Source organism: Crassostrea angulata, chromosome 2 (assembly GCF_025612915.1).
Source record: "Crassostrea angulata isolate pt1a10 chromosome 2, ASM2561291v2, whole genome shotgun sequence".
In the NCBI taxonomy this organism is placed as follows: Eukaryota; Metazoa; Mollusca; class Bivalvia; order Ostreida; family Ostreidae; genus Magallana; species Magallana angulata.
In genome coordinates this window covers 45,740,935-45,813,023 of record NC_069112.1, presented here as the reverse complement: position 1 = coordinate 45,813,023, position 72,089 = coordinate 45,740,935, and the positions used below count along the sequence as shown (strand labels likewise).

Sequence of the window (72,089 nt, the reverse complement as noted above, 5' to 3'; positions counted from 1 at the left end):
GAAAAGAGAGAGCCGTAATGCAGAAGAGAAGTTGTGTATTCTTTCGGTGTATACATGCATTTTCAATTTACTGTGAAACATATGAACATGCGCAGGGAACAATACTACATATTTGTTTAAGGAGGATATTTTTCTCGTGTGAATCGTTTACGAGGAAATTCTGACAGCCACACTTCTGTCGACGATCAGCCGTTGATAAGCTACGAGTAATAAAGGAGAAAAGATGGACATTAAAGTGTGTGATTTATGTGGATGTTACTGAAGAAGGTGAGGCTTTTACTCCTTTTAAAGTTTCTTGTTAACTGGTTAAAATTTAGTATATAGTATAGATGTACATGTAAGTACGTGCACACTGTTAGATGTTTTTGTTATGATGTGGGTGTTTGTTTACTAACGTGTAATTTTTACATGTTTCATGGATGTTTAGACTCGCTCGAGGTTCATGGGGGACTGGAAAGGGTAACTGAATTTATCTATTTAAAAAAATAACAGATTGTGAATTTTCAACTCAAAATTCAAAGCAGGGTCTAAATAGAAACATATCATATATTCTTGTGCAGAAGACTCCAAATGTAGTCATGAATACCCTGTAGACATAACTTCAAGTAAATAAAATTGTATACTTCAGACTTCAGAGTTAAAACATGACTTTAATATCTTTATGATGCCGATCATTGTATCATTAGAGAGGTTTAGCAGACCAACGGGTACCCGGTACATGTACTTCTACATGTAGGTTACAAGTTAGAACTATGTGTACCATTCTACCAGTTCACATAATTTTTCTTGTTTAGCAGTTATGATGTGTACTTAAATTGTCTTTGTTAATGTTTTAAATGTAATTTTTTATTCTCTTTTTTTAATCTGACTACTGGCAGTACTGGCGTGCGAGCAGTTCTCGCCGAGGACCATTTCTCGCTGGTGCACTGTTACATCATATTTTCGTATGTAATTTTATGTGTTTATAAAATGACGTAACAATGCACTGGTGAGAAATGGTACTCGGCGAGAACTGATCGCACACCAATATTGATTAATTACAGACAAAAACTGAAGGTTGCGAGTGTTATTTTTTATTGAACGACATTGTTTAAAATAATTCTTTATATATGTGACGATCAGACCGGTTTGAATACCAGTGCCAGATAGCTCAGTTGGTAGAGCACCTGACTAGAGATTCAGGGGGCCCAGGTTCAAATCCCGGTTTGGTCCTTCATTATTTCTACCATCCTGTTACAATATTGGTGTTGTGACCAACCCCTGGAACTAACAGGTTAACTCGATCCTGCCAGGGGTGATCTTCGAGGGTGAAGATCATTTAAGGGGGGAGGAATGTGACGGTCAGACTGGTTTGAATACCGGTGCCAGATACATGTAGCTCAGTTGGTAGAGCACTTGACTAGAGATTCAGAGGGCCAGGTTCGAATCCCAGTTTGTTCTATCGTTATTTCTCCCATCTTTTACATATACATGTATATCAGATATATGACAGATGATTAAGGGTCATCACATGTTTTGCAAGATGCAATAAGTGTTAAAAACCTTTACTTTACAACACAATACATTTAAGTGCATATTTATGTTTCTTGTTATTATTTGGTGTGGTTTTCTTGACAGTGTCGCATAAACAATTTACCCGCTCCTAAAACACAAACTTTCTTTTTGTGGATTCAGCTTACCGCTGATTGGCTGCTGTTGCAGCAGACAAATAAGATATGCACGCACAAAAATGAACTTATCAGAGATTGAGTTGAGTTTATTTCAACTGTTGGAATTTGGGTATTTTTTTTTAAATGTATACTTGTGACAAAACATATATGTGGTACATACAGCTGTAGCTTTATGAAGAAAATTTTGGTTAGACCATATATACCTATCATGCAAGTAAATGATATTTACAAAAAACTTGCCATTTATGGCGCACGAAATATACGCTATTTTTATAAAGATTGACATACATGTAATGTACCACATTCTGTGAAAAATAATCTATTAAAAATTTTTCATTAAGTTTACTCATACATGTTTTATGCTTATTACACATAGTATTGTTTTTAAAACATGTAATTTATAAGAAAATAAACAAAAACCCTCGCTAAATTTATTTGCCAAAAAAAACAAAACACAGTAGAATTGATAAAAAATGGTATACCAGAAGCTAATACCAGTACATGTACTTTGACGCTGTTCGATGGGTAATATTCATTTGTAATTTACGAATTGAAATATTGACTGTTGCACTACAAGTATGGTACCGTAATAAACTCTCTCTCTCTCAATTTGATAAGTGTTTATACCTATGAAAATTTTTTAATATTATATTATGACTTGATATGCAATTTTTTGATCTTGTAATGCCTTAATGTTATATCATGTATTGGGATATGTCATACTTATTACACTGCATGGTCAGTGTATTTTTTACAGAAATACTATGCATATGTTAATGTAAACACAGCTATTACTAGTACATGTATGTAAACACAGCTAATTATTTTTTTTTTATTTCAGCTCAAAACAGCCTCTTGTTACCACATGGCTTTTACAGGTACCTGTTGATTCTTCTGGGTCAGCTCCTGAGATTAACCTGTCACCTCTATCCACATGCATATTCCTTGTGTTCTACAGACTATTTACCGGTAATTCAAATTAAATCCGATAATGCATGAACAATAATGGAACTTGAAGAAAGCATCATGCCATGTTGTGGTTTGTGTTTGATAAGAAATTATGAAAACAAAATTAAGGCTGTTTAAAGAAATTCATAATTGCTGTAAAAATTTGTTTTTCAATAAAAGTATGCAATTATGTTTCCTTTATTTTTTATTTCATAAAGATATTTAGATGTGTTAACATAATTGAAACCCCCCCCCTCCCCTCTATTTAATTGTCTGCATTAAGATTACATGTAGGATATGTAAATGTACATTTGACTTTGAAATAACATCTGCTATGATAATTACTTTTGAAATGAACAAGAAACAACCTATTTCTACCTTTCTAAGGTATATATGCAGAAAAAAAGTAGAAAAACATGTCAAATTTGAACATTTTTCATTGAAATCAACTCTGTCTTCAGCTACCTGGGTGTGTTTGAATTTAATTCTAATTTAAGGCAGATGTCTAACTTGTAGGTTGTAACTTACTGTTTTAGCATGGTTAGAAGGAGACTAGAAATCAGAATAGATTAGATATTCACTAAATATGATTGTTAGCTTACTTTTTTCATGAAAACAAGAAATCACAAGCAGGACAGCTGTCTATTTGTTAATTAAAATGGTACAAATCATACAATAAACAAATAAAGATCAAATTTTAGAATCATTGATGATTGTTTTCAAATATGTGTGAGAAATTACTCAAGGAAATTGCCACACGTTTCATAAAATTAGGTAAAACATTTCAAACCATGACTTTTTATGAAAATCAAAAGATTGGGGGGGGGGGGGGGGTATACATGTAAGGGTATTTCTAAGTAATGTGAAGCTTTTATCATGATTATATCATGTAGGCATATGTTGTATTGTATAAGGTTTCTTTTTAAAGGTGGTTGAACAACAGTTGACCTCTAAAAGGTCAGGTAAAGATGTTTTACTATGGAGAACCCTGTAAATCTGTGTTTACTAAAGGAAATTGGAAATGGTGGGTTCACTTAAATGGCCATATTTTTATTAAACCTCAATGGAATTGGCAATATGTAGTATTTTTCTCAGAATTGCTTTAGCTTTCTTATTCTAGGACAAACCGTCTTTTCATAAAAATGTTAGTGTACTAAGTTAAAGGTACAAGGAACAGTTTCAGATAAAGTAACGTCAATATTTTTGTAAAATTGAGAGTGACTGTACTTGAAGGTTTATCATTGTTGCGTAGATTCATGAAATGAGTTTTAATGATTATCAATAGTTAGAGGGATGTCTCTTGTTGGAATTGGTAAGCAATATTAAGGCCCCTAATTTTAAGTACATGAGAAGCAGAAATAAATTGTGAAACTTGCGGCTATGACAGATGTGTTGACTTTACAGTGAAATTGAAGGTTACAAACGGGAGGTTATATAACATGAAATGTAGGTGGATGGAATATTATATGCCTATTTAGTATTTACTGGGTATGAGGACAATAGCAAGTTTATTGTCCCCCAAGACAGCAACTATTTAATGAGGCAAAGCCAAGGGAAATAGTTGCTGTGGAGTGGGACAATAAACTTGCTATTGTCAGAATAGTCAGTTAATTGGTATTTCATTATACAGAAGAAAACTTTATTTGTCAGCGATGCAGAATTTCTTGATGATGAACACATTAGAGTTAAATCAAACTTTGTATTTAATGCGGCGATCTTATTAGGTCAGAGGTGTTCCGAGTTTAGTGATATGGGACACTTCCATGTTGTGACGTATTGTTTATCGAAATAAACAATAAAATAAAATGTAATTATATTAGTACATGTAGTTTCTTTTCAAAAATGGTCACCTAACTCCATAACGCAGTGGGTTAGAGGGTTTACTAGGAACCTGTAAGTCATGAGTTCGAATCCCACTGGGGTTTTTACAATTTTTACCTTTTCAAATGTTTTTAAAAGCTATTTTTTGGTTAAATATTGTAAAATTTGAAAATTCTAAACCGGTGAAAATTTTTCAATTATATAGTACTTTAATCCACATTAATATCGACAGATGTCTCATACCACCTTAAAAAGGAGGGAAATCAAATTCTGCTGATGAATGGTTTTGATGACTATTCACCAAGGGCAGATAGCATGGATACTATTTTAAATTAGATAAAAAGGCATGTTTATGCGGGCGCCTTCTAGTGATCAATTTGTCCGTCTGTCCATCTGAGATTGCTTGACTGGAGCATAGCTTCTCTCCCCTTGGCCCAATCTGGCTCATACCTCATCCACAGGGTTCCTTTGGTTGAAGGATGCGCAGTGACCTTGAACCATGTATAAGGTTAAGGTCATAGCAGAATTATATATATAAAATCCTTGTCTGGGGCATATCTTTTTTCCCTTTGGTCCAATCTGGCTAATACTCGCAGAGTGTCTCGATGGTTAAACGATGTGCAGTGACCTTGCATGAAATTTCTAGGTAACGGGTGAAGATCATATCGGATCATGCAAAAATCCTTTTTTGAGAGCATATATACTTTCTACTAACCCCTATTTGGCTCAGACTTCACATAAGCAGAGCTTTTGAGTAAAGGGTGTGTAGTGACCTTGAACCTATTTTCAGTGAAAAGAAACTGTGAAGGTCATAGCAGAATTATATTTTTAAAAATCCTTATCCGGAGTATATCTTCTCTCCCTTTGTTCCATTCAGCCTCATACTTCACCCACATGATGCCTTTGATCAAAATATATGCAATGACCTCGAATGATATTTGTAGATGAAGAGTCAAGGTCATCAGAACACACAAAAATCCATATTTTAAGAGCATAGATATACTCTCCTTTTAGCCCCTATTTGGCTAATATTTTACCTTTACAGAGTGTATTGGTTAATGGCGTGCAGTGACCTTGAACCAAGTCTGTCAATGTGAAGGTCATAGCAGATCTTTTTAAAATTAGTTTTAGACAGTAGATTATTTTCCAAATATGCTTAATCTTGGTCAGATTGAACAAAAATGCATGTATGTTAGGGGGAATGAAATTGAATTAAAAGTTCTATGCCAGCTGGAAAAATTTCAAGTTAAAGGTCAAGGTCAAAGCAAAATTCTCTGAAATAACATGAGCGGGGCCCTTTGAAATGTTCACCATTTCAATGTTGTCTGGTTCATAGTAATTTTACATAGAAAATATTCACAGAGGTACAGTAATTATTATTATTTTTTTTTCCAAATTTTGTGCACGCGATTTCTCGAAATCTATTCGACCGATCTCAACCATTTTTTCACAGATGGTTGGGCGTGATCTAAACTTCATACATTTTTCTTAATTTTTTCGTAGTCACTTCCGGTACCGAATTGTCGGCCATTTTGTAATTTTTGACGACCCATTTTGTGCAGCTATAAACTCGGAAACCATAAGAGATATGAATATGAAATTTTCAGGATAGGTAGACTAAAGTTTGAAGTTGTGCAGCATGTAGTTGTTTAATGCCTGTTGCGCCATTTCTTGGAGCTCGCCTGGGCACGAAAATTGGGCACGAATTTTCAATCAAAATTTTCACACGTTTTGATTTATATCTCTTTATCAGTTGATATTTTGTTTAGACATTTATAACAAAAGTGGTAGAGAATCAAAAGTTCTTTCCAACAAAATCAATAAAAAGGGGCTAGCCCCTTTATTAAGGGGCCAAAGCACTCTTAAACTCTATTACAAATAACTTCAAAACGATAAAGATTTTGTAATGCAATATAGAAGCAAAGTTGTTGATCGTACCAATACCTATTAGAAAAAAATATTGCCACGCCCATTTATTGCGTAATTAGGGATTTTTAGGGGCCAAAGTACTTAAACTTTGACGCAATATAACTAGAATGTAGACATATTTTGTTAGACATGATAGAAGAGAAAATGTTTGAATTTATGATTTAAATCGATTCCACTTATCAAAACACGAATTCCTGTCCCCATTAAGGATCTAGAGGACTGGCTCCTAAAATATTCATACATTTGTATCTCAAAAATGATCAACAATATTAGATGGGTGTAAGAACAAAAATTGTTTGTATTCTTAAGACCTTTTCAAAGAAATCAAGAAAAAGGGACTGGCCCCTTTTTTTTGGGGGGGGGGGGGCAAGAAACTCGTAAAGTCTATTACAAATTACTTAAAAACGATTAAGATTTCGTAATGCATTATAAAAGCAAAGTTGTTAATTGTAGCAATATCTATCTGGGAAACTCATTGCCACACCCATTTTTTACGTAATAATGGATTTGTATACATTATCTGAAAGTAGGGGGGGGGGGATAATTCTAGAATTGTATGGATTATTCATGGTATGATTTAAAACAGAAATCGCAAGGAAGACCTACTCGTTACTCGTAACGAGATCGTATCTAGTTATTAAGGTCTTCCGTTTCCAGCGGAAGACCTTATTGTTTTCGTACTGTTTCTTATTAAGGTCTTCCGTTTCCAGCGGAAGACCTTATTGTTTTCGTACTGTTTCTTATTATTATTATTTTTTTTTTCCACAGATGGTTGGGCGTGATCTAAACTTCATACATTTTTCTTAATTTTTTCGTAGTCACTTCCGGTACCGAATTGTCGGCCATTTTGTAATTTTTGACGACCCATTTTGTGCAGCTATAAACTCGGAAACCATAAGAGATATGAATATGAAATTTTCAGGATAGGTAGACTATAGTTTGAAGTTGTGCAGCATGTAGTTGTTTAATGCCTGTTGCGCCATTTCTTGGAGCTCGCCTGGGCACGAAAATTGGGCACGAATTTTCATTCAAAATTTTCACACGTTTTGATTTATATCTTTTTATCAGTTGATATTTTGTTTAGACATATATAACAAAAGTGGTAGAAAATCAAAAGTTCTTTCCAACAAAATCAATAAAAAGGGGCTGGCCCCTTTATTAAGGGGCCAAGGCACTCTTAAACTCTATTACAAATAACTTAAAAACGATAAAGATTTTGTAATGCAATATAGAAGCAAAGTTGTTGATCGTTCCAATATCTATTAGAAAAAAATATTGCCACGCCCATTTATGACGTAATTAGGGATTTTTAGGGGCCAAAGTACTTAAACTTTGACGCAATATAACTAGAGAAGTAGACATATTTTGTTAGACATGATAGAAGAGAAAATGTTTGAATTTATGATTTAAATCGATTCCACTTATCAAAACACGAATTTCTGTCCCCATTAAGGATCTAGAGGGCTGGCCCCTAAAATATTCATACATTTGTATCTCAAAAATGATCAACAATTTTAGATGGGTGTAAGAACAAAAATTGTTAGTATTCTTAAGACCTTTTCTAAGAAATCAAGAAAAAGGGGCTGGCTACCTTTTTTTTGGGGGGGGGGGCAAGAAACTTGTAAAGTCTATTACAAATTACATAAAAACGATTAAGATTTCGTAATGCATTATAAAAGCAAAGTTGTTAATTGTAGCAATATCTATCTGGAAAACTCATTGCAACACCCATTTATTACGTAATTAGGGATTTGTATACATTATCTGAAAGTGTGTGTGTGTGTGTGTGTGTGTGAGGGGGGGGGGGGGGTAATTCTAAAATTATATCGATTATTCATGGTATGATTAAAAACAGAAATCGCAAGGAAGACCTACTCGTTACTCGTAACGAGATCGTATCTAGTTTATTATTATTATTATTATTTTCCAAATTTTGTGCACGCGATTTCTCCGAATCTATTCGACCGATCTCAACCATTTTTTCACAGATGTTAGGGCGTGATCTAAACTTAATACATTTTTCTTAATTTGTTCGTAGTCACTTCCGGTACCGAATTGTCGGCCATTTTGTAATTTTTGACGACCCATTTTGTGCAGCTATAAACTCGGAAACCATAAGAGATATGAATATCAAATTTTCAGGAAAGGTAGACGATAGTTTGGAGTTGTGCAGCATGTAGTTTTTTAATGCCTGTTGCGCCATTTCTTGGAGCTCGCCTGGGCAGGAAAATTGGGTACGAATTTTCATTCAAAATTTTCACACGTTTTGATTTATAACTTTTTATCAGTTGATATTTTGTTAAGACATATATAACAAAAGAGGTAGAAAATCAAAAGTTCTTTCCAACAAAATCAAGAAAAAGGGGCTGGTCCTTCTATTTAGGGGCCAAAACACTCGTAAACTCTATTACAAATAACTTAAAAACGAGAAAGATTTTGTAATGTATTATAGAAGCAAAGTTGTTGATCGTACCAATATCTATTAGAAAAAATTATTACCACGCCCATTTATTACGTAACTAGGGATTTTTAGGGCCCAGAGTACTTAAACTTTGGCGCAATATAACTAGAGAAGTAGAAATATTTTGTTAGACATCATAGAAGATAAAATGTTTGAATTATTGATTTAAATTGATTCCACTTATCAAAACACGAATTTCTGTCCCCATTAAGGATCTAGAGGGCTGGCCCCTAAAATATTCAAGCATTTGTATCTCAAAAATGATCAACAATTTTAAATAGGTGTAAGAACAAAAATTGTTAGTATTCTTAAGACCTTTTCAAAGAAATCAAGAAAAAGGGGCTGGCCCCTAAAATTAGGGGCCAGGGCACTCTTAAACTATATTACGAATAACTTAAAAACGATAAAGATTTTGTAATGCTTTATAGAAGCAAAGTTGTTGATCGTACCAATATCTATTAGAAACAATTATTACCACGCCCATTTATTACGTAATTAGGGATTTTTAGGGGCCAAAATACTTAAACTTTGACGCAATATAACTAGAGAAGTAGAAATATTTTGTTAGACATCATAGAAGTGAAAATGTTTGAAATAATGATTTAAATCGATTCCACTTATCAAAACACGAATTTCTGTCCCCATTAAGGATCTAGAGGGCTGGCCCCTAAAATATTCAAACATTTGTATCTCAAAAATGATCAACAATTTTAAATAGGTGTAAGAACAAAAATTGTCAGTATTCTTAAGACCTTTTCAAAGAAATAAAGAAAAAGGGGCTGGCCCCTTAAATCAAGGGCCAGAGCACTCTTAAACTCTATTACAAATACCTTAAAAACGATAAAGATTTTGTAATGCATTATAGAAGCAAAGTTGTTGATCGTACCAATATCTATTAGAAAAAAATATTGCAACGCCCATTTATTACGTAATTAGAGATTTTTAAGGGCCAAAATACTTAAACTTTGACGCAATATATCTAGAAAAGGAGACATATCTTGTTAGATATCATAGAAGAGAAAATGTTTGAATTAATTATTTAAATCGATTCCACATATCAAAACACGAATTTCTGTCCCCATTAAGGATCTATAGGGCTGGCCCCTAAAATATTCAATCATTTGTGTCTCAAAATGATCAACAATTTTAGATGGGTGTAAGAACAATAAATGTTAGTATTCTTAAGACCTTTTCAAAGAAATCAAGAAAAAGGGGCTGACCCCTAAATAAGGGGCCAAGACACTCGTAAACTCTATTACAAATAACTTAAAAACAATAAAGATTTTGTAATGGATTATAGAAGCAAAGTTGTTGATCGTAACAATATCAGTTTGTAAAACTCATAGCCACACCCATTGATGACGTAATTAGGAATTTTTAGGGGTTTAAAATATTAAATCTTTAATGTGCTGTATGTGAAATGTGAGTTGAATTTCTGAAATTTCATTGATATTTTAATGGTATCGTTTGAAAAATTGAACGGAAGACCTCCTCGTTACTCGTAACGAGATGGTATCTAGTTAAGGTCTTCCGTTTCCAACGGAAGACCTTATTGTTTTCGTACTGTTTCTTCTTATAATTAAGGTCTTCCGTTTCCAACGGAAGACCTTATAGTTTTCGTACTGTTTCTTATTATTATTATTATTTTTTTTTTTCCAAATTTTGTGCACGCGATTTCTCGAAAACTATTCAGCCGATTTCAGTCATTTTTTCAGAGATGATGAGTCATGATCTGAATTTTATATGTTTTTGAAATTTTTGTTGTCGTCACTTCCGGTACCGATTTATCGGCCATTTTGTAGTTTTTTACGACCTATTTTGTGCAGAGCTGATCTCAGAAACTATCAGAGATATGACTATGAAATTTTCAGGATAGGTAGTCTATAGTCTGAGGTTGTGCACTATTATTTTGTTTTACACCAGTGGCGCCATTTCTTGGAGCTCGCCTGGGCACGAAAATTGGGTACGAATTTTTATCCAAAATTTTTATACGTTTTGATCTGTATCTTTTTATCAGCTGGTATTTTGTTAAGACATATATAACAAAAGTGGTAGAAAATCAAAAGTTCTTTTCAACAAAATCAAGAAATAGGGGCTGGCTCCTTAAATTAGGGGCCAAGACACTCGTAAACTCTATTAGAAATAACATAAAAATGATAAAGATTTTGTAATGCATTATAGAAGCAAAGTTGTTGATCGTTACAATATCTATCAGAAAAAAATCATTGCCACGCCCATTTATGACGTAATTAGGGTTTTTTAGGGGCCAGAGTACTTAAACTTTGTCACGAAATATCTAGAGAAGGAGACATATTTTGTTAAGTATTGTAGAAGAGAAAATGTCTGTCTTAATAATAATAATCAATTCCACTAATCAAAACACCAATCTCTGTCCCCATTAAGGATCTATAGGGCTGGCCCCTAAAATATTCAGTCATTTGTATCTCAAAAATGAAAAACAATTTTAGATAGGTGTTAGAACAAAAAATGTTATTATTCGTGAGACCTTGCGAATATCCTCAAGAAAAAGGGGCTGGCCCCTTAAATTAGGGGCCAAGAAACTCGTAAACTCTATCACAGATAACGAAAAAACGATAGATTTTGTAATGCATTATAGAAGCAAAGTTGTTGATCGTTACAATATCTATCAGAAAAAATCATTGCCACGTCCATTTATTACGTAATTAGGGATTTTTAGGGGCCAAAGTGCTAAAGCTTTGACGCAATATATCCAGAGAAGAAGACATATTTTGTTAAGCATTGTAGAAGAGAAAATATCTGTATTGATGATTCTAATCGATTCCATTAATCAAAACACCAATGTCTGTCCCCATTAAGGATCTAGAGGGCTGGCCCCTAAAATATTCTATCATTTGTAATTATAAAATGAACAACAATTCTAGATAAGTGTAAAAACAAAAAATATTATAATTCGTGAGACCTTCCGAATGAACTCAAGAAAAAGGGGCTTGATTAATGACGTAATTAGGGATTTTAGGGGACAAAAATCTTACATCTTTAATGTTCTGTATGAGAAAAAGCAAAACTTTTTTTAAGCATTTTAAAGGATAATGACAATCGTTTACATTTTCTGAAAGTAGGTGGTTGAGGGGAATTCTGAAATTTCATTGATATTTTAATGCTATCGTTTAAAAATTGAACGGAAGACCTACTCGTTACTCGTAACGAGATCGTATCTAGTTATTATTATTTTTTTCCACAAATTTTGTGCACGCGATATCTCGAAAACTATTCGGCCGATTTCAACCATTTTTTCACAGATGATTGCCAGTGGTCATAATTCTAGATGTTTTTTGAAATTTTGAAATCGTCACTTCCGGTTCCGATTTACGGCCGATTTTGTAAGTTTTTACGACCTATTTTGTGCAGACATAAGCTCAGAGACTATAAGAGATATAAATATGAAATTTTCAGGATAGGTAGACCATAGTTTGAAGATGTGCAGAACGTAGTTTTTTTGCGCCAGTGGCGCCATTTCTTTGAGCTCGCCTAGGCTCGAAAATTGGATACGAATTTTGCATCAAAAATTTCATACATTTTCATCTGTATCTTTTAATCAGTTAATATTTTGTTAAGACATATATAACAAAAGTGGTAGATAATCAAAAGTTCTTTCCAATAAAATCAAGAAAAAGGGGCTGGCCCCTTTATTTAGGGGCCAAGACACTTATAAACTCTAATACAAATAACTTAAAAACGATAAAGATTTTGTAATGCATTATAGAAGCAAAGTTGTTGACCGTAACAATATCTATCAGGAAAAATCATGACCACGCCCATTTATTACGTAACTAGGGATTTTTAGGGGCCAAAGTACTGAAACTTTGACGCAATATATCTAGAGAAGGAGACATATTTTGTAAAGCTTTGTAGAAGAGAAAATGCTTGCGTTGATGATTCTAATCGATTCCATCAATCAAAACACCAATGTATATCCCCATTAAGGATTTAGAGGGCTGGCCCCTAAAATATTCAATAATTTATATCTAAAAAATTATCAACAATTTTAGATAGACGTTAGAGCAAAAAGTGTTAGAATTTGTGAGACCTGTCGATTGAATTTAAGAAAAAGGGACTGGCCCCTTAAATTAGGGGCCAAGACACTCGTAAACTCTAATACAAATAACTTAAAAATTATAAAGATTTTTCAATGCGTTTTTGAAGCAAAGTTGTTGATCGTAACAATATCTATCAGAAAAAATCAATGCCACGCCCTTTTATTACGTAATTAGGGATTTTTAGGGGCCAAAGTACTTAAACTTTGACGCAATCTATCTAGAGAAGTAGTAATATTTTGTTAGACATCATAAAAGAGAAAATGTTTGCATTTACCATTTAAATCCATTCCATTAAACAAAATACCAATATCTGTCCCCATTAGGGATCTACAGGGCTGGCCCCTAAAATATTCAAACATTTGTATCTCAAAAATCAACAACAATTTAAGATAGGTGTAAGAACAAAAAATGTTTGTATTCTTAAGACCTTTTCAAAAAAATTAAGAAAAAGGGGCTGGCCCCTTTAATTAGGGGCCAAGTCACTCGTAAACTCTATTACAAATAACTTAAAACAATAAAGATTTTATAATGAATTATAGAAGCAAAGTTGTTGATCGTAACAATATCTATCAGAAAAAATTATGGCCAGGCCCATATTTTGTTAAGCATTGAAGAAGAGAAAATGTTTGCATTGATGATTCTAATCGATTCCATTAATCAATGCACCAATGTATGTCCCCATTAAAGATCTAGAGGGCTGGTCCCTAAAATATTCAATCATTTGTATCTCAAAAATGAAGAACAATTTTAGGTGGTTGTAAGAACAAAAAATGTTGGTATTCGTAAGACCTTTTGAATGAACTCTTGGGAAAGGGGCTGGCCACTTAAATTAGGGGCCAAGAGACTCGTAAAGTCTCTTACAAATACCTTAAAAACGATTAAGATTCTGTAATGCATTATAGAAGCAAAGTTGTTGATCGTAACAATATTAGTTTGTAAAACTCATTGCCACACCCACTGATGACGTCATTAGGGATTTTAGGGGACTAACATTTTAAATCTTTAATGTGCTGTATGTGAAAAAGCAAAACTCTTTGTCAAGCATTTTAAAGGATATTGACAATCGTAAAATTTATCTGAAAGGGAGGGGTTGAGTGGAAATTTTGAAGTTTTATTGATATTTTAAAGGTATCGTTTAAAAAATTGAACGGAAGACCTACTCGTTACTCGTAACGAGATCGTATCTAGTTATTATTATTTTTTTCCCAAAATTTTGTGCACGCGATTTCTCGAAAACTATGCGGCCGATTTCGACCATTTTTTCTCAGATGATTGCCAGTGGTCATAATTCTAGAAGTTTTTTTAAATTTTGAAATCGCCACTTCCGGTTCCGATTTACGGCCGATTTTGTAAGTTTTTACGACTAATTTTGTGCAGACATAAACTCAGAGACTATCTGAGATAGGAATATGAAATTTTCAGGATAGGTAGACTATAGGTTGAAGTTGTGCACAATGTAGTTTTTTTGCGCCAGTGGCGCCATTTCTATGAGCTCGCATAGGCTCGAAAATTGGGTACGAATTTCGAATCAAATTTTTCATACGTTTTGATCTGTATCTTTTTATGAGTTGATATTTTGGTAAAACATATATAACAAAAGTGGTAGATAATCAAAAGTTCTTTTCAACAAAATCAAGAAATAAGGGGCTGGCCCCTTAAATTAGGGGCCAAGACAGTCATAAACTCTATTACGAATAACTTAAAAACAATAAAGATTTTGCAATGCATTATAGAAGCAAAGTTGTTGATCGTACCAATATCTATTTGAAAAAAATCATTGCCAAGCCCTTTTATTACGTAATTAGGGATTTTTAGGGGCCAAAGTACTTAAACTTTGACGAAAAATAACTAGAGAAGTATACATATTTTGTTAGACATCATAGAAGAGAAAATGTTTGAATAAATAATTTAAATTGATTCCACTTATCAAAACACAATTTTCTGTCCCCATTGAGGATCTAGAGGGCTGGCCCCTAAAATATTCAATCATTTGTATCTCAAAAATGATCAACAATTTCACATGGGTGTAAGAACAAAAAATATTTGTATTCTTAAGACCTTTTCACACAAATCAAGAAAAAGGGGCTGGCCCCTTTTTTTAGGGGCCAAGGCCTTCGTAAACTCTATTACAAGTAACTTAAAAACGATTAAGATTTTGTAATGCATTATAAAAGCAAAGTTGTTGATCGTACCAATATCTATTTGAAAAAATCATTGCCACGCCCATTTATTACGTAATTAGGGACTTTTAGGGGCCAAAGTACTGAAACTTTGACGAAAAATAACTAGAGAAGTATACATATTTTGTTAGACATCATAGAAGAGAAAATGTTTGAAAAAATGATTTAAATTGATTCCACTTATCAAAAGACGAATTTCTGTCCCATTAAGGATCTAGAGGGCTGGCCCCTAAAATATTCAATCATTTGTATCTCAAAAGTGATCAACAATTTTAGATGGATGTAAGAACAAAAAATGTTAGTATTCATGAGACCTTTCGTATAAATTCAAGAAAAAGGGGCTGGCCCCTTAAATTAGGGGCCAATAGACTCCTAAACTCTATTACTCATACCTTAAAAATGATCAAGATTTTGTAATGCATTATAGAAGCAAAGTTGTTGATAGCAGCAATATCTGTTTGTAAAACTCATTTCCAAACCCATTGATGACGTAATTAGAGATTTTAGGGGATAAAAATATTAAATCTTTAATGTGCTGTATGTTAAAAAGCAAAACTCTTTGTTAAGCATTTTAAAGGATATTGACAATCGTATACATTATCTAAAAGGAGGTGGTTGAGGGAGAATTCTGAAATTTCATTGATATTTTAATCGAATCGTTTAAAAAATTAAACGGAAGACCTACTCGTTACTCGTAACGAGATCGTATCTAGTTCAAGGAACTGTTTGCCTGGTATGCTGTCACTGATATCTAAGACCTAGTGATGCTTTACATACTACTTTTAAAGTTTTTCTTCTTGGAACGTTACATTGACCGTGAATTGAAAGGAAATTGCAAACTTTGATCTAGGTCAGAAATGGACAACTACAGGCCAAAGTTTTCTCAGTCGCAAAAGTCCAACATTGTTTTTGACACTTATTCTTACTTGACTGACACAGAGAGGAAACTGATTAATGCACATACACTATTGCAGGCTGAGTGATCTCATACTTTCAAGCAATTTTACATGTATTTACTGCGGTAACCCAAAATATAAGGAAAATAAGCTTTTCTTCTGTGTAACGTTCTGATCGACAATGATGATGATTTAAAACTTTTAATAACTTTTAATGGAAAATTCATAAAATGATTCAGTAAACATAAACAGGTAAAATGCTTTCGTTTGTGTTTCATTCGGTTTATGTACTTCACTAGCATTGCTTTTGCAAATTGTTTGCTATACCTTACAATGCGTGTGACACATTAAAAGTAAGCATTTCATTGTTAAAATTTTTACATTTTTGTTCTATTTATTTTTTTTACCTTTTTGACCTCTGTTGCCTTAGTCAGAACCATTCTCTTTAATGTTTTGATTGAAACGAAAGTTATTGTCTAATATTGTAAACATTTGCTTTTGCCTGAACTACAGAATGGATGCACTACGGCCCTGCACTTACTTTAAATCTGAGGCTTGGCAGTTTTTCTTTCTTAGATTGACTAGACTAAGACACAAGTTGATAAACAAACTAAAATTGAAAACAATCATAGACAAAAAGTGCATGCTTTATTTAAAAAGACATGAATAGATCATATGCGGCCATGTTTGTCAATAATAACAAATCCATTATAGTGCATTCAAGAAGAAATTCTGAAAGGATGGATCGGGTATTTATTCATTCTTAATTATGAAAAAAAACCTTTCAGATAAAGCATTCCTTGTTTCAGTTTTACTTAAAAAAAGGGACGCAACTCGGTTGTCTAAGAATATTTCAAAACGTTTTAAAACATCGGACATTTACTGTATTGTTGTTGGGCGAAATTGTTACTTCCTTGGTACAAAGTCATATAAGAGAGAGAATAATCAAATGCATCTTAGTACATCTTAGAAGAAATCTTTGATGTATGGCACATACATTTTCTTAAAAATCTAGATTTTTTTTTTTAAATTAATACATAACAACAGTTATTGTATTTAATTAAAAAAAAGAAAAGAAAAGATGCAGCTTCTTTGTATGGGAATGTCTGAAGACATTGAAACAATGGGCAATGCCTATTTTGTTTTTCGGAGATATTTCACTCCCGCGATACAAAGCTACATAAGAGAAAGAATATTCAAAAGGCAACAAAGAATGTCTAAAGATGCTTTCTGAACACGCCCCTGTAGATGCGTTGAGGGAGCGGCATTCCTACGTTTCACGCATCTTGGCATATGGCTCAGAGTAAACTGCACCGACTTGTTAACTTCATTATTCCCCCTCTTTTCTTCAGTTTAACTGTTTTTACAGCTATTGAAAATGAGTATAAATCTGGTCATTCCCCGGTTGATTTTGTTTTCAAATACATGTACTTTGACCAACCATGTAGAAAAGGTGGTTGGAAATGCAACAACAGTTTATTGTAATGCAATGAGTATTTACACCTTAAAAAGCGTTAGATAAGTGACAATATATGTATTTATTTCTTTTTTCAGACAATAAAGCAACATTTTGCCTACGACTAAATGCTCTAAGAAACAAACTACACCTATATTCATACTATAGTAAAAGTGTGAAATACAAAGAGGAATAAAACAGAAAGTCAAAATATTGCATTGTATAAAGACAACAAAAGAGAGATCGGTAAAGAAAGAGAAAAAGGATAATGAAGGAAATAATTTTGAAATTGAAAAAAACAAACAAACAAACAAAAAACAAACAAAAAAAAGACAATAAAGGATAAAGTCAGAGGGAATGTGGAAGATTAAAAAGCATCATTTTGTTTTGTTACTTAAAAAAAGCATTTATAGAAAAAAAAATATTCACTTTATTTTTGAATCATGGTTGGAAACCCACATACATTAACGACATGTTACATGTAGGTATTCAAAAATGTTGATAAGAATCACTACACATCACATATATCTACGCCATCTTGATAGAAATATGTAAAATGATTAATGAAATGAAATGCAAAATATGTAATAATCATTATCTTTTCATTAAAAAACAATGCGATGTTTCTTCTTCATGGGACACATATATTGAATACACCTTTACACAGGATATAGCTCCAAATAATTACAGGATAAGTCATAGCACAATTGTGTAGGGCAGCCAAACAGCTAAGCCAAAAATTAGTATTAGCAACGGGATTTAAATGCTGAAGACTCCCCATTAGAAGAAGTGTAATGTTTCAACACATGTATCCCGCGAGTTGTTTACATGTATAATATCCATGTACATATTTAAGCACATTGGAATTAGGAATCGATGCTTGCTTAGCCAGAGAAACTTAAAAGGAATTAAGGGGGTATTTTTCAATGTTAGTTTGAATATGGTTAACTTTACTTTTGATATTGCACATCAAATATGTTTATCAATTTGTCATAACGGGACGGTATTGTGACATTAATCTTCAAAATGTGAAAGTTGCGGGCATTTTTTGATGCTAATTGGGATCGGCTCCTGAATCAGGTTATACTGTGTTGGTTTAAGTTGACAAGGCTTAATCCAATTACACGTTGTATGTCTTATTTTCTAATGGTTTGTATTGCTATCCTGTTTTGCTACGATACCATTGATAATTAAGTGTTTTCATGCATTATTTGTTTCAAATGAAATATAATCACATTAAATAAAACTATCAATAATGTGTTCAACTGCACCATATGCAATCTTAAGAATAAGGGAAATGACAAACAGGGAAAAAGAATAATTAATTGCGGTGTATAAAGAACAAAATGACATAAACGGTATAGACAAAATATATCGACACAATTAAAAACAACTTATTAAACATGCACCCAAAATAAATGGGAATTATAAAAGCTAAAGACAATTGTAACGTAGAAGGGAGTGATCGATGTTTTTGTAGCTTCCAAAAAGAAACTTCATAAAAAAAAAAATCAATAAGATACGCATAACGAGGCTATACTATTTGCAAAAGCCATTTAAGAGACCTTTACGGATATTTAATATATGATATGGGTTTATCTTCCGCAATCGTTTTGGTTAAAGTGATGTTTTCCTCCTAAAATAATTACTTTAGCGCGGCATGTATTTAGAACAAAAAAAAATGATGTCTGATTTAGTATACACAACGCATTAAATGACAAAATCATAGGCCATGTTTTATTTTATTTCCAACTTAATCCCATGGTTATGATCCTATTTTGTGCGCTTTATCATTTTTTTTAATAATTATTTTTTGTTTTTTAGTTGATTTGCTTGTTTGTTTTCTGTGTTCATAATACGTTTTTTTGTGTATAAATGCTTATTATGCAAACATTGTAGATTATTTCATCGTATGAAGCAATTACTCTATATTAAAAAAAGGAAGTATATTTTTGTTTGATTATGAACCAATAAAAACAGTTTAACTCGTTGCATTGTGAAGGCGTCCCGAGGCTAAATTACGACTGCAAAACGATATCACTTGAATTATCGCAAAAATACTCTGACCGGGAGTATTTCTTAAAATCTATGTTACATTTATTGACAACGATGTTAAACATTATATTTGATTTATTTTTGTAACGTCATATGTACTTCGTAATCACGTGGCGGGCGAATCACAATGTTACAAATGATCTATTTAAATTGCATTGGCGCAGGTGATTAATGACATAAAATCGCAAATATTTATTTTTTTGTTTTGTCATATACTTTGAAGTTCTTGCTACGGCTTGAAATAGATATTTCGTTTATGAAAGATATTGTTGAAACATTCCACCAAATCTTCAAAATAATGCACATTAATCAAAAGCTATTTACAAAAAAAAAATGGGGTTTCCAAAGCACGATCTACATTGATACTCATATTCTCTACCAACTTTTAGTAAAATACTCTAAAATTGTGTTGATCTTTCAGCTGCACCAAGCTCGTTTTTACATGCATTCAATTTTTTTCATTCAGTTTTTTTACATGTATCATGGATAGTCTCAAAAACAAAAGTTTATAAATAGTCTTTTACTTAATATGAAGCTTTAAAACTGCCGATTATTTGATACTGGTTTTCAACATGAACGAATTATGTAAGTCTAGCATTAACGGCAGCATCTATGTAAAGGTAGCATGCGGTTTTATTACTGGCTTGATATAAATCACTTTTAACTTTCAGATACATTCGCTGAGAACTATCGACAGGAATGCATATAGTGAGGTCAAAGTTAGCTTTGACGCCATATCGTATGAAGTACAGACAAGTGTCTTTCTACACAACGCTATAAAATCAATCGGGATGCCTTAACATGCCCGCGGGGATACAAATTCTTTTAACGTTTTTTTTTTTAAAAAGTCAACCTTATCTGTGGCAGCAAGTGTTATCTTATCATTACTAGTAACTTAGCAATGTTTTCAGCAATTATATATCCTCAATAATGAAAAAAGCAATTAAGTTTTGAAAATATATGTAATTTGGTTGCGTTATTTGGTTGTTTGAAATTCACTCATTTTGTAACAGTTTTACAAAACAAAATTACAACAAACCACAACAATCAATTGCATAAAATAAATACATTGATAATCAAAAGTTATATACAATGTCGTATAAATTTGACTAGAACGATTAAACTAATTAACAAAATACATGTGTGTACATTTGTCATTGGTTTTTCCATTTAACCTATGTAACCTGTGTAAAGAAAACATATAAAGCATCAAAAAGCAAAGGAACAATCACAGAGAACATGAAAACAAACATTATGCTATATTACAAAACAGTTTTATCATAAAGGCAAATCATATCACTCATTCACTATTTAATTGGAAATTCCATTTATACACATTTTTTTAAAAGAAACTATATTTGTTTCCGGTAAATCAGTCTGATTTTAGTTATATTCAATTATATAAGTACATTTACCTATTAAGAAATTTCAACGGAGATAAACAATATACATTTTCTTAATTTTGAATCCTTTAAAAATATCCTCGATGTTTTTTTGGTTTTCCCCCAAAACCATCCGTTTTACAATGGTAGCAGTCCACAACTAATCGGTGCCATGAAAACTTCAGCCCACGGAGTTAGAGCCTCCGTTGTTTTCAAGTACAATATACCTTAACCTTTTTTTAACATATATAAAAATAACAATGTAAAAGGTCAACACCGCTTGATAAACACAGCACTGTCCGTCCGTCCGTCTGTCTGTCTCTCTGTCTCTCCTGTTCTCTGTCTGTCTGTCTGTCTGTCTGTCTGTCTGTCTGTCTCTGTCTCTCTCTCTCTCTCTCTCTCTCTCTCTCTCTCTTAACCTGAAGCCACTTACCATATACTTCAAATTCACACAGTTCGCTGAACGCATATTCTGAGTAGAAGGATGGCAAATTAGTAGCTGTCCTGCTGTTGTAGTAGATGACGTACCTCCCCTGGGTGGTACAATTTAAAGTTAACACTGCCGGTATAGTCGTGTCATTAAACGTCGTGTCTTTGAAACATACATGTAATACCATATCTTTGGCCTCTGTGGTGTTGGATATGTACACAGAGAACCCAAGGAATCTATGGACAAAACCATTGCTAGGACCTTGAACAAATAAGATGACAAACTGGTAAACTACAATATTTTGAAAACTTATGGGATAGTTGGAAAGATATATTTACTGCTGATATCTGATTTATTTTTATTACACTGTATCATGAATATTTTTTTTTCTATACTTATTTTTTTCCCCATGTAAGCAAGTAATCACAAAATGATAAATTTCAGTGTTTATTCATAAGTGTGTATGTGTGTGTGTGATTGAATGTCTGTTTTGCATGTCTGTTTTTTTTTTTAAAAAAGAAATAAATTATAAAAAAAAAAATAAGATGCTTTATACGTTGTTTTTCCTTTGCAAACTGTTAGTTTATATTCATACGATGTTCTGTGCGCAAAATTTTGACAAATACTTTCATGAAACTGAAGAATTTACAAAGCAAAACTTTCCTTTAATGACATACCTTCTTAAGTATAGACTTATAAATTGAAAAATACATTGTTAAAGCAAAAAAAAAAAAAAAAAAAAAATTCACTTGAAAAAAAGAGATAAAAATAAATACATTTACGGTAACGTACAATCATGATATATTCATGAATACAAGAAAAAAAATCGAATGCCAATACAGGGTTAATAATTACAAGAACGAAAAGTAATTGACTAAGGGCAATTCGAATACAATTGAAGTATTTAGTCGTATCGTACTACATGTACCTTTGGGGAAAATATAGACCATTTGTTTACAAATATTTCAATTCCCATAATCGTTTTTTCCAGCCATTGGAATAAATGATTGATTTGTTGATGATTTATTAGCATTCATTAATATGGTCGTTAGCCGTTATTTTTTCTTTTAATTTTTTTTTTGTTAAACACGACTTACGGAGCCTGATTACCTCATATTTTTACGAATGGTATTCTAAACTATGCACTTTTATTTAGAGAAGAAAAATCTTGTATATTTTAGCTTGACAATTTGAGCATCTTCTTAGATCTTAATACAGAAATATTCTTCATTAAGAGATCGAATCCCCCCCAGAAGAGCCACGACTATTTTACCCTTTTAATATTGTCATTTACTGTAAAGAGGGGTATCATGTTGTTTTTGCTTGATTTTTAGTTGTCCTTTCTTAATTTTCAAATCATTTTATCGTGGTGTGATGGATTCTGTTTTTTCTAATCAACACATTAATTTAAATAGGACTATAAATTGGTTAGATTGTCTGCTGGTAACGAGGGCAAAGAGGATAAAATTAAAATTGAATTAAAGACTGGTCAACTTTTTTTCCATGCATACTTAATATATCAAAATTACATCCGCTTGAAATCAATTTTATGTAGATAAATAAATAAATGAATAAATCTTAATTCTAATAAATATTCTTTGCTTGCAATATTATCAATTTTTAAAGTATTTTACACATTCTCTGCCAAAGGAAATCATTTAAACTTTTATCTTTTATTGGTTAGATACTTTCTTGGTATATGTTTTTCTAAATACATATAAATCTCAAGAAAATGAATCGAATAGTGAATTCCATTGTTAAGTATAATCTTGCAAAGCTTCTCAATATCTGATGAATATTTTGCATTTCCTTTATACATGTACTTCCCCTGAAATAATTTCACAGTTTAAGTGTTAATTTTATATTGTATCAAAGTTTAAGAGACAAATTTAAAATAATAATAATAACTAGACACGATCTCGTTGCGAGCAACGAGGAGGTCTTCCGTCCGATTTTTAGAAAGAGGAAATGACCTTGTCTTTTATCTTCATCAACGAAACATATCAAGAAATGCAGATGTGATCTAAAAGAGCGATGGATGAAGGATTATAGACCCCGTTGGATTCCTAATTTGAAGGACCAGCCCCATTTTATATCATATTAAATAAGAGATCTTTTGACCTAATAACAGGTCTAATGACCTGTAATAAAAAGAAACCAAAGAAAAAAAGAGGGTCTTCCCTTGTAAACGGAATACCCTAATAATAATAAGAATAGAAGGGTGTTCCGCTGAAGACGGAAGACCCTAATAATAAAACAATGTTTTTGTCTGAATCTTAATTGAAGAGTGTTTGTCGACTTGTACTACAGTCCAACAACCCTTTTATGTTGAATATTTTAGTTAGAAAAAGAAATAAAAAGGAGAGAAAGTAATAGAGAGAAAGAGCAAATCTTGGCTCCGGCGAGATTAGAACACACAACCTTTGCAGGTATCTCAAAACATGGCTGACGCGAAATAATTCCCGAATTTGTCTTTGAATTTTGGGAGTTTCCGCCCGGGAGAGGAGCTGAGTTTTTGTATTAGATGAAAAACAACGTGTAATTTTGAGGTGTGGATCTCGGATTCGGTTAACAACAATTAGGTGAAGTCCTAAAACAATGACTGATGCATTTTACCCATGTATTTTAGTGTTGAGATTTTTTTTTTCGTATCGTTTACTATTATGTTTGACTGTTCTATTTCAGCAGGATTGATAAAATCTTTATAAATGTAGAAATAACGAAATCAGTAACACGTAAATTTATTCGGTAAAAATTTGATGACAGTAATTTCCACAGTTCTAACATTCATAAGTAGTTCACACGCTATCGTAGATACAGACAAAATGGAAAACAAGAAATATACATGCAACAGAAATATAACGCGGCTGCTTACATCCCTTGTACTGTGTAAATTTTAAGTCTCTGTACAGGCTATACTCGCCGTTTGATCTCAGGAATTTATTCTTAATTGTTCAATCCGCTGCATATTTGGCAGACAATAAGAATGGGGTCTAAGGTTTTTTTCTACAGTCATGTCAACCACGCCAATCGAAACTCAAATGCCCAACAATTTATAACTCTCTTAAAAATGAACGAATATGTCTGGTCATTAGTACAGTAATTTAGAATTGAATTAGGTTGAAAATAAAGGCTCAAGATGAAAGATCCAGTAAAATAAGGCCAGAAAAACTAAATAATTTTGTGAATAGGAAGGGGGGGTCGGTGCGTGTACGGTGTGTAAATTTAATTTCCACGTATAGGCAACAAGTGCCGTTTAATCTCAGGAATTTCGTCTTAATTGTTCAATCCGCTGCATATTTGACAGACAGTGAGATTGGGGTCAGAGGTTCATTTTCACGAATTTTCATAAGGATTGAGTGAAGGGCTTGGGAGTTAGAAATTTTTTTTACAGTACATGTCAAACACAACAACTAAAACTCAAATGCCAAAAGCTTCATTACTCTGTTAATAATGAATGAATTGGTCTGGTAATTAGTACAGTAATCTAGAATGGTAATTAGCTGAAATTAAAGGTCGAAGATCAAAGATCAAGTAAAATCGGGCCCTAAAAACTAAATGATTTTATGAATTTGGAGGGGGGGGGGGCGTTGGTCGGTGACTTATATATTAAACGTAGAATATTAAATTCTAAATATCACATATTGCAATATGTGGTATTAAATAAAATACTTAGTTAAAAACAATGTATAAGCGTTGTTTGAAAGATGTAACTATTGATTTTTTTTTTTTTACATCTGTTTATTTTTAGGCTCAAACACTCATAAACGGGTGGTCAGTTTTCAAATCTTGTCGCAGTCACCCGTTCGTTTGTATAGTTACGATTATAAACTTCGGAGGTTTTTCTTAATCCCAGACAGGCTACAGATTCGTATCTATAATGAATTTCAAATTATTTGAATCCATAGACATTATCCCGTAACTTGAAATAAATACATGTATAATTTTTGGACGCCAATGTACATTTAGCCTCTATCCAATTTACTGCATGTTACCTGTACATAGTTCTTATGTACTTGAGAGAGAGAGAGAGAGAGAGATTTTCTAGTTTTTTTGTAGTGTTTAGGGAATCAGTATATCAGCAACGTATGTCAATAAACGCATGCATACATGCAAGCGTGTATCTATATATGTGAACAAATACTCATCAGTCCTCCTTTTAAAGCCATGTAGAATAATGTTGGTGCATTGCTAAATGTTGTGTGCATACAGTCATTGATATGGCGGCATTTCTTTGATGCCGGCAAAGCGACCCAGTGAACTCTAATGCGGTCGTACTGCAGGGGCGCTTCGGCGGCATGTCTTTGATGGCGGCGATGCGAACTGCTGACAAAAACGAGCTCTACATTTGTACTAAAAAAGCTGTTATTATTTTTATTTATGATAAAAATAAAACGGAAAACAATAAAAACCATCATTTTAAAGGTAAAATCGTTAAACAAAACAAAATTAGGGAAGAAAAAATAATCGGCACTCGGGGATGGAACCCGGGTCGTCTGGGCACAAGTTCAACACTCTAACGACTGAGCTACGCGGACTCTCGCTTCAGAACTTTTGAACTCAAAATCTCGGGAATGCCTGGATCGATTTTAACACGAGTTTCATATTCTGAAGTGTTTTAAGCGTCTCTATCGAATAAAAACATAAATAAAATTCAAATCTAAAAATTTGAAAAATTAAGGTTTTTCATTTCCTTCCGGTGATGACCGGAAGTGACGGCGGACGTTCGGATATACAAAGGGCACTGCGGCCGTTCACTCTCTACCTTCTCTGAAAATTTGAAGGTTCTATCGAAGGTTATATACTTTTTGAGAAAAATTGTGAACAAGCAAAAACGTAAAATCTTTAATATCTCGGTACCGGAAGTGACGACCAAAAAAAGCCCGTGTACTTTTCTTACAAATTTTGTCATGAATAAGATCTGAAAATTTCATGAAAATTGGCTGAAGCATTTTTGAGAAAACGTGACAGAAAAAAAAACAATAAAAATAATAGTGAAAAAGAAACAAAGCAATAACAATAAGGTATTCCGTTGGAAACGGAAGACCTTAATGATTATAATAGTAATAAGAATACTAGACACGATATCGTTGCGAGCAACGAGGAGGTCTTCCGTCCGATTTTTAGAAGAGGAATTGACCTTGCCTTTTATCTTCATCAACAAAACATATCAGGAAATGCAGATATAATCTAAAAGAGCGATGGATGAAGGATTATACACCCCGTTGGATCCATAATTTAAGGGACCAACCCCATTTTATTTCATATCAAAGAAGAGGTCTTTTGATTTCAATACATTTTGTGTAAAAAGTTTAGAAATTTGTTACCGTTGTTGATTTATCTGGAAGTGATCGTGGGAACGGATAACAAACAATTTTTGGTTGCAAATTGTTAACCTCATTTTTTAGCGTATTTTGTTTAATATTGCTTCCTAAAATTGATTTTTTTTTTATTTTGGGACGTTGATAATAAGTTCGGACTTTTAACCCCTTAAAATCCCTTATTACATAACATAGGAGTAAACAATTTTCATGTATAGGTACATAACATTTCGATTAACATAATTGCTTCTATAATGTATTACAAAATATTTCACAATTAAAAGTTATGGTTAAAAGTCTTTTTAGACTTATCGGCCCCTAATTGAAGGGCCAGCCCCTTTTTTGATGTGAAAAGAAAGCTATTCTCATTTTACACACATTTTGTTCAACAAGTGTTTAGAAAGTATGCACCGTTTAAGAGATATCTGGAGAAGATCATTTTAGGGGCCGACCTTGGTAACTCCCTTTAGGAAGTGGTTAGCAAAAAAAGTTATGGTTACATATTGTTGAATACTGCTTTTCAATATTTTTTTTTAATTTTGAGATATTGCAGATCAAAATGTTGGACTTCTGGTCCCTTAAAATCCCTAATTAAGTAACATAGGAGAAAACAATTTTCATGTATAGGTACATAACGTTACGATTAACATAATTGCTTCTGTAATGTATTACAAAATATTTCACAATTAAAAGTTATGATTAAAAGACTTTAGAACTCTATCGGCCTCTCATTTGAAGGGCCAGCCCCTTTTTCTTGGTGTGAAAAGGAAGCTCTGGTCATTTCAAACACATTTTGTTCAACAAGTATGTAGAAATTATGTACCGTTCTCGAGATATCTTGAAGAGATCGTTTTAGGGGCCGACCCTATAACTCCTTTTAGGGACCGGATAACAAACAAATTATGGTTGCAAATTGTTAACGATATTATTTGGAGCATCTTTTGTTCAACATTGCTTCTCAAAATTTCTCTCTATTTTCAGATATATAAGATCAAAATTTTGGACTACTGGCCCCTTAAAATCCCTAAATAACGTAACAAAGGAGTAAACAGTTGTCATGTATAGGTACATAACATAAAGATGAACATAATTGCTTCTTTAAAGTATTACAAAATATTTCACGGTAAAAAGATAATATTAAAATACTTTAGAGCCCTTTCAGTCCTTAATTTTAAGGGCCAGCCCCTTTTCCATGATGTCAAATGAAAGCTCTTGCCTTTTTAGAGTTTTTTTGTTCTACAAGTCTTAAAAAAATACTTATGAGAAAAAAGATATTTAAAGAAAACCACAAAAAAATCATGACGCTTTTTGTCTCAATTTTTAAGCTCAGGCGAGCTTCGGTGTTTTCTGTCACAGAACAATGAAAATGCTTCTGTCATATGCGCAATTATAGGTCTAAAAGCCCTGAAAATTTGAATCAAATATCTGTTCTCGTTTAGGAGAAAATCACCGGACAAGCCAACCCTCTAAATATCGTAAAAACGTCAATATCTCTTAAACAGAAATGACGTCATCAATATAAAAAATTTCCAATAAGGTTCAGATCAATATGTGTTAGTTCTGAAAGTTTCATTAAAATCAGTCAAGCCGTTCCCGAGAACTCGCGTGCACAAAAATGCGTAAGAAAAAAAAAGAATAATAACTAGATTCGATCTCGTTGCGAGCAACGAGTGGGTCTTCCGTTCAATAATTTATTTTCACATGAATTAAAGTTTTTTTAAATTTTCAAAAAATTTAAAATTCATCCAATCATTTCGAAAAAGATGTCGTTAGACGCAGAATTCTAAGCGCAACTTAGATATTATGTTTAAAATTATTCTGATGTCATTTAAACACGATTTAATTAAATTTAAATTTATTTAAAAATTCAAAATTCATCCAATCATTTCGAGAAAGATGTCATTAGACGCAGAATTCTAAGCGCAACTTAGATATTATGTTTAAAAATTAGTCTGAGGTAATTTAAACACGATTTAATTAAATTTAAAATTTTCAAAAAATTTAAAAACCATCCAATCAATTCAACAAAGATGTCATTAGACGCAGAATTGGAAGCGCAACTTAGTAATCATGTTTCAAAAGTAGTCTGAGGTCATTTTAACGCGATTTAAATAAAATTAAAATTTTTGAAATTTTTTAAATTCATCCAATCAATTCGAGAAGGATGTCGTCAGACGCAGAATTTTAAGCACAACTTAGATATCATGTTTTAAAATTAGTCTGAGGTCATTTTAACGCGATTTAAATGAGTTTAAATTTTTTTAAAAATTTAAAATTCATTCGATCAATTCGAAAAAGATGTCATCAGACGCAGAATTGTAAGCGTAGTTTAAATATTATGTTTCTAAATTAGTCTCAGCTCATTTTAACATGATTTAATTAAATTTAAAATTTTGAAAAAATTAAAAATTCATTCAATTAATTCGGGAAAGATGTCATTAGACGCAGAATTCTAAGCGCAACTTAGATATTATGTTTAAAAATTAGTCTGAGGTAATTTAAACACGATTTAATTAAATTTAAAATTTTCAAAAAATTTAAAAACCATCCAATCAATTCAACAAAGATGTCATTAGACGCAGAATTGGAAGCGCAACTTAGGAATCATGTTTCAAAAGTAGTCTGAGGTCATTTTAACGCGATTAAAATAAAATTAAAATTTTTGAAATTTTTTAAATTCATCCAATCAATTCGAGAAGGATGTCGTCAGACGCAGAATTTTAAGCACAACTTAGATATCATGTTTTAAAATTAGTCTGAGGTCATTTTAACGCGATTTAAATGAGTTTAAATTTTTTAAAAAATTTAAAATTCATTCGATCAATTCAAAAAAGATTTCATCAGACGCAGAATTGTAAGCGCAACCTTGATATCATGTTTTAAAATTAGTCTGAGATCATTTTAACACGATTTAGTTAAATTTTAAATTTTTAAAAAAATTAAATTTCATCTTATTTATTCGAGAAAGACTTCATTGGACACAAAATTGTAAGCGCAACTTAGATATTATGTTTTAAAATTAGTCTGAGGTCATTTTATTACGATTTAATTAAATTTAAAATTTTCAAAAAAATTAAATTTCAACCCATCATTTTTAAAACGATTTTATTAGACGCAGAATTAAAGTGCAACTTAGATAATATGTTTTAAAATTAGTCTGAGGTCATTATTACACATCCATTGAGTTTTAAAATTTAGCTTCCGTACTCGGAATTTCCGGACAATGATTTTCCTCGTGAGGCTAGATGTTCATGTTATCTATCATTTCTGAAAATGTCAGCTTCCTTTCTTTTCTCGTTTTTGAGGAAATGTGTGGACAAGGAGTATTCGTAAAAAATGTGTCCTATATTTTGACCCCAGCTAACTTCCGTACTCGGAGTTTCCGGACAATGATTTTCCTCGTGAGGCTAGATGTTCATGTTATCTATCATTCCTGAACATTTCAGCTTCCTATCTTTGCTCGTTTTTGAGAAAATGTGTGGACAAGAACTTTTTAAATAATGACAAAATGGCGGATAAGTCCGAACCGGAAGTGATTTTTAAAAAATAAAAAAAAGCGTATCAAGTTTATATAATAATAGATCGATGCTGAAAATTTGAATAAAATCGGACCACCCATCTCCGAGAAATCTTCTGCACAAAAATTGTAAAGAAAAGAAAAAGAAAAAAAAAAGTGAAAAAGAAACATTACAATAATAGAAGGGTCTTCCGCTGAAGACGGAAGACCCTAATAAGGAAAACAGAAACAAAGCAATAACAAGAAGGTCTTCCGTTGGAAACGGAAGACCTTAATAATCGCGTGTTTGTTTTAACAATTATGTCTGGAGAACTTTGTCATCTACATGTAAAGGGTTCTTGATAGTCAACAAATTCTCAATCTTTCATACATTTCAAATATGATATTTTTAATCAAAAGCTGTTAATTGACAATAAAAAAAACTTTGCAATTTTAATGTTCTCCTATATCTCTATATAGAGCTCTTCTTCTCCACAAGAAAATTATAGTGCCTAAAACTGGCCAGGATTATCGAAGCTGTTAAAGATATAAACTCTGATACTTACCCCAGGTAACGTTGTCGGTTCTATAGTAAATGGTAATATGATGGATGCTCAGAATGGACCCAAGGTCAACCATCCAAAGAGCTTTACGTTTATTGACCCCTGACAGTGTGCATTGACCTCCATAGGCAGAACAATCTGTCTTCAGTCCATCCACAGCATTAGAGGCGGAAAAATCGAAAACAAGGTATGAGGGATCGCGAGGCACGAACGGATGTAGCTGATTTGCTAATTTGTGTAAAGCAATGTTTTCTGTAAGATTAAAAAGGCAGCTTAACATGGGTACTTAAGTAATATATGGTATATGTGTACACATACACGAATTGCTATGTCATGCAATTCAATTTTCTTGAAAATACATCGTACGTTACCGTAAGTATAAGCTATCCATGGTAAAGAAAACCAAAATGTCATCGGTAAAAATATGCATTTTTCCATTTTTCCCCTTCTCTTGTGCAAATCACTGAAACAAAAATGGAGCTAAAATGTTTTACATGTATAAAAAAAAAAAAAAAAAAAAAACAACACAAAACAAAACAAAACAAAAAAAACCCAAAAAAAACACCAAAAAACAAAAACAAACAAACAAATAAACAAACAAAAAAAAACCAACAAAAAACAAACTAAGTGAAAAAAACAACAGGATGTTCTAACCAGCACCAAACATTATCTAGACATTCGTTGTATAATAATATCTTATTGTTTAAATAATATTTAAAACACCATATACGAAGAACAGGACTTATCAATATGAAGGATTAGATGCATTCAATTTCTTATATTAGATATATTGTCACATCTTCACCGAATAAAAAGTTATTCATTTCGTGAAAATGCATTGTCATTATTTTGGATTACTCAGCTTCAACAGTAAATGTTAAATGGCTTCTAAGACAAAATATTATGTTCGAACCAATCTACTGCATGACGCAATATTATATTTTTGATAAGAAGTTGTACATGTATAACAGTGAACACAAGAGTCTTCTCACAGCGTTTGTTTTTGTGAATTCTTTTTGGTTCACAGCTATTGCGGATGTGTATTATTTTAATTAAAGGTCACCGCAGGCCAAAAAGATCTTTAAGATGTGTTAAATTATATATCATATGACTTTGAATTTCACTCTTTGCACAAAATTGCACTAGAAAATAAACTTTCAAATCGGGCGCTTGATATTCAACTCAATTCTCCGTACTGTTTCCTAGTTAATTGCGATCAATTAATGTCCGCATTAAATTTCGAGGAGCACATCTGGCGGATTTTTAAATCCCGCTTTTATTTCCAAATAGATATAAACTAAATGAAATTATGAAATTGGGTGTTCGCGACTTTATTACTTAATATTGCGATTTGATGCTAAGCGGTTGAATCAATAGATTGAGTACTTGCGTAATATTGATAATCTACAGTGCTTGCAAAATCAACTGATAATTTAATTTATCTGTAGGTTATTTCAATGAATGTCTTTGAATATTACTGAGCTTATCAAAATGGTTTATCTGCAAGCAGTTGCAATTTTGCGCATTTAAATACATTTGATAAACCGATGTACGATTGTTAAATGTTATTTTTTCACCAGATATATAATACACAAATCAAAAAAGATTTTGATAGTGATGGGAAACTGTGTTCTATATTATATAAATATAATGGGCTTAACCAATAAAAAAAATCACATAACTGCTTTTGTTTTAAGAAAATATATCTAACATTTGTTTTGCTTAATTGGAATTTATTTGAATGTGAGTCTGTTCTATGATTTGGCACAATCAATTGAAAATTTTGTCCAACATTGGTCAATTTCTTTGTGTAATGACAATATAATTCCTGTTAGATGTAAGTGGTCTTTAACACACCTAAAATAAAGTTATGCATACAAGCCCATTTTTCTAAAAAAAATTAAACATATGAGACTTAAGCATGTGTTTGACTAGGAAATGACCCAAACTTAATTCATTTTTGAGAAAAAGAATCCTTCCTCCTGCAATATTTGAGCTGTGGATCTGTGGGTTGGTAGACCAAAGCTACACACATTGCGCCACAAAAATAGACCCCAACATTTGACGATACAAACTCTTCCACAACATGTTAAAATCGCCATGTTGGGACGTACAATCATGACAAGTAGAAGTCATGGGATGTCAATGATCCTTTTTTTTTTTTACAACACAACTATATTTATAGCTGGCTAAGTGGTCATCTTGAACAATGTATCAACTCTTTCCGCTTTACATTGAAACCGGAGAATGGGTAAACCTAACATTTATGCAGGAACTACAATTTCGGACAAAGAGGAAAGTGCGATAAACGAAATACACCCACATATGTCTCGGTTTTTATCGTTTGTATCTTTGAAAATGTATTAAATCAATATGACACTATTGCAAAGTATGTTGCTGTAGATTCAATACTAAACGCAAGGAATAATTATTCCGCGTCGAATCGCTAGAAGAAGCACATCTCTCGAATTTTAACATCTCGCTTTTGTCGGACATATGTTCACAATTCGCGATTTTATGCTCCACGGAATTTTATGAAGATAGGTGGAATAGCAAAATTAAAGGGAGTTGGGCATGATTTAAGATTAATTTTTTTTATTTGAAAATTAATTGTTCATATATAAAATGGTATACTTGCACATTTTGATTGATTGACCAAACTTTGAATGTTATAATTCAAGTTTTAGAGATATACAGAGGTAAGGATTCATTGTAATGTAAACAAAGCTCGTGTCTTATATTTGTTTACAAATAATATAAAGTATGCCATTACCATTTCTTTTGACAAAATGACTCTGAAAAACAAGGTTACTTGTTTAATGTGTTTATAAATAATATTATTAACAAAAGAGAACATCATTAGATTGAAGATTATACCAATAAAACACACATTTAAACAATAACAAGGCTCGTCTTTGTTTAAAACAAAGAATTCCAAACTCTGTACCTTGCTTATTACCCAATAGTTGACAAAGCGTTACAAATACCCATATTAACCATTCTAAATTTTAAAAATTGAAAAATAAAGTTCAAAATTTTGAGCTCAAATCGTGTCTGAGTCCCTTGAGGTACTCGCGTAAAATAAGTAATCTGCAGTATTTCATTTCTTAAATATTTCCTTTTTCGTCATTGAAGTTTCTGTTTTTTATTTATTTTTGTTTGTTTATACTCCACACAATTATTGTGCGTACATTTATAAAAAATCACAATCTGTCCTGCGTTTTACAAAAGAACTTACGACTTACGACCAAATAAATGAATGTTAATAAATCACAAACTAATTCAAAATTTTTTCTTATAGCTGGAAAAAAGAATTATCGAAACTCAAATATTAGTAAACAAATTATTTGATATCATTTTTTTCTTTAAAGATCATTTTACAAGACTGTAAATATTTACCTCTTTGTCGTAAGTTCTTTTGTAAAATGCAGCCCTGGGCTGCGTTTTACAAAAGAATTTACAAGTTACGATCAAATTACTGAATGCTGATTAATCACCAACTAATCAATAATTTATTCTCATGGCTGGAAAATATAACAATTGGAATTGAAATATTTGTAAACAAATGGTTTTATGTCAATTTTGTTCTCTAAAGATCATTTTACGAGACTGTACATATTTACGACTTTGTCATAAGTTCTTTTGTAAAATGCAGCCCAGATTTGTATATAATGATGTGAAAATGTAATACAATTTCTGTAATGATGTAGAAGAAATCAACACATTTGCTTCCTTATTGATTAGTTAGGATTAAATGCATAATTTTAAATATATTCATGAACAGATTTAAATGGACAAAAATATATTATACATTGTATAAATAATGCCCACTCTAGAAAAAATGACATGTTTAGTTACATCAGTATTGCGAGGTGCGCTAAAACAATTGTACGTACCTTTTGCATTAGAAGTGTTGTATTAATGATCATTAAGATTAGACTGAAAGAAACCCTTAGAAAATTATTTGACAACCAGGAAATTAATTTGAGCCGCGTATGCGTACTCTATGGCACTTCTGCTAAGAGGGTTCGATGGTTTTGGCTATTTTTAGACTGTTTTGAATTTCCTGTAAATAAAGGGCTCATTATAACGATACAGGAAAATTCTCAAATGTTTTCTTCACTTAATGATAGTTTTATAATTAGCTGAACAAATGATATCTTGAAATTTAGATCTTAGAGTATCTTAGATTTAGATTTGTGAGTTAATTTGTTGACCATACCCCCCCCCCCCCCTCCCTCATTGTAAATAAGTGAAGTTTCAGCTTGACGAATCAGTTGTAAATCATTACGATGAGTATCTATGAGCTATCTTCACGTAAACATGTACATTGATTTCGCTCTGTAAAATTGTGCTTTGTTTTGATGATTACCTTTTAAGTTATTTAATCAAGGTTGAAGAAGATACTCATGTAGCTGAGGTTAGTGATATTGTGTAGAGCTATACAGAGCAAAACCTAACCATTATAATAATCTAAATGTAGAAATTCTCTAACGACCTTAAATATAAGAAGGTAATAGTATGATTTATCAAAACAAATAAAATATTTCAAGAAGACCCTGCACAGTTTTAACATTTTAGTTAAATATTGTTAAAAGTAATGGTATGACTAATAGCATCGGTAAAAAAAAAATTATGAAAAATGAAAGCAGATGTAATTTCTGAAAATTATTCATATTGCTTAAACAGACTTGTCTCACATTTATTTTTTCGTACTTTGATCTATAAAGCAAGCATTTTTTTTTTTTTAATACACATTTAGTTATACATGATGCGTAGTTTTTATTGAATACTTTGAATCAACAACATATTTGAATAATATTGTAAAAAAGCTGCAAGCGCTAACAATAAACAATTCATTTAATTGGACTGGCGCATTCTATTTTATTCATTTAAATATTTGTTGCTGTACCAAGGCTCTATCTATCTATATATCTATCTATCTATCTATCTACCTATCTATCTATCTATCTATCTATCTATCTATCTATCTATCTATCTATCTATCTATCTATCTATCTATCTATCTATCTATGATTGTTTTTAAGCCACCACAACAACCCCAAAAACAATTTGATCAACGTTAATTGTGCACTAAATTACATCTGTTTGAGTGGTAGATTCATTGAAACGAAACTGTGTCCATTTCTTTTAAATATAACGTATTGATACATGTAAGGTCGCCTTAACGCACATCACTATAACGTGTGTCAATATTTATCTTAGTTTTATCCGTGCACACAACCTGCTGGCATCAATGGAGGAAAAAATATGTTTGAAACATAGTTTTTGATAGAATTCAAAAGAAATTTCGAGCAATGGTTTTTAAAGAAGCATTTATTTTATATCAAAACTGCTGGTGTTATATAAACGACATATATGAGTTGTAAAAGACGGGTAAAAGACGGGTGAATGTTTATTCATTTCGACTATTTTGACTAAAGTATAGAATCCTGCTTGACTTTGCGCATGATGCAACTTCCTGGATGGTGCTTTGTCTGTTTTTCAACATGTGAAACCCACGTATATTTGGTGGTGGGTATGTTTACTCTCGATTATCTATGTTAGAAGCCGCATAAGCAGTTATTTTTCTGATCAAAAGTTGTTCATGAAGCATTTTACTATAATTTCTCTTTCATAAATTATATGCTGAGAGTATAGTTGATTAAAGCTGTTTAGTAACATATAATAAAATAGTTCCTTGTCTGAGACCTTAAGATGGCCTGCAGAGTTAAAATGAAAATCTGATATTTTAATGCATAGAATCTTACTTATTTAGAATAGACAAACGTAGTCAAGACTTTAAAAAAAGCTGAAAACCGAAAAGGGGTTAAATAAATAAACACCAATAAACCAGATATTACCGTATATCCGGTAATTTTTGCAATGATGTCATTTTAGCTTTTTTCGCGATGTCTTTTGAATTGCAAATTATTGAATACACAGAAATTATGTTCTGTATTATTTTCTATACGAAACTATTCAAATCGCAAAAATGACTGGCGCAAATTAAAAATGTTACACATTATCCCCGATATTCGCAAATTTTGTGGCACACAAAAAACCCCGGATATACAGTATTTCATTTCTAAAGTGATGGTCTTATGCACCCACTTAAGATGCAGTTTTGTTAAAAAAGTATTTATCATTTGACAGACATACGTCTAGAAAGTATATAGCATATTGTTATTTCTGTTTTTAGCAGATTCATCTGAAAGTTTAGATATTTACCTTCAAAATTAATATATCATAGAAAGATAATAATTCCCGTAGGAGAATCGTACTTTAATGTAATGTACGTATTTATCGTATAGGAAATATATATATTTAAAAAAAAAACTATCGAGTTTAATTCAGACAGGTAATTTTTCTATAGGACATTTTTAAAATGTTCCTATAATTGGATTTTAAAATCCTATAATTGGGAGTTTCGTTCAAATTCGATCGGAATAAAAATTCCTAGGGGAAGTTGTTTTATTCCGGCAAAATTGTTTCCGATGAGAAAACAATATATTGCTGTGACGTGAAAGGCGGGATACATAAATAACAAACGTAAGGTGTTTATAAACTCCCTATGCAATGGTCTATCATGTGTTGTATTATAATTTTTCTATACATGCAGCTTAGACGGGTATAAAATATTCTTACCTTGATACGGGTATAATTTTCTAGAACAGTGCTTAATCTTAAGGTATTGTAAATCCTTAAAACATTTGTGTAATAGAGCTAATATTGCAAGATCCTTTTTAAGCAATTTTAACTCAGCAAGGGAAGCTGTTATGTAATAATTTATAAGATTTCTAGTTCTAGCATAAAAAACCCCAAACAAACCAAATTTTTAAAGCATTTATGAATTCGGACATTTACTCTGCAAAACTTAAAGTTTGATAGACTGCGAAACACGGGGAATGTATTTATAATAAGTGTATAATCAGTTAATACAACGCAGATGCATTAAACAAACGTCTTTGCATGTTTTCTCGTAGTACATTCATTGTGTTTCTCCTTAGCTTGTTTTTATATTTATCATTTGTGTACATATTCACACTCTTGCTTTTAAAAATAAGCACACCTATTTTTACAAATCGATTGTTTTGTTCTGTTTCATTTTTTTTTTTGAGGGGGGCTGTTTATTTTGCTTTGTTTGTTTTAATAAAAGTTTATTTGTTTCTGCATTATTGTGCCACTGTACATTAATTTCTTTTCTAATATAGTTAAATGAATAATTCTATAAATCTTATATGACAATAATGGATGCCTTACTTTTCACATCCACAGATTGTAGCTATTACATAAACAAAACCAGTCTGTGTAAAATTGGCGTGCACTTAGCGCATTTGCAGCGGATAAAATTATTGACCTTGACATTAGAACGTTAAAAACATACATATCGCGTGCAGCAGAGAATCTCTCGCAGGAAATAGTTTTGCTCATCGTGTTTTGATAAAATGTGGCATCTGACTGAATGATCAGGAACTGAGAAAAGAAAGATACTTAAGTTTTAAGGTAATTATCCATACGTCACAAAACAACGTCTGACGTAATTCACGCGTTATTACGTTTTTTCCGTGCCCGATCTAATCGAAACCTAACGCTACGGTGTACATGTGTTTCAAAACAAAAAAATCAAGCTGATCTAGAAATTAATTCAAAACAAATCTATTAAAAATCCTGAAAACTGCAATCAATTAGCTTATTACTCAGCGAAATGAAAATTTGACTGGGTTGTGTCGATTGAGCACTAGTTTTGAAAATATAGACCGCTTACTTTTGTCCTGCATAAACATCAATTCATTACAAGGCTGAACTTAATCCAATTCTTTGAACACTAATCCCTGAAAGTCCATAAACATCCAAAATGAAATCCTGACCGAGATCTATATATATTCCAGTGCATAAATAAGGGAGATAAATACACAAGGGGAAATAATTTGACTTATTTCATCTTTATCCTATATTCGCTTAGCAACGAGCATAGATATATTTTCAACAACAAAAAATGTTTTTAGAATTAAAATCATGCGCTGAAGAAAAGTTATTTCATTTTAAAAACAGGCTTTAAAACCATTAAAAAAAGGTTGAATAGAGGTTCTGTCTTAAAGGCATATCAGGTAGTTAGCATTATCCACGCGTGTGACTGCAATTTCTAAATACCGATCTCGATCCATAATACTTACCGATATCCAAAGATACAATCTTTTGCGGTTTAAATAATACAGATTAATCAACAGTTTGTTTAAATCATGTTTTCTTATTAACAATAATTTTAACATATTTTTTTAGAATGATGAAATAATAAACCTATGCACAATTTAAATTTTACGGATCTTTTTTCAAAATATATATTTTAATGATTTTTACCCAAAATACGCCCATTGTGATCTTGAAAAGGCCGGTCCCTTGGGTAAATTTATTTCCAATTGATTAAGGGCGTAAAGGTTTAAATAATATCAAAATTTTAGAAAATTCTGTACGTAAATAAAATTATAAGAGCTTAAATTCTCTTTGAAAATTTATTTCATTTTATCTCATTTGTATGCGGATTTATCTTTTTTTGATAAATAAGCAAGTGTAACATAAAAATTTTTGATTTGAAATAATAATTCCTTTATTTTACATAGGATATAAGTCAAAAAATGATTTTGTGAAATTCAAATTTCAGGCTTAGGCTTATATTCTTTATGTATGAAAAAGCGCCATTTTCCGCAATCGGTTCTATTTTTAGCAACGACCCTAGCTCTTATAATACCGATGGACTACCCAACAGGGTAAAATTTGATGAGAAGATATCCTCAGTTACATGTTTGAAAAATATGAAAAAATTCTGTACGCATTTTATTTATCTAGTGGGGTATGGACCATTACCTTAAGCCTTTCGTTTTTTAACACTGAGTCAGGTGCTAAGGTAAGATTTATTTTTCATAGACAAATAGTCATCTATGGTGAGCATCTCTATTTTCAGGTTTTGTTGTTTTCTTTTTATTAGGCATTCATGTTTTTACAAACGGATAAAGTGTAATATTGCTTTCAAAAATAATATCACTGGTTCACACGGAATAGGCTTCTTCCACTAAGTCAACTGAAATGTAACTCAAATGTAACTGAATGGAGACCTGAATGACACAGGTATGTCATTAGTCACACTAATCTTTCAGACCTTTTGGTTTACTGAATGACAGAGGTCCAATCCGTGTTAACGACCGTAACTAAACAAATGTAAAGTAACAGGGCTTCTTAATGCAACAAACCACTATACACACTGTGTATCTCACAAATGCAGGATAATAAATACATGTATATTGTTGCTCTTTGCAATTGACATACATGTAAGTTAGCAAGCTATCTGTGTCCGAATGATTTAAAATCAACAAATATTGGAATCATCTTAGTATTAATAGAAAAGTATATGGTCATATAGTATATGTTATCGAACTCAGTGTTGTTTTTTTTTTAATATAAGGTCTTTGATATATTTTGAAATTTATGTAAATGGTAATGATAAAATTAATTATATGCCTCAAGTTTATTGCCACCTTTGATTTATATCTGCTGAAGATTAAATCGGTATTTGCAAGACTCTTCGATGATTTAAAATATTACAAACTTGCATGTACACTGAATTTGAAATGGTACAAGGTAATACATGTACAAGCAAGTTTGTGTTAAGTGTGCAGCGAGAGAAATTATGTTTTTGATTTCATGATTTTTTTTCATAAATAGTATATATATAACTTGTTGTTGTTTGTTTTCTCCTTTCTTTGCAGATATTTGATCATCGTGTATATGAAATGATTCCTGAAGTACCATGCTAATGAATTTGATAATGTTTGCCCTACCATGTGTAGCATACACCTACGGTTTGTCTATTGATATAAATTATAGTATGGGTTCGTTATTGTGATGCCTTAAAATTTGTGTCCCTTGTCACAATACATGGCAAAAGGAATCAATGATAAATTGATATCTAGATTATTTTTCTAGTATTTTAGAGGAAAATATTCTTAATGCGAGCAATAGAAGTTCATATATTAATTCATATTATAAGGCAATGAACTTGCTTATGCTTGGACAAGAACAACTGTGACGTGTTCATAACAAAATATTGATCATGTATGAACATATATAAGCAATACATTAAACACACACACACACACACACACACACACACACACACACACACACACACACACACACACACACACACACACACACACACTCTCTCTCTCTCTCTCTCTCTCTCTCTCTCTCTCTCTCTCTTGTGTATTGGTTTATTGTTTGACTCAATAACTAGTTATTGGTTGTTATGAATTGAAAATATTTTCGGGAATAAAATACAAACTGTCAGTGCGCTTATTTATATGTACTTTGAATATTTCTTATCTACAAAACTCGATAATAGCGAATTTTAAAAGACCATAGACAAGAACTTTGTTATAGAAGTAAAATTTCATATATAACCAAAACGAGGTCGTACAAAATCGTTTAGCGCATTCATCAATAAATAATTAGCTGACAACACTTCAAACTACCCTATTTTATGAAGAAAAAAATATAATCGTAATTCCTATAAAAAAATGTCAACAATAGTTTTTCACTTTAATGTGAAAAAAGTGAAATGTGAAAATGTATTGTATTTTAAATATCATTTTTTTTGTATTCAAAATTCAATGTATTGTCATAAAAATTTGCAATGCAAATTATTTTATAACGAGTACAATACGGTAAAGTGGATTTGCTATATTTGCACATGTAATGTTTGGTTTTTACTGTGGATATATCTATATTTATTGTTTTATAACACACATATTCATTATTGAGAAAATAACCTTTTTGAATGTTTGCTTCCTTTTCTTCTCTCAATAAAGCAATTTTTTCTAAAACTCAATCTTCCTTACTTTCCGATCACTCTTATTTTTGTTCATTTTTTCTATTCAAGGGAACACTCTAACATGTAAACAGATCGGTCTAATATCGAATCGATTCTTTGTTAACTTCCATTTGAACGTGTTGGTGCTTTAAAATATGGGAAGAAACTTCGTCATTCAGATTAAACCATGTGGGGGTATGATATGCAATGCCAGTTTGTTTCATTAAATACCACCCTGGTTTGATTTTGTTTTTAGAGAACATTGCTTTACATAAGATTGCTTGGCAGTTACACCCATACAACCCTCACATTGGGAACGCATCCAACGCTGTTGATGGATTCAAAACAAACTTTTCGGCTTTTGGGGGCCAGTGTACACTATCTGCAGATGGTCAGTATGAAGCTGTGTGGCGTGTTGACCTTGGAGCCGTTCTAGGGATCCATCACATCACTATATATTACAGGACCGGCAATTATCCATGGGGTATGTATCATCAGGTCTAATCGACCCTCTTCTATATTTTATAATAAATTTGATATAAAAATAAATTATTTATTCTATCTTAAAATTTGCAATTTCAATCTAACATCGTCAAGAAAATTCCTAAGTTAATCCTTTCTTTATCGCAGAATAATGATTAACACGTATTTTAGCTTAAAGCCAAAAAGTTAAGAAGTTAGGTACATATTCACACATTTTGATTGCACGTTAAATTCCATTTTATTTATCAACAAATAGCCTTTACGCGAAGCCACGCAATGCGATTAACAAATTCTTTTGATGTCCTCTTGACTCAATTAGTGTCAGGTCATCGGATTAAGTTTCTTTGTTAGACCTGCTCTTTTAGGTATCTTTTCTGTGAGAGGCCCCCGATAGGTAATTTGGGTATATGTATCTGTATATGTTTTTGTTGTTCTGATAATTCCCCCTTTGTTGAACCCTACGTCGACCAGGCTGATTTTTTGTATCCAGTGCCCAGCGCGTCACTTTTTGCTGGACACTCAAGAATAAACTACGTAAACTTTATTAAAGAAGCCTTGGTCATTATTTCATTATTTCATTATATACATTGTTTATTCAGGTTGCTTAATTTGTCACAAAATGTTAGTAAGGTCTTTGTTAAAATGCATTCAACGATTCATTTTAACTATCATTAACAAATATACTTGTGATTCCGTAAATCTATTTTATTCTGTTAATTTCAAAATTAGTAAGTTAAAATATTAATTTATTTTCTTTGGTTATTTTATTTCCGGAAAAACGCGCATGGCGTGATAAATACTTGTCACCCGGGATTTTCTTTGCTTATCTGGTGACAACTGAAATAATGACCAAGGCTTCTTTAATAAAATTTACGTAGTTTATTCTTGAGTGTCCAGCAAAAAGTCATAAGTTATTATAAGACATATAAAAACATAAGTAGTAAAACAATGAGTCTTTGCACTGAAAACAATATGCAACAAAATCTTAAAGTTAAGATATTTACTGACCACATCAATTAGAACCTATGATTCACATGTGCACATAATATCAAATGACAATAGATGTTTCAATACACTAAACAATCACTACAAAAATGGGGGAAATTAACTTAAATGGAGAACTCGCTTGACCATGATGAGGTACACTATTTATAAAGAACAAAGCTAGGGTGTTTTGACAAACATTTGATAAGAACAAATAAGCAATCTAGATCCTTAATAATGAGAATAATTATCTGTTGGAGCCTTGTAATAATCATGGAATGGGACTAAGAAATAGAAAACCTATCTATGCAAATAACACCTAGAAGTATACAAGTTTCAGTAGTCAAAGACATAAGTGCACATGTACCTGACTATAAAAACAAACAAAACTACAACGATTGCTACAAAAATGCTAAAACATAGTATTAAAAGACATATCAACACTTACACATTGTTCTGGGAACAATCGGTCAATGCAAATAATGTAAAAACACATATTTCGAGGAAAATATCCTGTCAGCGTACAACTTTCCATTTGTGCGGAAACATAAACACATTATATAAACTCTAAACCGGTCACGTGACAATATCCGGAATGTGAAATAGCAATTTTACAAATGTTGAGTAAATTAGCTTTCTGAATCTCAAAAAGACACAAGAGTTGTAATTGAATAATAATCAATATCCTATCCTTGAATTATCATTTAAAATGATAAGTTAGTTAATTTAAGACTTATCACGCCATGCGCGTTTTTCCGGAAATAAAATTACCAAAGAAAATAAATTAATATTTTAACTTACTAATTTTGAAATTAACAGAATAAAATAGATTTACGGAATCACAAGTAATTTTGTTAATGATAGTTAAAATGAATCGTTGAATGCATTTTAACAAAGACCTTACTAACATTTTGTGACAAATTAAGCAACCTGAATAAACAATGTATATTCATGCTTTCTTTGAAAATATTGTACAAAGTGCATGGAACAAAATAAACACAAATAAATCAAAATATAAAATTGTAAGTTGCATATTTATAAATGGTATACATAAAAATAAAACTATAGTTTCCTACCTGAAATAATGACCAAGGCTTCTTTAATAAAGTTTACGTAGTTTATTCTTGAGTGTCCAGCAAAAAGTGACGCGCTGGGCACTGGATAAAAAAATCAGCCTGGTCGAGGTAGGGTTCAACAAAGGGGGAATTATCAGAACAACAAAAACATATACAGATACATATACCCAAATTACCTATCGGGGGCCTCTCACAGAAAAGATACCTAAAAGAGCAGGTCTAACAAAGAAACTTAATCCGATGACCTGACACTAATTGAGTCAAGAGGACATCAAAAGAATTTGTTAATCGCATTGCGTGGCTTCGCGTAAAGGCTATTTGTTGATAAATAAAATGGAATTTAACGTGCAATCAAAATGTGTGAATATGTACCTAACTTCTTAACTTTTTTGGCTTTAAGCTAAAATACGTGTTAATCATTATTCTGCGATAAAGAAAGGATTAACTTAGGAATTTTCTTGACGATGTTAGATTGAAATTGCAAATTTTAAGATAGAATAAATAATTTATTTTTATATCAAATTTATTATAAAATATAGAAGAGGGTCGATTAGACCACCGCGTAAATTTTACGTTGCTAGGGTATTCTTCTGGATCTGTATATCCGCCGTGTGCAGTACGGACGGGGTGAGGGAATGTTGGCGTCGAGGGTATAAGGTATAAGGTTGTGGCGCGCTGTGGGCCGTAAAGTAAAAACGGAGGGTAGGTTTGCCGTATTCCCGAAGGTCCACCAGTATACAGTTCCAGAGAAATAAACCAAGTGATGAAAGATTCCGTGTTTATTGGACGAGATTCAACGATGGCAACATTATAACAATTTAACAGACAGACATTTTACAAACAAGTCGGATATGGCCAGTAGTGGCCTCCGGACTCAAGACTCTGGGTGAGTCGGACGTGGCCGAGGCTGGCCGTCGTATTCCAGACTGCCGATTGACAATTGTACATAATTATTTATAAGAATCTGAACAATGAGTATAAATTGACAGGTGATGACATAAGTAAGCTGAGTGAAAGGTTCACATATGTAAAATAATTAAATAAACTCAATGAGTCTTTGATGTCCAAGACATGAAAAACTGATAATTGCACAATGTTGTTTTAAGAGATTAACAGTCCTTGAGACATGGCACTCTGTTTCTTTGAAATCACATATAGAGTCCGAAAAGTGTCAATCACTAAATCAACTTGTAACTTTGTAAGAAATAAATTGTGAGAAAGTATTACGAAACAGATGTTGAATTTTAAAAGTAAAGTCCAAAATAAAGTTATAATTAAACAGTGAATTTTGCACGGTGATAGTTTCCCACCGCTCCGGGGAAAACACGTCCTCGTGTTTTGAATGGAAATTTCACATTTCTTCCTCTGTTCTTTGATTTTCATACACCGGTGACGGACGTCTGAGGACAGCTGAAGTTTCTACAGTTGACCGTTGTTTCCTAGTGATGAACAGAGAAAACTTTCTGCATAGTTCATGGTGGCTGGAACCTTTTGTTGTCCATCGTTGTTACGTTGAGTCGATGTTCAATGGGGGAACTCGCTGGCTGAAGAGGTCCAGGATCTGACTACTGCAAAATATATGCAGCAGCCCCGGGCGTTGTTGTTACCCTTAGGATTCATCCACCAATTGTGACCGCGTAGATTTTACGGTGCTAGGGTATTCGTCTGAAGCTGTATATCCGCCGTGTGCAGTACGGACGGGGTGAGGGAATGTTGGCGTCGAAGGTATAAGTAGTATAAGACTGAGGCGCGCTGTGGGCCGTAAAGTAAAAACGAAGGGTAGGTTTGGCGTATTCCCGAAGGTCCACCAGTATACAGTTCCAGAGAAATAAACCAAGTGATGAAGGATTCCGTATTTATTGGACGAGATTCAACGATGGCAACATTATAACAATTTAACAGACAGACATTTTACAAACAAGTCGGATATGGCCAGTAGTGGCCTCCGGACTCAAGACTCTGGGTGAGTCGGACGTGGCCGAGGCTGGCCGTCGTATTCCAGACTGCCTATTGACAATTGTACATAATTATTTATAAGAATCTGAACAATGAGTATAAATTGACAGGTGATGACATAAGTAAGCTGAGTGAAAGGTTCACATATGTAAAATAATTAAATAAACTCAATGAGTCTTTGATGTCCAAGACATGAAAAACTGATAATTGCACAATGTTTTTTAAGAGATTAACAGTCCTTGAGACATGGCACTCTGTCTCTTTGAAATCACATATAGAGTCCGAAAAGTGTCAATCACTAAATCAACTTGTAACTTTGTAAGAAATAAATTGTGAGAAAATATTACGAAACAGATGTTGAATTTTAAAAGTAAAGTCCAAAATAAAGTTATAATTAAACAGTGAATTTTGCACGGTGATATATGTATCATAATTGTATGTCCATCTTTCTGAATTTTAGAAACTAAGCTCAAATACCTGTTTGTTGTTAGCATTGATTTTTTTCCTCTAAACATCACCATAAATCAACTTGATTTCACTTCGTTTTTTATGTGACAATGTCTCTCAGAAATATCGTTCATGTAAGTAAAACATTACTGAAGAAAGAATTTTTTAAGGACCTTACCTTTTTAAAGTTATATAATTCTCGCTTTCTCACTATGCAAACAAACATACAAACACTGACATTATTTTAAGCTATATGACATCAAACTTTAGATACATAGAAGGTTATAGTGAAGTTTATAGTATATAGAATATGTTTGGTCGTTTGTTTTACCGGACTTTGTCTTTAAAATGGTAAATATTTTTTTTTCTTAGGTCCTGATAATGGGTTTACCACCAGATTCTTAGGATTTTCTGTGTACATATCAAATACAACTGACAAAGAGAACGGGGTTCTCTGTTTTAAGGACGACACGTTTACTAGGTACACCATCCCAGCTGTGATAACATTGAACTGTACTAACCACGGTAGATACGTCATCTACTACAACAACAGGACATCAAGCAGCATTCCACCTGACTACTCAATATATGCTCACAACGAACTGTGTGAGTTCGAAGTATATGGTAAGATATGGTCATCATTTGAAGCGTTCTAATTCGTATTTCTATTCATTTATATATATTGCTAAACCACAAACTTAGTAAAAAAAATGTTTGATCAACACTTCTAAATTTAATTAAAAAAGTCAAATGTTTATAGCATTAAATCTGGATCTTGTTACTTACATCATGTTTATAATTTTCAAAATAACGGTCAATACAGACAAGAGAGATTCAGATTATTGCAGGATATCGGTATTCAATGTATTACACACTGCCTTCTTAATCATACGTGTATCGTTATTATTTGTTTCTTAATACAGTAGTCAGTAATTATCGTTAATGGTGTGAGCAAAGAACAGAAAATACGAAGAAAAGAAAACAAGAAGAAACATATTTTTTCTCCATAGTAACTCCCCTCCCTCAACCACCCAACCACCCCCTCCCCCCCCCCAAAAAAAAACAAAAAAACAAAAACAAAAACAAAAACAAAGCCCCCCCCCCCCCCCCCCAAAAAAAAAAAAAAAAAAAAAAAAGAAAAGAATAAAAACGAAAAAAGCAAACTTTCCCGAAAAAAAAGAAAAAATAGAAAGGAAAAAAGCAAACTTCCCCCCAAAAAATACAAATGATGATATTGGGTTCAAGATAACTCAGAGATAACGTCTGTGCATACTGACACAAGCCAACAATATCTCTTATGAGAGACGTTTTTGCCTTGTGAACTTCTTTAATTTCGTACCATTGTCTGCTGTAAGAAAATGTCAATTGACTTTGATGGTCTAGTGTGAAACAGCGGGGTAATGTTTTTGCAAAATATTAAAAAAACAAAACATAGTATGCTTAGAAACATTTGAGCATTTTATAAAACTAATGTAATAACAGATGATTCACAAGGTATAAGTACAATCTATCATTTTACATGTATTGATATTTAAGGTTGTCCAACTCCTAATTGCTATGGCGAAGATTGTTCTCAATCGTGCCAAGATCAGTGTATGGACAGCCGGTGTCACATAGAGACTGGTGATTGCTTTGGATGCAAAGTTGGATATCAGGGTCCTACCTGTGATCAACGTACGTACAGGTACACTTGTACCATGTGTTAAAAATAAATAAAAAAACATTTGCGTCAAGTTTTTAACCCAAATTTATGTTCTTTTTTATTACAAAAATTCAATCTTAAAAGAAAACTTCATCACAAATGATTTAACAATTCAAGGTTCTTAAAATCACGATCATGGTTACTTCACAGTTTTATTTAACATAATGGACAACTTATTTTTTAGGAGTCGTCGGTCCTATAACACAACAGGCCGTGTAGACAAATTATGCGGCGCTAACGCGCGATATTGAATATATCTGCATGGTCTGGTGGGTTATAGGGCTGATGGTAAACAAAATAAGGCATTCAATGCTTATATTTATATCATTTTAACTTCTTCTTTTGTAATGTGGTTTATATTTCAAAATTACTGTATAACCATAAGTGTAAGTTCAAAATAATGGAAGAGCCTGTGTTACAGCCAACATCGTTAACTTGTGATGTTGCACACGAACAGTGATCTATGTGTGCAACGTCATAATAAAACTCATCATACAATCTTCCAGAATCCTTTGATTGTTACAGTCTTATTATCATGGTGGACACATATCATACACTTTACTTGCAAAGAGTATGTGGAATGTAAATCATAGATTATAGCAACATCGACATATAGTAATTTTTTTCATCACCTAATATAACTTATGCTACATGTATGGCTATTGTTTTGATTTTAAGTTTTAACTCTAATTTTTGCGCATTACAGCTTGTCAGAAAAACACGTATGGTTACGGATGTTCAATGATCTATGGGCTTTGTGTGAATGGAGAACAGTGTTACCATGTCAACGGAACTTGTCATAATGGTTGTGAGGCTGGCATTTACGGGAGTCATTGTCAAATGGGTATTTCACTGGCATTGAAATGAAACATACCCCCCAAAAAGGCGGAACAAAAAAGAAAATCACTGTTGTAGTCATCCACATAAATGTACAATCTAACAAGAACTGAACTATTACTTCCACTTTAACAGAATAATTTTCAAAAGGGTTTGCATTCAAAGTATTGAAAATGAAATATCAGAAAAAATTGTCAGATTTTATTTTATTGTTACTTTCATTTTTTGGTGATTGCTTAGAATGCCCTCAAGGGTTATACGGAAGAAACTGTTCGAACAAATGCAGTGAAAAATGCTTCATATACAAGGATTGTAACATAAAGACCGGTGTCTGCTTCGGGGGATGCGCTGTAGGGTGGAAACCACCAATGTGTAATGAAGGTACATATATTTTGTTTACATCTATATCAACTGTCTATGATTTTCCTTTTAAAGTATTCCTCGTATATAGATCTTATTGATGCTATTCTTATTTTCTTAAAATTTTAATTTGTTTAAATTGACAAAATTTACCAATTTACCCATCAAATTTAATATTTAATTATCTAACTGGTCTAATGGGAAAAAATAAATGAAATTTTATGTTCCTATCTAATTTAAAACTTCATTAAAAAGAAATAAAAAGTTATTATTATAATTTAAGTAAACTTTTATAAAAACAACATACTGCATTTAACTTTTCCCAGTGAATTAGAAAAGATTATTTTATGATTTCCATAGAATGTGATGACGGAACATTTGGAACAAATTGCAGCAATTACTGTGGTCATTGTCATCAAGGACAGTCATGTGACGTGGAGACGGGAGCGTGCCCAAATGGATGTGACTCAGGATACAAAGGGATCCACTGCAACGAGTGTAAATTATCAGTTATATGTATTTTAATTAGGTTTATATTGCAGAAATGTAAACGGAATAACAATCGCTATTTTCAGTTGGGATCTATTGCAAGAAGGATAATATATGTGTTTACTTTTTTCCGGTATCTAATACAACATAAATGGAAATGCAATACTATTTGCTTAAAATCTTTTTTTTACCAACATAAAAATGGAAATTCGAACACATGAATAAACTTATAATTGTTTTATAAAGTGAAGTTGCAAATCAATCTAACCGTTTGATACAAATTAATAAACTCTAAGGTTTTACTACCAACCATGAATTAAAATGCCCTTACATTTTCAATATGTTGCTATTTTTGCAGCGGTGTAAAACAATAGGCTTGACAAGTGGTCCATAAACACTATAATATGTTTAACAAGATCTGCCAAATTCCCACACGGGTTCATCTCAGAACGTACTTTTCATTTGGCACTACCGAAATGTTGTTTGTTTGATGGGAGTTTCCTTTTGTGATCGGCATCGGCATCGGCATCGGCCGATGACGATAGTGTCCATATGAAGCATCCGGCAACATTACTTTTTGCGCATGCATTGCCCTTTGCACTACTTCGTTAACTATCCAATAACAGCTTCATGTTTATTTTCAATTACATGCAGATTACCAAGAATAAATATTATAATGCGTCCACCTCACGATTTAAACATTTAATCATAAAAAAACAAACAATTAATTGTTTATATTTACATCGTACTTTTAACTAATAAATAAAGTGATTATAAAATGTAAGTGAAATTTACTAAATTACTGTTAATGTTGATAAGAACGTTAGCATAAAGAGACAGCAAGATCGTCTCTTGTGTAAGAATTGAGTCTGACATCATCATGATATTTTCCTGTAGCCTGTGATTTTCTTAAATTACTGTAGGTTTAGAGATATCGATAAACAGGGCGTGTTGATTTTAGTTCTCTCAGTTTCAGTCGCTATAGATTTTGACCAATCGATGAACGGGGCCTGTATATTTCAGTCTTGCTGTTTCTATAGATTTATGAATTAACTGTAAGTTTCTGAAAGAAGTACAGGGAATCATACTCGGTAGATGTAAATTTACAAAAATGTATATCCTATTTATCATGTTGGGTTTTTCTTCGCATTGCATGAAAATTTGCTGACGTATGAGATCACATACTAATAATCCCCTTTAAAAGGAAATTGTTTTTATTCCTAAAGCAAAGCGCAAAAATTGTGTGAAATAAATGATGAGACAGTTCATGCTATCGGGGCGCGAGTCAATGTTTGTTTTTGTTTTCATTTTCTAAGATTTATTGTCTCATTACTGAAAGGAATGGAATTCAAAGTCAAATGGAATTAAGTCGCAAATTTAATAAAATTAACTTAAAATACATTTTGGGTTAAAAACTAGAAATTCAATAGAGCTATTTATGACATACCTATAGAAACTTTCAAACTGGTTTTCTTTGTTATGTGTATGCATGTAGGTTGTACCGAGGTAACACATTATGGAATGTTTTTAAATATTGTATTTGAGTTTCGTATATAGCAGGTACATAAGCCATAGTTAGAGAAACAGAGGATTGTTTATGTCACTCCAATTTTTTTTTTTTACATTTTTTTTGTAGCATGTGCCCATTCATTCTACGGACCAAATTGCAGATTGAGGTGCAGCAACACCTGCATCAACCGGACATGTGATGCTGAGAAAGGCAGCTGTGATATGGTATAGAATAAAACATGCTAAAATTATAGATATTGGTTTTGTTTATTCAATTACACTATAATGATACAATAACTACCGTTACTATAAATATTTAAATCAACCATCGCTGATATTTTTTCTCAGAAGAATATGCCTTCGAAAAAGTCTTATCAAACGTATGCTTAACTATGGTGTTCATATATGTTATTTCATAGTTGAATTAAGGTGTTACACAAAATTGTGAACACTTATTCTTATTCATTTTTCATCAAAAAGTTAGATACTCATTATTATTCATCATGATATATAATACATGTATTAATGCTTTTCATAGATATAATTGAAACCTTTAATATTGAAAAAAAATCTTATCATGCAGTATTATTCAGAATAACAAAATTGCAATCTTATAAGAAGAAATTGTCGTAAATTCTAAACATGTCACTGATCAATACTGGCAGAAAAAAAGGTGAGATTATGTAGTATTACTCAGGTTCATGAAATTGCTTTTTTGATAAAAGAAATCATTTTCATCAATATTAAACATATCATGGTCTCTTGGCAGGTTCAAAACGAAATTGGCCACAAAAATAGCAGGGCATCTGATATTATTGGTGAATCCAGGGAAATCCTGTTTGCAGTGTTAACTGCTCTTGTTGTAGTATTTGTTTAGAAGGTTGGTAAATTAGTGCATTGCATTTATGTTCTAGTTAAAAAAAAATGCTGACAACATGTACTTGAATTCTGGCCTCAGGTTAATGAAACAATATTTGGCTTGAGAAAAATTTTTAGTCAGTCATAAAATGATTGTTAAATATTACTTGGCAACTATAATTTGTCATCAACAGCTTTATACTAGAACACTTGTAATACCATTTTAATTTTGTCATTGTTTTCAATCAATATACATTAAGAGACAATGTTTAATATTTGACATATATTTCACTGCTTCATGATCCTTGAGCATGATTGTAGTGCACCAATCTCAAACAAAGAAGCCTATCTATTATTTATGTCTAGACATGGTCTTTTTTAAAATATGAATATTAATGCATGCTTAGCAGACGGCTATTTGAAATACACTGCATACATGTATTTTTCATTTCTTGTTATAATTGGAATACCTTACTGTTTTTGGATGCTACTACCGTCTATGTTCTTCCATGTCTTCGATAACAACAATTAATGGTTATAATGTTCAAGATTATTTTAACAACAGTCTATATGTTATATTAATGTTGATAATTAGCTATCAAAGTATTGACGTTATGTTTGACCATCGTGACCTTTATTAAATATAAGGTTTATAAAATTTTCTGTGCAAATATTAAAAGCATGATACTTGATCAGTTCTTATGTAGTATAATTGAAAAAAACCCATGCATTTTACAGTTACTGTACATTATATCTAAAAACCACTGTAATATAATGTAAGAATTTTCAAACGAAAATCAACAACGCTTAACGGTGTCTAAACAAATTTCAAACGAAAATCAACAACGCTTATCGGTGTCTAAACATATTCATTTTGATAAAAAAGGTAACGTCATGACTGCCATTACTCTGTTATTAAAATAAGATAGGCAAAATGCAGCGAAAACGTTTATATAATACCATCATAATTATATGAATATTGGACAGTGGACACCAACCAAAAAAATCGGAGATAAAGTTACTTTAATTGACCTCCAACCTTTTGTGTTGGCCTTCGATATTGATTTTCAAAAAGCCTAAACACACGTCACATTGCTGTTATGATTAACGGTATTCATTCTTTAGGAAAACCATTTTTACATTAATTAGCAATAAATACGCATTAACAATTACATTAAGATCAAACAAAACTCATTTTACTGTATTTTTCGAAATGATAAAACTCGGTAGTACGTGTTCTTTCTAAGTTTAGAAAGTTACAATGTTATCTATATTTTACTTAAGAAATCAATATTCAAATTAACTTTATGGAAATATTGCCCCTACATTGTATATTTGAGAAAAAAAATATTTCAGAAGTTACGACCACTTTAAACGAATATACATTTGTTTGATGACATTACCATATTTAGTGTGTCTCTAAGGGTATGTAGGATAAATTTAAGGCGATTTAAAATATGATAGTTCTTATTGTGAAAAAATACCCCATTAAAATAAGGCAAATGTCTTAAGACATTCTTTTTCAATAACAAATAAGTCAAATATCACAAATAAAAAAAAACAAAAAACATTAAATGAATATTTCAGTTTGATAAACAGTACCCTTCATTTTTTTTTGTTGGTGATGTTAAAATCACATTGGATAGCGTGCTATTCACTCGGCTTATTGTTTAATAAAGTCGTTAAACGTGACTTATGACCAATTGGTAGCCTTTTGCATCTTGTAGTCATATTTCAGTTGTTTTTAGTTGACTGAATTGGTGGTGTTCATACTGTTTTAAATAACAATATATAATTCTTTTGTTTTATGAATTTTTTTAGGATTGAGTTGAACTAATCGATAAAAAAAATTCTCGACTTTCTACACAACAGGTAAACAATTGTATACATCGAAATTCAAGACTGGAGGACAGCGAGAATGATTACAATGATGGAAAGATACAGAATCGAACATCAAACTCCTCCTTTTGTTCCTAATTTTAAAAGCCTGTGTAAAAATAAGCAAAACAATATCATGCGTATTACGAATGATATATTCTTAGAGTCGGGGCTCAATGTTGTTTGTACATTATTTAAGGAATAAGGACTCATTCTGTATTATGAGTGGTAATTTCGGTCGGGTCGTGGTCAAATCCGATAAAGTCCGATAACGCCCGAAGGGCTTTATGATAGATTTGACCACGCCCCGACCGAAATTATCACCTCATAATATTCGAAGAATGATTCCTGATTACTTATATTATTTGCAATTTGTACATTTGAAAGCAATATTGTATCAAAACCATTAATTTATGAAGCACATGGTATGTATTCGTACGCGGCGCAGCCAATACCGTTTTTCGATTATGCTATAAGACACGACCATTTTGTGTCACTCATGTTTTATGAAGTTATTGGGTTTTAGTGTTCAAAATTGATTCGTGATGTTATCGAAGACAAGGACAGTTGAAAATGTAAATATAGTTATATATTTTTGGAGAATTCATGGATTTTATTCAATACCATCTACTTCTTTCAATTGCATATTTTGTGAAAAACGGTATACTTTTTATTTCTATATACTGTATATCAAGGTATCTCTCTTACTTTGTTTTATATTTAGGAAATACATATTGTTAATAAATGCAGACATATTGTTTTTCTATTTTAATATGTTTGTTTTCCATCGGTGTTTATACTTTCAATGTTGGATCATATTCATTATTACATGTACCATGTAATCGTTCAAGCTGTAATAAAGGAGACCATTTTAGCGACACGTGCGTTTCTTTACATTGTGGATACATGTGTGTTAAGAGAGAGAGAGAGAGAGAGAGAGAGAGAGAGAGAGAGAGAGAGAGAGAGAGAGTTAAGTTTGATAAAAAACGCCCCTACATGGATTAATCGCTACCTCGGTTGAGATTTCTCATTAACACAGGGACAGAGCGTGAATGATCTCAACTTAAACAGAAAGAAAAGAAAAGGTAAACAAAAACAATACTTAATGATGAAAAATAGCAAAGTTTTCTATTTGTTGTTGTCTTAGGTCGAGCGTAAAGTGAAATATGATAAAAGTCCATTTTTTTTATATTCGTTGACGTTAATGCATATGCATGTTAATCGTGTGTTTAGGATCGCTTCTAGCTCACGAAATATATTTTCAGAAAATACATAATAACTAAGTGAAATATTCTACGGGAAAACTAACAATAAGTCCAGTTAATCAATTGCAGGTTTGAATGGTAGGTTGAATACTTATTTGGTTGAATTACATTTCATTCAAGATGAATCAGACAAAAGAGCAGTTATCTTTCATGTTTAAACTGTATTTAAAACAGACACAAGGTTTAGTTGTACGATTCATGGAATAAGGATACCTTTGGGGAAAACAACTTAACAGGCGACATTTTTTTTTTTAAATAAAGACAAAATAAAAGAAAATGGGATTCGTAAATTAGTTGTTGTGAGGAATATTACTCAACCAATTACATGACGTTTTCATTGATAAAAAGGGGTCATTTTGATGCAGCGTATTTTTCGTGTTTTTTTTTCTAAACAGTCCTCAATATCTCAGAAACTTATGATTATTTATGAAATTTTCAGAGTGAAAATTTACATCATATACATTTATTTAAATGCCTATGATTTTTTTGTTAAATAGAATTAAAGCTAAATTTATTTAAAGATTAAATGGTATAAGATATTATCGGACAGCCTGAGGCAGTATCAAATTATATGATATAAAAGTATGATTGAATTATACATATCATATATATTATACAATATCGTATCATACAATACATTACCATTTCATATTTCATGATACAATACCATATGATACAATATCGTATCTCATGATACAATATGATATCATATTCTACAATATCATTTTATATGATTCGATGCAATATCATACATTTTTTTTACAATGTCAGCACAAATCTTCTGCTAGGTCGTATGATGACTGACGTTTTTCATTTTCATATTCATTGTTTGGTCATTATTTATCACCTTATTGTCTATGGACTTTTCCGTGGGTTTCTTCGATTACAACAAGGAGCACACGTCCGATGTGACCGGTCAACAGAGGTTGCTTACTCCTCCATGGCACCAGTTCATTCCTCTTATTTTTGTAGAGGTTCGCGTTTGCTTTGCTCCTGTGTTGTATTTTTCCTTAGGACTTTTGCTTTGGAACACTGTTCGTTATCGGCACATTTCATTATGATACAATACATGAGGTTTTTTTTCAAAGAATCTCTAAAAGCCATCGGTCAAATTCAATTTAGGAGGAATAGGTAATGCAGCTCAAAAACTTTACTCAATAAACTTTTGTTAATTTTTTTTTTTTTCAAATTTAAAGAACATTAAGATATCCTTCACAATATAAATACCAATTTCATGGCCACTTTCTGACCTTGTTTTGCTGATATTGTATATGTTTTGCAAAATCATTTTATCAGTTTTTTGCCGTTTAAAAACTAAATCTTCTGACTAAAAAGTCATAATTTATTGAATATCAATATAATTAGAATGGCGCTTATATATATATATATATATATATATATATATATATATATATATATATATATATATATATATATATATATATATATTTTTTTTTTTTTTTTTTTTTTTTTTTTTTTTTCAATGTATTTTTTTTCCATTTTATATGATTATTTTTTTTATTTACAGCAGCGGTTTGCGAAAACGGGTTTTTGGAGTTATCAACGAGGTTAGAACTAGAGAACTAAATTGGAACTGAATAAAGATAGTGACTAAACGCATTCATTGTGATTCGTTATTCATCTGATTGGGAAAGTGGATGAACATGGGAGTAAAGAAAACACAAGAAGTAGATTGAAGGGATGTGGAAGTATATAGATCGACTATAAAAACAAAAACTAAAAATTTGAATAGTGATTTATATTTCTGTGAGAAAACAATAAAGATTTGACTTACTGTTAATCTTTGTGACATTGTTTTATAAGGACAAACTTTGGAGAATATTGGTTGGATTAAATCGTTGCCTCAACATTGGGCCAACATTAAAACTGTCAATCTACTGACAATGGGCCAATGTCACGCCAGCGTGTTTGTGCAATCTTGCGCCGATGAGCAAAATTACATTGGGCCGATGTTATTTTCCGACATGTTAATGGCCCACATAAATGATAACATCGGTCGACGCTGGGCCAATATAAGCTTGCTATCTGAGATATAGTTACATGTATATGTACACCTAAGATGCCATATATTAATACATTTAGTATTTCTAGCATTTTTTACACTGATATCTATTAACCACATCAGCCAAAATTTCATTGTAAACAGGAAAATATAATTTAATTCATTGTACATTTTGAGATTTGTGATCAATATATTATAAGTACAGCTAAGATGTCATATATAAATTGTATTTTTAGCGTTTTTTTACACTGATATCTGCCAACCATACTGGTACTGTACCAGTTATCGGGTTTTTTAGCACGCGACAATCCAAGATTTTTTTAATTCAGTCGTCTTTTTCGAAAAGAGAAAAGTAATTTTGCCTGAACATTTTCTTGAATATGTTTTATACATGACCTTAAACGATCATTGTTTACCGCTGATTTTACATCTTTGGACTTTCAGCAGTGGGGGAAGTGACGTTATAAGTTAAGAATAAAATATTACCTCTTTGTGTTACGTGATTATATCACTTCTTTGATTTGACATATAATATCAATACATATAACATGTACAAACAAAAGAAATTCACTAATTTCCGAGAGATTCGTTGCGCAGTTGAACGCCTGATTGCACAATTATGTATTGAATAGTCTACGATTTGGTGTATTTCCGTATGATAATAAACAAACAATTTTATGAGTTTTGTTTATATTGTATTATAACCCCGACGACTTTAGTCCGATCCCTCAAGGGGCATAACTCAAATTACATTTAGCAGAGTATAAAATCAACATGTACAGGGATTTTACTCTTGTTATCACGAAGCCAAAAACTGGTACAGTAAATCATAAAAGATGTCAAGTTTTATCCAAAAATATCAAGAAATAAGGAAATACGAAAAGAAAACGTTAAATTTTAGCAGATAACTTGTACCGTGCCAGTATCAGCCAACTGGTCATTGTAAACAGGAAGATAAAAAATGTTGGTACATTTTTGAGATTTGTGAACAATTTTTTAGTTATACTATCAATTATTATATCAAAAATTAATAGTAAATATACAAACTTTTTTATAATTTCATAATACAGCTTCATTTTGTGGCTTTGTTTTTAAATGAAACATTATTAGATTCCGGAAAAATGTGTAACTTTTTTTAAATCAATTTGTATCGGAAGAAATTCGGACGGAATTATTTTTACGTTTCATTGACTTGAAACATGATAATAACAGCAATAATTCATAATATCACATTTAATAAAGAATATATTATCCAACTCCTTGTCTGGCCTTATTAATTTTTGTCTTAAATATTACAATAAAATAATTTTATGTTTTTATTGAAAAATTTAAAGATGAGGAAAATCGAGCAAATCTGACAATTTTACATGCATGAATACCTAACGATTCCTTTACTGTAAATGATTTTGTGACTACTAATCTTCACTATGAATGTAAAACAACAAAATTCTGAATATATGATTACATCGAAAAAAAATCCATTGAAAGGGGATTTACGAACACAGAAATATCAATTCTTCAAGTGTACAGAGGAAATTCGGAAAAAAATATTTTGTGAGTTTCAAGCACAATAGTTCGTTTTGTTTACTACTTAATATCATGCTTTAACATAGAACCGTAGACTTAAGTTGCTTTTTTACATCTAATCATATTTTATTTTGTTGAGCAATCAATTTAAGATACCACCATGGAATTTCTGTGTTATTACACTAAAAAACTATATTTTTAGCATTGTTTAATTAAAATAAGCATATCTTAAAGTATCTACATGCTTAATTTCATCATTTTCTGAATATAAGAAATATGAAAAGAATCCATCCTTAAGTCTAGACATTTTTTCAGGATAAGAATATACACGTTTTAAAATGTAAAAAAAAAAAAACAAAAAAAAAAAAAACACGTACGTATTGGCTATGTTTATTTGAAACTAAGCACTCTGAAATTTAACACTTGATATTGGTTTGAGGAAGAAAATTATAGTGAACACTAAAATAATTTTCCTGACTTCCTAATAACGTAACAATAATATATATAATGTCAACACACACTTTGATACTTACAAGTACATAAGATCGCGATGCATTGAATGCCACGTACAAACATGCAGCCCAAGACAGGACTATACGTGCGTTATAAAGACGTCATAACTGTGTTTATTCTGTTGGCAATATCTCGAACTTATGGTGAGAATTTCAATGTCTTTAAAACTACCATAAAGAGTATATATAACAAATGTTAGACATTGTTTTAAAGAAATCCATGATATTATTTTATCTGAAACATTGAATTTTCTCAATTATTCAAATTTTCAAATTAAAAGTCCTTGCAATCAATGCATTTTTAAACGATTATTCAACATCGTTGTTTGAAAGCAATTACGTTATTTAGCACTAATTTTAAAAAAAGTATTGGATATATGTGTCACTGTTGTTAAAAAGAATGCATATAAAATGCAAAAAGCAATAAATTAATCATGATAAAGACTTTGAATGAACATTTTCCACTCAGCTAAGTTTAAAGAAAACACTTCTTTTTAAACAATTACGCTGGTTTTTGATATATTATTGTTATATCTTTACTGGCACTGTACCAGTTATCGGCTAAAATTTAACGTTTTCTTTTCGTATTTCCTTATTTCTTGATATTTTTGGATAAAACTTGACATACTTTTTTATGATTTACTGTACCAGTTATCGGCTTTGTGATAATAACATAGTAAAAATCCGTGTTCATGTTGATTTTATACTCTGCTAAATGTAGTTTGGATTATGCCCCTTGTAAGGTCAAAGTAAAGTATTCGGGGTCATGATACATTATAAACAAAACTCATAAAATAATTCGTTTATTATCATACGGTAATACACCAAATCATATACTATTCAATACATAATTGTGCAATCAGGCATTCAATTGCGCTACGAATCTTTCGGAAATTCGTGAATTCCTTTTGTTTATACATGTTAAATGTATTGATTTTATATGTCAAATCAAAGAAGGGATATAATAACGTATCACAAAGAAGTAATATTCTATTTTTAACTTATTACGTCACTTTCCCCCACTGCTGAAAGTGCAAAGATGTAAAATCAGCGGTAAACAATGATCGTTTAAGCTCTTGTATAAAACATATTCAAGAAAGTTTTCAAGCAAACTTACTTTCCTTTATTTGAAAAAGATGACTGAATTAAAAAATCTCGGATTGTCGCGTGCTAGAAACCCGAACTCTCGGTTTAGCCGATAACTGGTCTTAGCCGATAACTGGTACAGTACCAGTATAATTAAGATTTGTTTTAATAAATGAATTATATCACATTTATGGATAACCCTAAATTCAAAATAGCTTAGGTTGTTCCACCCCTAATTACTTACTGTATACAATCGAAATATAACCGCAATTTATCACATACATGTCTTTATCTGTTTTATGAGAGTGGTAACTCTTCAATAATCTGCAGTTGGAAGTTACATAGAATTCAGGCATGAATGAACATGTCTATCAACTTTTGAAGCGTTCTAATTCATTTTTTAAAGCCCTGATTGGGCAGAAGTTATGGTCGTGTAAAGATGACCCCCTTTGTAAGATGACCTCCTATCAATACCTGTCAGATCCTAACAAGTGTAAGGAGAAGTGGTTGTTTTATTAAGGTATTACATAATACGATGGTAAAAAGTAATACGTATTGACCAGTACTCGCGGCAATTTGGCAAAGAACTATATATGATATTAGTCAAATTTGGCCGCCATAATTTGCTATTTTTAAAGTGATTCAGGTACATTAATTTGTTGTGTAATTTTATAAAAGAGTTGACATAAAATATGTTTTTCACCTATTTATTTGATTTTTATGCACTCACTGGCAGTATATGACGTCAGAAATGACGCTTTTTTCATAATTTAATCAAAGTCAGTCAAAAATTGACATTTTTCATATCTTTTTTCGAATGGGAAATAAAGAGCGACTCTTTGAACAAGAACGAACTTTTTGTCAATTATAAATACTGGGGAGATACGTCTTTGTTGAAAATATTTTGTTTGTTCAAGCAGCAGCTCAATGTTTCCTTAAAGAAAAACTGCTTCAAAACAAGCTGTTTTATGCTAAAAATGAGAAAATGGCGGAAAAGGTAAACTTTATGATGTCATATTTTTAAATTGTGGGCACTAAAATCAAAATGAAAATTATGAAAAAACTTCAAATGTATATTTGTATAAATAAAATAAAGAATTACAGTAAAATGACAATGTTCATTTAAGGGGGCCATTTTAGGCTCAAACCGTATATAGTCCTTTAACAAAAGTCTGTGCGTAGAAATGACATAAATTTATCACAGAATATACACCGGTATATATACTAAATGCCTTAATTCATAAGAAAACTTTTTTCAAGTACATGCTTTTATGTGAGTCATATTTTGTTAAGTTCTTATAGTGAACAATGAAGTACATTGTGCTCCGATTCAGCATCTGGTGTTTACTACACTGAGTAAACATGTGGAAAATTAAAGACAAAAAAATACATAAAATTAAGCAGTATCGCTTAAACCACAGATTTATAAAAACATCTACAATGTATTTTCTATTCTATTTCTTTAAAAAAAATGATCATAGTTCATACAGTTTTGAACTGACAAGCCATCGAGTAAAACGACGTTCACATACGAGTACACGCATTCGTTTTACTTAAAAAAGCCGCTTTCAAATGTATTGTTTAGTTAATTAACTTAAGTAATTATAAAAGATGAGTTTAACTTCGTTTCATACGAAAAATACAAAGAAAACGAGAAAGATGTCATCAGACACAAAATTAATCTGAAGTCATTTTAACACGATTTAATTAAATTTAAAATTTTCAAAAAATTTAAAATTCATTCAATCAATTCGAGAAAGATGTCATTAAATGCAATATTGTAAGCGCAACTTAGATATTATGTTTTAAAATAAGTCTGAGGTCATTTTTACCGATTTTATTAAATTTCATTTAATCAATTCGAGAAAGATGTCATCAGACGCAGAATTGTAAGAGCAACTCAGATATCATGTTTTAAAATTAGTCTGAGGTAGTTTAAACACGATTTAATTTAATTTTTAATTTTTTAAAAATTTGAAAATTATCCAATCAATTCGAGAAAAATGTTATCAGACGAAGAATTGTTAGCACAACTTAAATATAATGTTTTAGAATTACACTGATGTCATTATAAAGCGATTTAAATGAGTTAAAAAATTAAAAAAAATTAAAATTCATCCAAACAATTCGAGAAAGATGTCATCAGACGCAGAATTGTAAGCGTAACCTAAATATTATGTTTTGAAATTAGTCTGAAGTCTTTTTTACACTATTTAATTAAATTCAAAACTTATAAAAAATTTAAAATGTATCCAATCAATTCGAGAAAGATGTCATCAGACGCAGAATAAGATATGAGGTTTTAAAATCAGTCTGATGTCATTGTAACACGATTTAAATGACTTTAAATTTTTTGAAAATTTTTAGATCTATCCAATCAATTCGAGAAAGATGTCATCAGACTCAGAATTGTAAGGGCAACTTCGATATCTTGTTTTGAAATAAGTCTGAGGTAGTTTTAACACGACTTAATTAAATTCAAAATTTTCTATAAATTTTAAATTTCATCCCATCAATTTCAAAAAGATTGTATTAGAGGCAGATTTGTAAGTGCAACTTAGATACTATGTTTTGAAATTTGTTTCCAAATTTAGCTCCCCTACTCGGAATTTCTAGACAATGAATTTTCTCGTGAGGCTAGACTATCATGTCCTCTATCATTCCTAAAAATTTCAGCTTTCTATCTTTTTTAGCTTTTAAATAAAATATGTATGCGCAATGAAAACTCATCGAAAGTTTCTCCTATATGTTGACCTCGGCTAGATTCCGTATTCGGAATTTCGGAACAATGATTTTCCTTGTGAGACTAGATTTGTATATCCTCTACCAATCTGTAAAATTTCAGCTATCTATCTTTACTCGTTTTTGTGGAAATGCGTATACAAAACGAATTCGTCAAAAACGTGTCCTATATTTTGACCCGGCTAGCTTCCATCGTCGGAGTTTCCGGACAATGATTTTCCTCGTGAAACTAGAGCTTTATGTCATCTATCATTTCTGAAATTTTCAGCTTTCTATCTTTGCTCGTTTTTGAGGAAATGCGTGGACAATGAGTAGTCGTCCTAAATGTGTCCTATATTTTGACCCCACCTAGCTTCCGTACTCGGTATCTCCGGACAATGATTTTCCTCGTGAGGCTAGATGTTAATGTCATCTATCATTTAAAAAAATTTCCTAACTTCCTATCTTTGCTCGTTTTTGATAAAATGCGTGGACAAGAACTTTTTTAAAAAATGACAAAATGGCGGATAAGTCCGAACCGGAAGTGATTTTTACAAAGAAAAGGATATAAACTTTAGATGATAATAGATCGATGCTGAAAATTTGACAAAAATCGGACCACCCATCTCCGAGAAATCATCTGCACAAAAATTGTAAAGGAAAAAAAAGAGAATGACCCGCTTATGCAAATTATGCTATATTTCTAAAAAGCTAGCAACCTTCATACCCACATGAACCACAACAGAAAGCTTTTTTTTCAAAGAATCGGAAATACCGCGTGTTTATATGTAAACCATTATGAAAATGCCCAACTTATCAATAATGAAATCTAAATATGATCGCATCTGTATTAGTGCCGATTGATGTAGCTCACCCATTACATAGGTCACATCAAGTTCCCTGGGATCAAATTGCTTTTACCGTTGTATTACACACGTACCATCTATTTAGCAGATAAATTATCCCCATTCTTTTGTCACTTCCTATCATTTAGACCTTTATTTAAGAAGGCAATCGATAGAAATAAAAAATCGATAAATAGTTCAGAATTTACAAACATCAAAGACATAATCAAATTACCAAAATATCCATTTTTGGGAGTTGATTTTAATCAACTCTCCTATGCAGTTACTCAGACAAACCGAAAGTGAAACAGTGTTTGGACCTCAGCACAAATCATTGCTGCTGACAAGACTAAGTTCTTGAAAATAATTGATGAATTCGATGTAATGTATGCTAAAGCATTGTTTTTCAGGGAAACTTATTCATAAATAGTAAATACCTTGAAAATATTCCGAATTTAAATGGTACACACAATATATATATATATATATTTTGTAGTCGAATGTATTCCTACGCCAGAGTACAATATAGTCTCGTTCAACTCGACGCTCGACATACTCCGTAAATCCTGATCGGAGATTTACGGTGTCAGCCGAGCGTTTGGTTGAACGAGACTAGAGTTCAATATTGCTTAGATCCATACAAATTTCGAGAAATATTTCTATTACTGATACATAGTTTGATTGAATTACTAGTAATTTTATCTTTAAATATTATTTAACGTGATTCATATAGGGGTTTCTCGACATTCTTGTCGAAGAAAGTCAAAAAATTCAAAATATAAAAATGTGCGTAATTCAAATTAGAAACTACATGCACTTGTTATGCAAAATATTGATTTTAAAATAAAGAAACATCGACAAAATCAACTCCCGTCAGTTCTTTAGTACTTTGATTATAATAGTTTGTCGTAATTAGTCTGAGTTATTTTTTGTTTCTTAGTGTTTCTTTTCTGTCAAGCATAGACGCACTTTCTCATTGCTGGAGACTTGAGGTTTTTTAGGCTAGATATTATGCAAATCTTCTTTACCTAAACCAAAACGGCAAAACGCTCAATAATGCAGTGCACTCTGCTGTTGAAATAGATGTGAAATAGATAGTAATGAGATAAATGTTTATTGAATACAGTTGTATACGCACAGAACACGTTCAAAAAGTCCTTGTTTATTGGCATGATGAACTTTGCACATATTGGTTTTCATCAAATGGACCCGTCCCCCTTTTTCCAAATTGATGGATCGGCCTCTGCAGAATAGCAACATATTTGTCTCCCTTAAATAGATGCACTTCTCAAAGTTACACATAATCAATTTAAAACCCCGCAGAATATTTTACATCTGACTTTTCAAAATGGGAGATCGTAAAATTGTAGCCACTTTGAAAAAGTAAAGAACAGAAAAAATAATGTCTTTGTGACTTTCACTCCATCTTCTTATTTATGTGTATGAATCCATACATTTTTGTTTCATTATATAAAAAGTATTTCTTCATAAACAGTTTTTAGATGAAGGCTTAAAAAGTATTGGCATATTTAAAACGAAACTGTATTAAAATAAACAGAAGTTAGAGTTGCTTTACAAACCCTACAAGGGCATATACCACCCTCACGGATTAAGACTTTGAAGATTTGACAATATATCCTTTTATTTGCTTGTCAAGATTTCCGATTAATTATGCTCATCCTTGCAAAAAAAAAAACGCTGCATGGCCAAACATTACACGGAGAGTTATCCCTCTCCCTGAGCACCTCTCGTAAAACGATTCTCGGGTGGGGAGGGGGAGAGGGGGGGGGGGCGTCCTCGTTTATTTACAGTTTGTGTTCGTTACAATCTTTTACTTTTAACACTGCATTTTACATAAATTATCTCATGTCTTAACGGAAGTGGTGTAAGTATGAGTACAGGGAATCGAAATGTCTATGAAACATAAAAACACTGTTTTTTCATGAATTAGCGCAGTTGATTTTGCGTTAGTCACACTATTTATGACAAAGGCTTAGTTTGTATCCTGTCACCAGTTGTACATAAACGTATTAATCGCATTGATTTTATGATCCGAATAATTAAATACACATACATTTATAATGTGTGCGTTTAAAGTTCTAAAAAACTAGATAACAGGGAATTAACACTTAAAACATTTTACAATATAGGATACAATGCTTCGTGTATATGGCCTCTATCCTTACTGTTGCAGCTGTATGACTGAAATTTTTTTAAAAAAATGCAATTTTTTTTTTCATTTTTCCCAAAGCAGGGAGTGGCTGTACAGTGCATCATTTCTCTTTCATAAATTTTGTTTTTTTAAGGCCTTTTAGCTAAAATTCACTATAACTATTATCACTGCCCCCAAAAAATTCAGATAAAAGACTGTATCCTTACCCGTTCCGATTCAATTTCCTTTTATGCATACATTCATTATCTATTTATACAGACGTAGAGTTTTCAACACGATTTTTTTATGTTTCACAAATTAATGTATATAGTTTACTACCCAATCTGCAGTGGTATTAAAAATGTTTGTAGTTTAAAAACGCGCTGGATACCCCCCCCCCCCCTTCCTTCTCCTTACATTCGTCAGGGTCTGGTAGGTATCGATAAGAGGTCATCTTCACATGATCTCTACATTTACATGCAATCAAAATATAACCCCAATTTATCACATACATGACTTTATTTGTTTTATGAGAGTGGTAACTTGTCAGTACTCTGCAGTTGGAGGTCACATAGAAAACAGGTATGAATTAACTTGTCTCTCAACTGCTGAAGCGTTTCAACTCTTTCTCTAAAACCCTGATTGGGCAGAAGTTATGGTCGTGTGAAGATGACCTCCAATGTAAGACGACCTCCTATCAATACCTGTCAGATCCTAACAAGTGTAGGGAGAAGGGATGGTTTTATTAATGCTGAAGGACAATCCTATCTTGGCTTAAAGTTATAATGGAAGACCTCCTCGTTGTTTGCAACGAGCTCGGCTCTAGTTTTAGTTTTAAAAATTGTTGCTTAAGTGGCTCAATAGTCAAAAGATTAACCATCAGATCTACCGAATATTTTTAAGACATGATTTTTACACTTGGGTGTTTGCCAACCTTTTTTATATAGAGCTCTTATTCTTAAGAAGATTGATACAGTATAAAATTAGCAGCGACCATCACACCCTTCTCAAATCTACATGCAGATTGTTTTATCATTAATGTGATGCGTAGCTTTTTTTCTATTTATTGTATCACTCTTTTTTGTGTACATTTGTAACAGCTTGCCAGAATAATACCTATGGAGCCGGATGTTCAAAGAAGTGTGGACATTGTGTGAACAAAGAACAGTGTAATCATATCAAAGGAACTTGTCACAACGGGTGTGAGGCTGGCTATTACACACCACGCTGTAAGAAAGGTATATTAACAGACGCATACCTATCTACATTTCGGTCTAGATACATCTACTTGATTGAACGTTAAGTATTTTTCTATCCATGCATTTTCTAGAATGTAAAGAGGGAACATTCGGGAAAAATTGTGCTACCATATGTGGTCACTGTAAAGATGAGGAAACCTGTGACAAAAAGACAGGGGCATGTCCTTCAGGATGTAAACGGTGGTATGAAGGGATCTACTGCAACCAATGTAGGATATTATTAGCACTGGTTTAAAGCATGCAATATATAGAGAATAATACATACCATTTTCCATATCAGCCCAAGACTCGAATATCAGCCCGAGACTCCAATATCAGCCCAAGGGCCAATATCAGCCCGAGGGCCGATATGAATTTTGGGATGTCATCCGTATCACAAATGCAAAAACATATATTTATTAATAAGTATGTAATTGAAAAAAATATTATCTTAATTTGATTTTTAACCTTTTAAAGATAACGAATGTATCCAGACCCCCCTCCCCCCCCATCCCCCTCCAAATAATTATTTTTTGCAAATAAGTGAGTTAAAACTTTTAAAAAAGACCATGTATTGATATAATATGATGATGTGCATCAGATATCCGCGTATTGTAAAGCATAAAAAAAATGCAATGATATATGATAAAGTGTGTTATAAAGACATTTTATAACATAACGTGATAGGCTATAAAGTCATATTCTCCTCAAATTGTAAAACAAACTAGAACGAACATGATAATAGATATTTTAACCAAATATGTGCTTACTATATAAAGGTTGTTTTTTTCTCGATTTATTGAATAGTTCTAAGCTAAATCGATTAATCTTGTTTAGCTAGCTCTAATCAAATATTACTTCATTCAAATTTAGGGGGGGGGGAATGTGGGATGATTTTTTGAGAAATGAACCCTTATTGATACGGCTATAGATATAACAATATGTGTGTCCTCAGAGGCCCATTAGTCGATACCTAAGGAAATGTTCCCAATTAGACGTTAGGTTAAATTTTTTACGCTAAATTAATGCGTACTAAGGAATTCTATATCTTTGTATGAAAAAAAAATGACAATAACAAACCGTGAACCATCTTAAAAATCCATTAAACGAAATACAAATTCAAAGGAGAGCAACACGGACCTCCAAATATATAGAGGTAGGATCAGGTGCCTAGGAGGTGTGAGCATCCTCTGCTATCCGGTCACACCCGCCGTGTGCTCTTTGTCGTATTCGGGAAAAATTTGGAAAAGTCAGTAGACAATTAGGTGATTAATTATGATCTTACAATTAATATGAAAAACGTCTGTCAGCATGCGACCAAGTGGAAGATTTTATTTGCGGACAAAGTCGTTGTATCGACCATAGAACTTACGAAAAGGTGTTTGGAAATAAGAATGAGTATAATCAACCTTTGACCAAATCTTTCGATATACGCTAAAGAATCAAATCGTTTTTAATTAAAAAAGTCGGTAACATTCAAAGGTACTCCCGCCTTAATCTCCATATAAACGCATAACAATTGTTTTTGGCTTTATATAACTCATAAAAATGCGAAGAAGTGAGTTTGTGTGTAATTTATAACTGAACATAATAAATAAACATTCATTTATCAGGCCTAAAAGTGCATTACAAATCGGAAGATTTACTTTACATTCAACTACAATTCAACTACTGGTTTGGCTATACGGCTAGTGGTTGATATTAAAAATTACTTTCAAAAACATTCAGATGATTATGACCGGAAGTGGAGTTTAAGATGTGGTTTTAAATAACTTTTATTTGCAGCAACACAGTCCTTTTATATACACATTTAATATATTGAAGTTAATGAAAATAATTATTATTAGTTTTAATCGCTCTTTCGAGATCAGCCTAATAAAGTAATTAATTACAATTAGAGTTTAGGTATAGCTTTAAACTGGGATGTTATTAATGTTAATATGGAAAAGAGTTAATGACTGTGAACAAATAAATCTGTATTACCTGTTTTCATTCAGCCTGCCAAACCGTGTACTACGGACCCCACTGCGTCTTAATATGCAACAGTTCTTGCCCACACGAAATGTGTTACTCTGAAAAAGAAGACTGCTTACAGGTATATCATTGCATAATCCAATTGTCATTTTTTAATAACCCCTTTTTTAAAATAAAAACTGGCACCAAAGGCTTTTATTCTCATGTCTTCAACTGTTGCTACATTGCTATATGCTATATAGCCTTGAAACGAAAATGAAACGTCTAACAAATATTAAGAATAATCGTCTTTGCTGTTTCTTACAGTGATGCATGATAGAGATTTAAACTTGCCAAAATTTGAGCATTAGTTGTTTTTTTTAATCAAATCTGTATATGTTTGAATTTTGTGTATATTCAAGCTACTTCATGATTGTATCCAGCTTTGGTACCATAGTTCTCCCTGTTTTATTAGATACTGGTATAAGAAATGCCAAACCCTTAAAACTATGGGGTTTCCTTTAAATATAGACGATCTAAATATGAAATTTTTTTTTCTTATTTAATGTACATATATATTATATTAATCTTTTTAAAAAGATGGTCAATATGTAGTCATACATAACTTAAACGGTGCGGTGTTTGTAATTAATTGTGTCTCGTAGGAAAATTACCAAAGTTCTGGAAAAGAGGACTGCGGAAATATGAAACAGTTAATTGCGATTGGTGGATTAGTGGGAGTCTTATCTGTCGTAATACATGTTGTTGCCCTCGTCACATCAAACAAAAGGTATTGCTATTAATTAACTGGAAATAAAATTAAAAGTTGAAAAGCATACAAACAAACAAAAAACAAGAAAACTAAAAACATAAAAAAAAAAAATAAAAAAAAAACAAAAAAAAAACACATAAAAACCAAAAAAAAAAACAAAAAAAACAATAATAATAATAAATACAAGTAAATAAAAAAAAACAACTCTGTTGTTGCTTAATTGAACTTAACATTCTATTTCATAAGAAAATCATACAGCCACAGTGGCAAGAAGGATCCAACCTCAAGCTTACTATCACAAAAATCAAGTGAGATTAACTTAACAGTATAATTTCATATCGACTGTACAACAGATTGCATTCAAAAAAAAAACAAATGCATGGGTTTAAGTTAAAATATTCTAATTTATGATATTAATTCAACAAAATGTACTTAGAGATCCATTTTATAGTAAACTGCGAATCCGCAGAGAATGATAACATTCAAAGCAACACATGTCAAGAAGAGCCATCCACACAAACGTCGGGATTCTACATGGAGCTGATGGAATCACAATACCAAAACACCGCTGAACATATATATGAACAAGCTTAAGAAACAACCCTCTTTTGAATGCGATGTCTACTACGGTGTTCCAAATCACAACCGCTTTTCATTTTTGGTAGACTGCAATTTGTTTGGTGTACTGTGTACGTAAAACGTTTGAATTAAATTCACGTGGATCATTTTTTTTCTTCGAATATCTATATGATTGTTCATTAGGATTGTTAAAACTCGTTTTCATTTCTACTAATGCTGAGCAACTATAATTTCATAGAAGTAACACGTTTAAAGACTATAAAGATAAGATTCTGTAAATATGTACATATATAATTATATATATCCTTTTTGACGAAAACTACAGTGAAGTGTATTATATGTGTCATTGTCGTGTGAACTAAAATTATTATTTTTCCTAAGCTGTTCTTTAACTATAATTGTCTTCATCGTACATTTTTCGGTTATTCTATGGATTTTTGTAATATCTTCAGTGGCCTTTTTCATCTGCACAACAGGCATCTATCATTCGTTCCCCTAATTTTACGTGTGTTGATGTTATCCAGGTACCACCATTAAACCTCTGTTTAAATAATGTATTTTCTTTCATAAAGTAATCATAAATTTAAAGCAAAATTGTTGATTTTTTCAAAGTTTAAAGGGAACAGTTTTTTTTTTAAGGAAAATGAAAACATTCTTCGAATCTGCAGATTGTGATATGTCCTCAAGATTTATTTTAGAATTGCTGAAGACTATCTCTAAGTTTCTATTTTTCTTTTAAAAATGTTTTATACTAAAGAAGTGGATTTTTGTGCCATTTAATAGTGCCTTTTTGTAAGACAAAAATGTATTGTTTTTTTCCTAATTTCGAATAACCGGTTAATCGGTCGGTAACCAATTCCTTCCCCCCCCCCCCAATCATTTTTATTTTCTAAGTTTTATTTTGTTATTATCATAATTATAATGTTGTTTATGTATAAAGTATACCTTTAACACCAGGAGAATGTTTCATTTATAGATCATTTTGTATCGATAGATTACTGTTTTTGTTTTAAGCTCCTATCATTATACGTCAATATATGCATATATGTATTGCTATACATTATTGGGATTTTATTACATGGCAAACTCCATCTTCACATGGGTGTAAAATTAGATTTTATTCAGTAAGAACATAACAGACGAAGATTTTTTAAGCAAAGGGGTACAATTTTTACCCCATGCAATATAAGTAAAATTTTGGTATTTTTGTTTGAATCTGATTTAAAGATTTTATATAAGTATGTCATTAAACTTGAAAGCATCCAACATTGATAGCTAACGAA

The 72,089-nt window shown here is 31.8% G+C and overlaps 2 protein-coding genes across 2 annotated transcripts; both read left to right on the top strand.

Moving 5' to 3' along the window:
- Positions 1–38,061: 38,061 nt before the first annotated feature.
- On the top strand, positions 38,062–54,729 carry LOC128171063 (cell death abnormality protein 1-like). The gene is made up of 12 exons (XM_052836824.1): positions 38,062–38,193; positions 39,559–39,592; positions 40,452–40,544; positions 41,811–42,038; positions 46,873–47,124; positions 48,037–48,174; positions 48,909–49,046; positions 49,280–49,420; positions 49,760–49,897; positions 51,525–51,622; positions 52,167–52,277; positions 54,077–54,729. Exons 3-11 carry the CDS (start codon positions 40,493–40,495, stop codon positions 52,272–52,274), a joined length of 1,293 nt encoding a protein of 430 aa, XP_052692784.1. The 5' UTR covers positions 38,062–38,193; positions 39,559–39,592; positions 40,452–40,492; the 3' UTR covers positions 52,275–52,277; positions 54,077–54,729.
- Positions 54,730–59,493: 4,764 nt separating this feature from the next.
- LOC128171066 (cell death abnormality protein 1-like) lies at positions 59,494–70,939 on the top strand. The gene is made up of 7 exons (XM_052836828.1): positions 59,494–59,604; positions 67,365–67,502; positions 67,595–67,732; positions 69,500–69,597; positions 70,121–70,245; positions 70,474–70,535; positions 70,679–70,939. The coding sequence occupies exons 1-7, from the start codon at positions 59,508–59,510 to the stop codon at positions 70,819–70,821; spliced, it is 801 nt and encodes a 266-aa protein (XP_052692788.1). The 5' UTR covers positions 59,494–59,507; the 3' UTR covers positions 70,822–70,939.
- Positions 70,940–72,089: the final 1,150 nt, after the last annotated feature.

Excerpts from the sequence above, each read along its gene's own strand:
- LOC128171063 (XM_052836824.1), top strand. The coding sequence starts at position 40,493 with ATGCTAATGAATTTGATAATGTTTGCCCTACCATGTGTAGCATACACC. Across the intron at positions 49,421-49,759 it reads ACCACCAATGTGTAATGAAG|AATGTGATGACGGAACATTT; the intron begins GTACATATATTT and ends TGATTTCCATAG. Across the intron at positions 51,623-52,166 it reads AGAAAGGCAGCTGTGATATG|GTTCAAAACGAAATTGGCCA; the intron begins GTATAGAATAAA and ends GTCTCTTGGCAG.
- LOC128171066 (XM_052836828.1), top strand. The coding sequence starts at position 59,508 with ATGCCACGTACAAACATGCAGCCCAAGACAGGACTATACGTGCGTTAT. Across the intron at positions 59,605-67,364 it reads GGCAATATCTCGAACTTATG|CTTGCCAGAATAATACCTAT; the intron begins GTGAGAATTTCA and ends CATTTGTAACAG. Across the intron at positions 67,503-67,594 it reads CACACCACGCTGTAAGAAAG|AATGTAAAGAGGGAACATTC; the intron begins GTATATTAACAG and ends TGCATTTTCTAG.